Raw genomic sequence first — 72,089 nt, 5'->3', positions numbered from 1 at the left:
GCCTCTTAATTTGAAGGTTAACTAGCATGTTTTGCTTCATGTAAACTTTACAAAACTGTAATGTCTAAATGTGTACACAACTGCCTATACAAAATGTGCACTACAGAGTCCTACAAAGCACTAAATGATATTGTTAGAGAAGATAACAGCAGAGCTTCGAGACCCTCCTTTTGCAAGAGTTCACTAATTGGTTAGATTCTTGCCATATATGGGAGAAGAATGGAAATGCTCTGGGTAGTCAAACACTTCAATCACCAACAGCCCCCCAAAAGGATATAGCTTATCCCATTAAGAAGTGTACGAGCCTCTGCTGTTGTTGCATCAAATATACCAGCATTCCCAAATAGGAAAATACTGAGATGAACTCTAAAACATCCCCAAGCTCAGCTCGACCAGGATTGCCAGAAAGTGGAACTTGAGATAGACGAATCCATTTAGGAGAGTGAGCCTTGGAATTAGAGGTTTTGCAGCACACTACTATTTTCCAATTGCTCAAGAGGTCAAGTGCCAAAGTACCCCAGAATTCTTTCTTAACTCCTGGCCAATTCATGACATTGGCCTTGATGGTGGGTGTAGATCAAGGCGCACTTGGTAATGTAGCGACCTTCAAATATTTGCTGATTGAGCTCTAACCAAACAGCCCAAAGAATTGCTAAAATGTTAATGTGCTATGGCAGATTAACACTTTGGAGAAAGGGCCGTATGAACCAGGAATGAAAAGGCAATTTATTGAGGCCGTAGAGCATCCATTTGTATGTCAAATAGCTCCAAGAAGTGAAGCAAGATCTCCGACCACACTATGCAGGAACAGGTGTTGAACTGACCTGGCGTCACATTTGGATAACCTATCTCCTCAGTGTATTATATGATCAATGGGGTGATACCTTATCATAGCCTAATGATATATAGTTGCATGATATTGCATATATAATATCGCCATTATCGGGTGCTAGAAGCACAGTTCTTGGCCACATCATCTTCATATTCCTCTGCTCCACTCCTAACAAATCAATTAGTATGCTTCTCAACATTCACGTTTTCCATCTCTCCAATAAACCCCCTAATCTCCATCCTTATGACCTCTGATCCATTCTCTCTCTTCTCCCTGATTCATCTTCACTCATGCCTCTATTCAACTCTTCAACATCTACTGGAATAGGAGGGAACACTTCGATTTCACACCACTAAGATACTATAATTACATGGTATCTTGGAAACCTCTCCTTTTACAAGTAAACCATATCCAAACCCCTTCTTTCACTGCTTCACGAGCTGGACATTCATCGACAACTTTTTATACCTCTCATTACCTCCAAGAAGCCCATTCAAGTGAGGGAACCTCCATACTTAATCCTCATTTAAGTCCTTTTTCTTTTTTTGGTTGATAACACAAGTCTAGCTATTGTACCAAATTTTTTCATGAGAGAAAATTGCCATCATCTCAACTTTCTCACCAGTTATTTATCTCTCAAGACAAATTTGTTCTCTGTTGTTTCAGTTTTCTTTCTTCAACAAAACCTCCAAACTCAATTCTCTCACGGAATCCAAGAACATTACTGAGAGTGTTGTTATCTCTATGCGTCTTGAGGGAAAGAACTACGGTTTGTGGTCTTTTTACATGCAACACTTTCTCATGAGAAGAAAGTTCAGGGAGTATGTCAATGGGTCTATTCCCAAGCCTACCAATGAAAATGGGTGCACCAATTGGCTTGTCATATATAGTTGTGTTGCCACATGGATTATGAATTCACTTTAGCACAAAAATGGGCACAATCTCACATATCAGCCTAGTCCAAAAGCCATGTGGGATAGCTTAAAGAAGATTTACTCTCAAACAAATACTGCTCATCTGTATACACATGAAAAAGCAAGTACAAAGACATAAAAAGGAAACTTATTTGTTCAAGACTACTTTGATACTCTCTTAGCAAAACAAATGGACCTGATAGAGATTGAGAGACCTACCAAGGCCATGAAATCCCTCTCGTCTATTCCACTACCTTGTCAAAAGCATGAAAGCACCAATTATTCATCGTACACCCACTCCATCAGCAGATGATGCCCTCTCAGATCTCCATGCTTAGGAGATTTGCTTACGCTCTCTTGGGGTCAGCAAATCTAGCTCACAACATATTACTTATGTGGCATTAGTTTCCTAACAAGCTTTACAACTATCACCATGTGCAATGCAACATATACAAACAAAAAAGGCAATCTGCTAGTCCTAGCAAAGTAACACACATTTTTCCAATTATTGTCAGAAGTCAAGCCATCTATGACTCTCGAAATGACAGTTCATTTGACACCCATTCTGCCTCCACATCTTCATAAGCTATCCCTCGATCCATCCCAGCTTTTCCTTCTATTGATCTGTATACAATATGCAATAACTATTATGAGCTCATGCCCATTAAGGAAACATGCATGTAGTGCACATGAATCTATGCCTTTTTGGAACCCAATATGTACCAAATTTGTATAATATATTACTATAGCTAGATTTTCTTTCTCCTATTTTACTACATGATCTGGCGCAAATGCCCTATTACAGGTTTGTACGTTAATTATTCTTCTTCTTTTTTACATCTTTTAATGAAAAATCGGGTAGGAGGCCTTCTCCCCCACTAACTTACCCAAAAAAATATTACTATAGCTAGATGTTTTTCCTACTACAACTTTTATGCATGATAGATGTAACTTACATGCATGCTTACCTATATTGTAACTCCTATAAAGATATTTACACAAAAAAGAATCCCATAATGATACATGTGCATATATAGGGGACAGTGCCCCATGATTTATATAATCAGAAAGACATCTATATTTTACCCAATCATGTGCTTGAATATTTCTTTCTCTATTCTCTCTCAATCTTAACATGATATCAAATCAGGGCTTAAGACCCTAGGACATTTGTTTCCAAAAATCCTAGAATCATATTTTTCTTTCTTCTTGCGCTTAAAGTTGTGGTATATCAGCAATCTCATATTTCCAGAAAGATCATCTTGCTTTTTACCAACTATTTTTTCCAAAATCCTTTTCCTTTCAAGAAAACCCCAAACCTTTTTTTTTTTTAAGCTACACAAAAATCACACCAAATATACTGCATATCCTTCTCACCCAAATAAATCATGAACATATATTTTATACCCCTGTCACCCAAACAAACCAAAAGAAGGGGGTTTTTTCAAGCTCTGAAACTAAGGAACTAATACCTTAGGAAAAGACTAAAGGGTCTGAGTTTCAGAGAGAGAAAGAAAGTCTCACAATATTTCCTTGGGAAGTAGTCAACTGACCACCTAGGATTGACGATCATTACAGTTAAGCAAGATGGGACAAACTACATGGAATTGTCCCACTTTGCCAAAATGTTCATAGGAAGAAAGAGAAAATTGGGTTACATCACAAGAAAGGTGAAAAAGCCTCCCATAAATGATCCATCCCACGATAAATGGAAAACTCAGAATCTGACAATAATGGCATGACTTCTTCATTCCATGCAACCAAGTATCAATAGGAAATTGTAGTTCCTTAGAACTACAAGGCATACATGAGAGGCAGTAGCCAAGACATACTTAGAACAAGATGATCTAGCTAGGAATTACCAATTGCCTTGCGAAATGCAAATTCGCAACAATGGCAATGATTGTGGATGAGTACTTTGAGGTACAAAGGCATAAGTGGAAAGAACTAGACCACTATCAAGCTACCAATCCCCACATATCTTTGAGTCCATAGCAAGCCTACATCCTGAACATCAGAGAGCACAAGTCCTACAGAAGGACAAATTGCATTCTCTTGTTTTAGTCTATAACTATATGAAGAGGGAGGCTAGTAGAAAGGGTATTGCAGGGGGGAAAAGCTCAAGCATCCACCCTGAACAATCAGCCTTTGCAGCAAGTTTCTAGCAAGGCAAAATGGGTACAAAAGTACCAAATCGGCTCTTATTTTCACGTGCATAAAAGGAGAAATTCAAATACTCTCATTTTAGGAAGAGGAGACACACCTGAGAGCATTATTACGCCTTACAACTACCCTTGAAATTGAAGAAAAAGATTGCAAGTGCTAATCATCATCATCCAAGCCTTATCCCAATCATTTGAGGCCAGCTACATGAATCTTGTTCTTCCATTCTTCCCCATCAAGGGCCACACCCTCAGTAAGACCAAAACTCACTATATTTTTTTACTACTTCTATCCATGTGCTTTTGGGCCTTCCCTTTACCCTTTTTAGAGCCTTCCACTTCAACGAAATCATACCTCCTAGTCGGTGATGTATTAGGTCTACACTGCACATGGCCAGCCCACCTAAGTCTACTTTCTCTCATCTTATCGCCTATTAAAGCCACACCTAAGTTCCCTCATATGTATTCATTTTGAATTCTATCATTTTCTAGTCTTGCCACTCATCCATCTCAGCATCATCATCTCATCTATGCTAATCCTATAAATATGTTCTTTCTTGACCACCCAACATTCCGTTCCATAAAGAATGGTTGGTCTTACAACCACCCTATAGAACTTACCCTCCAGTCTCAATGGTATGTGGTGATCACATAAACTCCGGATGCACATCTCTACTTTGCCCACCCAACTCTAATTCTATGTGCAACATCTTCCTCAATCTCTCTATTCTCTTAGATTATTAACCCTAAATATCAAAAACAATCTCTTTTGGGTATTTCTTGACTATCAATCTTAACTACTTCCTCATTTCTACTCCAATTATTACTAAACTTGCATTCCATATATTATCTTAGTCCGACTAATTTTAAAAATTTTGGATTCTAGACTATCCATGCAATGTTCTAACTTTGCATTGACGCTGTCTCTAGGCTCATAAATTAAAACTATGTTATCCGCGAGCAAATATACACTACAGTACCTCATCTTGTAGTTGCTTGGTTAACTCGTCTATAATCAAACCAAAGATATATGGGCTCAGCACTGCCCCTGATGTATGCCCATTGTCACTAAGAACTCACTTATCTCTCCACGAGTGGTTTGTACACTAGTTAGCGCTCCCTCATACATACCTCTCACTATGTAAATATAGCCTCTGGTGGCTCCTTTCTTTTCCAACACCCACCAAATTAAACCTCTAGGTGTATGTTTTCTTTGAATCAATAAAGACCATGTGGAGGTCTTTTCCCTTTGCCCTAAACTTCTCAATTAGATGCTAAGTAGAAAATGGCTTTGATAGTAGACCTCCCTGACATAAAACCGAACTCATTTACAAGAATGTAAGTGCCAATATTTATCAAATGAGAGGAAAAAACTGCAGCTGCAAAGCCCATGTATGCGATCCAAGAGATTAGGCCATCAAAGATTTACAATGCCAGTTGATGCCTTAAGGCTTCACTCAGCTCTAAACCTCAGTACAGCAGCCAGGTACATATGCATTTGCAAACCATGTCTCCCAATCCACCTCTTGTACATCTTGGATCATTGATTCATCGATTACTGGTCATATGAACGGTGAGAAAGTAGTATTTTGTCATTTTCTTCTGTTTCCAGTGAAGTTAAACTTGTTTATGGATCCACGATCAGTGCCTTTTAGAATGGAAATATAAACTTTCATTGTCCTTGTTCTTACCCTTTATAATACATGTGCCTTCTTTTCCTTCCAACCTTCTCTCTGTTAGCAGCCTGAAAAAACAACTTAACTGCATTGAAAATTTTTCTTTCTGACATTGTGTTTTTCAGGACCTGAAAATGAGGAAGACGATTGGTGGTCGTGAAGATAATGGTTTGTATTTGTTTAAGACAGGATGCACTTCCACTACTCTCAACTTTGAGTCTTAAAGTTAAAGTTATTGTTCTACTTAAGTCTCTGATAACTTAAAGTTATTGTTCTACATAAGTTTGTTTCTTTGAATATTGCCTAAACAATTTAGAACCTCTTTTCTTCAAGTGAAATTTAAAGTTCTAAGCCATTCCATATTGTTCATTCTAATGTTTGAGGGCCAATTCAGGTTCTTTCAATATTTCGATATCAGTATTTCATCTCGTTTGTCGGTGACTACTCATATGGAACTATCTTATGAAAAGTAAAGATGAAGTGCCCTCAATAGTTAACACATTTCATAAAATAGTTCAGACCCAGTTTGAGACCCAAATCAAACTTTTCTTTCTGCTAATGCATTGGAGTATCTATACTATGGATCACAAAATTATTCTATTATGGTATAAAAACTCAAACATCATGTTCTTATACACTACAACAGAATGGCGTGGCAGAACAAAAAAATAGACACTTGTTAGAAGTTGTAAGAGCAATCTTAATAGGAATGAATGTTCCTAAGACATATTGGGAAGAAGCAGTTCTTACTACCGGTTATGTGTTTAGTAAGATGCTTAGACGTGTTTTCAATGGTGCTTACCCTTTCAAACTTCTCTATCCTGCACTTCCTCCTTTTTCTCCTCCGCCAAAAAACCTGTTGGTTATGTCTGCTTTGCGCATACCCTAGGGCCAGCTAGGAACAAATTAGGTCCCCAATCTACTTGATGTTTGCTCCAAAGATACTCGAACTCTCAGAAATCATAGAAATATTACTGTCTGGTAACTTAAAAGGAAATATGTCTCAAAAGATGTCACCTTCTCTAAGAATATACCCTATTTCTCTTTCCTGAAAGATTTGATATCCACTATGCCACCCAACAATCCTATCCCTCTTCTAGTGATCATAGAAGTATCGGTGATCCAACTAAGGAACAAGTGGAATCTACTGAGAAAGATTTGATTGTGTACACCCAAACAAAGAAGGGAAAATCTGATGAAATGATCAACCCCAACTTGTTGACTGATCAATCACTTTTTCTCTTTTTACAACTATTACTTCTCAACTTCATTTACCTATCGTTGTAAGAAGAAAAAAAAGGACTTGTGCTTCTCATTTGACCACTAAGTTTGATTCCTATGCTTCACTTTCACCCTACTTTCGTGAATATCTCTGCTCTACTTCCTCTGTTCCTATTCCCATCAAAGTTGCAGATGCACTAGCTTATCCACAATCGAAAACGGACACAATTGAGATGGATTCCAAGATTGTTCAGTGTCTGTATGTTAATTTAAATTGCCGTCATGCCCAAAGTAGAAACATCCGCTAGAAAGCTGATCAGATATAATAGCATGATTGAGCATCAACTCCCCCAAAACAAAATTTCCTTTTCCATGAATCCCTTTGCATTTTGTTTCCTTGTTTACCCCCATATAAGAGAGATTTTATTAGAAAAAAAAACTCAAAATTCTCAAAATTATTTTGAAATGGTTTAAACAATTAAAGTGATGGGACAGGTGAGTTACCAACTTATGCTACTAGTTTCTAGTTACATGCTATTAAATAGGATCAGTTTTTCTAGAAACTTTTTTTAATTTTAGGCTAGGGTAATACATTAATTAAAGGGAAAAGTTTATATAAGGTTGCAACCTTAAAATGTAGAATCACAGATGCACCTCAAAAATTCATCGAAAATGTTTTTTTAATGTTGAAAAAGCCCTCTAATCAATCCTCTCGACATCGAGATATATGAATATGAAAAAAAAAGGTTTTTGAATCACAGAAATAGTACATCTTGCAACACATTATCTAGACCGTCCATTTTCAAGATTTTCATATATTTATAGACCTACCAGATTTTAACCATTTTTGAAATTTAAAATTTTCTAATTAGTTATGAAAATAGATATTAAGATAATACTAAGAATTTTTTACAACAAAATTACATATTATGATAAAATTTTAAGGTGAGCTTTAATTGGATTGTTTAAGGTTGCAAACTTATAGAAACCGCAACCTTATTTAAAATTAAGGAAATGGCAATATTTAAAATGGACAGACAGACAAAGCATCTCTAGGTAGAATTAATTTGGGTACAAAATCTGATGGGACGAGAGAGATCATATTGGGTTATGGAAGAATTAGGTCTATAGAGGGGTGATGAGAGAAGGGTATTAGGTTTCTATCTCGATAGGATTTAGTAAAGAAGAGGAATATTGGAAAATTCCCTGAAGATTTCGAGGACAATTTTGACTCCAACACACCACCACCCTCTAAATCCACATTTAGTACTATATTATTGATTTTTCTTATTACACTTTCTTAGTATGCTTAACCATTTATAGAGATGATGCCTACTATGCAGAATCACTTCTCATTCATTCAAAAGAAATAAAAGAAACACTTCTTTCATGTTTATAGCATAATCACAAACCTAATATTAAGAATCGTGGAATTATTGAAAGGAGAACCAAACAAACAGGACAACTGAGCACATCAAGAAATTTGGAACTTCATGATTGACAAATACCGTAAAGTTCAAATACTTTGTGCATTGTAAATAAGAACCAGAAATCGCAAGAGAGTAAGCTGTTCACAAAAACCTTACCAGAAACTGAACCCCACTGACCCTCCAGACTGTCAGTTTGGCTTGTTGAATCCAGAGAAACATCCTTAGAGAGACTTGGGGCAGTGACCTCTGCTTCACCTGCCACTGGACCACTAGAATCTTTAACCATGGCCGCTGCTGAAGAATTCTGTCCCTCGCGAGATACTTGTGCATGAGTCCCAGCTAAGCCAACTCTATCACTTTCAGTAGCTTTTCCCTCAACCGCCAAAGTAACAGAGCAGACTGGATTGTTCACTGCAATTACTTCTGAATGAGATTCTTGTGAGGCTTTCTTGGATATTTCAGAAAGTTCCTTTGTAGAAGAAATTGATTCTCCATTATCCAGACGAGGGCCCACCATTAGATCCACTGCACTTGAATCAGAAACTGCGTCCTCAGGATTCCTTTCCGTACTCACATTCACCTTATCTGAAACACTGGCGGAGGATTCAAGCCCATCAACTGCTACAGAATTTCCAGAGACATTGTACTTCTCTCCCAGAGGAGATATTGCACTCAGAATAGATTCTGCACTAGTAATTTTTGAATGGGTTTCAAGCCCATCATCTACTTCAGAATCTAAATCCTTAGAGAGACTTGGGGCAGTGACCTCTGCATCATCTACATCCTTAGAGAGACTTGGGGCAGTGACCTCTGCATCATCTACATCCTTAGACAGACTTGGGGCAGTGACCTCTGTTTCATCTGCCACTGGACCACTAGAATCTGTAACCATGGCTGCTGCTGAAGATTTCTGTCCCTCGCGAGATATTTGTGCATGAGTCCCAGCTAAGCCAACGCTATCACTTTCAGTAGCTTTTCCCTCAACTGCCAAAGTAACAGAAAAGACTGGATCATTCACTGCAATTACTTCTGAATGAGATTCCTGTGAGGTTTTCCTGGAAATTTCCTCTTCAGAAAGTTCCTTTGTAGAAGAAAATGATGCTCCACTATCCAGACAAGGGACCTCCATTAGATCCACTGCACTTGGATCAGCAACTGCGACCTCGGGATTCCTTCCCGTACTCACATTCACCTCATCTGAAACACTGGTAGAGGATTCAAGCCCATCAACTGCTACAGCATTTCGAGAGACATTGTCCTTCTCTCCAAGAGGAGATATTGCACTCAGAATAGATTCTGCACTAGTGACTTTTGAATGGGTGTCAAGCCCATCATCTACTTCAGAATCTAAAAGAGCTTTGTCTCTAGCTTGAATGCTATTGCTTTCACAAATCTTAGCACTCTGATCAAGTGTTGACTCCTTGTCTGTTTGAAGAATTTCTCCTTGGTCTCCACTGGATGAAGTAGAACCTTCATTGCTTTCATCAGCTTCTTTCCCCTTGGCCCCACCATGGCCTTGATCAAGGCTCTCCATGAATTTATTACCTTGACTCAAAGACTGGTGTGACCCCTTCTCATGGGTAGAAGAAATCACTTCAGCCATTTCTGCATCAGGTGAACCTCTAAGATGGTCTCCAGTCTTCGTTATTGTTTCAGCACCAGAAACTAAGAGGCCCTCCAGTTCCTCTGACTTCTTTTCATCTACTTGGGCTACCACAGAGCCAGAATCAGAATCTAGAGATGGCTTATCAAGAGCATCGGAGTTCTTTTCCTCTGGGGAACTGGATATTGAATCCTTTGAATCCGTTACCTCAGACGACCCATAAACTTCACAACTGTTAGAATTTATCTCATATGCATGTTTCTCTGCCAATATTTCCATTGCTGATAAATTTCTAACTGAATCACTTTCGACGTAGGAATCAATTGTTGCTGCAACACCTATGCTTTCCATCACATTCCCATCCATATCAGTACTTTCAGTCAAAGGTGCACTTCCCACATCCAAAATTTTTGATGGACAATTGGGGGAAATACGACTGTTTTCCGCTGCCTCGGCTACAGGTGACTCGTCCCTTTGCTCTGGGAAAGAATCTTCAAAGGAATCCAACTGTTCCGTTTTGCTTTCTGAGGCATCAGGCTTTTGTGATAGGTTATTATGGATTGATTCATTTTGCCCCAAAGGAACATCTGCATATGTGGATGTCATAATCAGATGAGTAACTTCTGGCCATAAGAAATCAACAAATATGACTAGAACAAACAATTTCAGACTTTTGAGTGCCTGAAGACTTCAAAGTGGCATAGAAAACTCGTAAACATACACAGGGATACTGACATAGAAAACTCAAATTGGCTTCCTAAATTCTCCAAAAAGAAAATGATCTTTAAGCCTTTTCCTTAAGTAAGTAGGTCTACAGGTGTGCATTTATATCCCTTGGCACTGGACTGGTTCCATTGAATTAGAATTTCCAATTCTTTAGGTATTGAAAACTTAGGTGGAATTTATATGTTTTTTAAGGTTTGGAGGGGTAAGCCATTATTAGGGGATGAAACCACACTCAAATCTCAGAGACATCTTTAGCCCTCTAGAAACATTTCACAACAACAGGTATTTGCAGTAAGACTGAAATTTATTTATCGAAAAATGATGAATTTTATTATAGTTTCTAGGGTACTTCATTTGTGTGAAACCCAGGCGTAGCTTTGGAGTTTGCTAATGCTATTTAGGATTTCTGCCAAGTTTATCGCATCCATCAGATCCTTTAGCATAGAGGTATCAATTGCCTTTGCTTAGATTTTCCCAAATTTGAAATCATGGTTTTCGTACATTACATGTAAAGTTTAAGTTATAGGGTCTCATCTCTTCATTACATGGTGTTTCTTGGGGAAGTTATTCTACAAACTTTCAGCTGCACTGGATCAGTAATGTCAAAGATCCTTCACTATTGGTTTCTTAAATACTTAGAGACCCACTTAAAACTTCAGAAAGGAACAATGTAGCACTAAAAGTTTAGATCAACCCAACGTTTGATGTAAACGATGGCAGAATTTATTCCAGCATGTTATAAAGTTTTAGGGTAATGGTTATTGCTTGTCGTGATGATATGGACCTGCTTGGCATTTCAAAAAGCAAATAATTATTACTAAAAGTCCATTTCCCCATGTCAATTTTTTAAGTAAGAAGGTCCAACACAATGTCATTAATGCATCTCATGAAACAAATCAGATGCTTGGAACTTTCGATGGAACAAATGATATTTCCAAAGGTGCTATGTAATTATGCTCAAACCAGGACTCCATAGGTCATAGAATATCCAAAACATGGATCATAAGACTTAATTCCTCAAGTTGTTCAGAAACGAAAGTTAATCCAAAGGATCAACATTATTTCTCGACAGAGTAAGAAATATTGAGGATATCATGAAGTTCTGATACCAAACTAATTTTTCACAAAATTAGAGTAAAATATTCTGTCCACTACTGTGTGCTATCACAACCAGAACTTAACTACAATCAGGGTCAAAGATTAGAAGGTCAAAAATACACACGAGGAAAAAATGGCTCCACCAGCACAAATATATTGAGTTACCCATATTTACACCAAACCATATTCATACCTCATTAAGTTAAGCATGACAACACAATGTGCTTGGTCACTCAGCACTCTGATCAGGTGAAAGAACTCAATTTTGGTTCCTTAACTTTTGTCTTGAGCCATCAAAGAGGCCATACAAGTCTTGAAAGTGCAAAATAAACAACAAAGTAGCTTTCCATAGTGACTAGAATTTTATATCCCCAAGTTACCCATCCCGACCCATTCCTCATTTTTATTCACAGAAGCCAACACTCAGATAAAACGTAAAGAACTTATTCAGTTGCTTACTTGCCTCTTGAGCAATCAAGGCCGCTCTACAGTAATCACATATGCAAAATGGACCACATGATAGATTTTCCCCATCACTAATTTTGAATATCCCCTCAGTAATCCATCCCAAATTCCGAATCAATTCCTCCTGTTTCTTTGCAGGATCTCTGCCAAATGCTTGTTCCCACTTATGAAGACTCTCATCTATATGCATTCTTCCATACTTCTGAAAAAATGGCAGGCAACTAACCCAACTACAATTTTGGACTTAACCCCCAAGTCCCGCCAAAAACTTCTAAGAATTTGTCAACCGGAATTTCATGTAATCGCCGCACACTAATGAAGTTGAAGGGCGAGTTCTATAGGACAGCTGTGAGATCAGCTTTGCTCGATGGGGAGTAATGTTGGGCGGGCAAAAAAAAATATACCCATAGAATGAGTGTAGCGGAGATGAGTATGTTGAGATGGATGAGTGGCAAGACAAGAAGGGATAGAATTCGAAATGAATCCATTCGGAAAAAATTAGGTGTGGTCACCAATAGGCAATAAGATGAGAGAGGGTAGACTTAGGTGGGCTGGCCACATGTGGCGCAAACCCAATAAAGGAGGTACAAGTTAGTTCAAGTGGAGGGCTCCAAAAGGGCTAGGGGTAAGCCCAAAAGGACATGGTTGGAAGTAGTTATAAAAGATATGGGGAGTTATGGCCTCATTGAGGGTATGGCCCTTAATAGAGCAAAATGGCATACCAGAATTCATGTAGCGGACCCCATTAATTGGGAAAAGGCTCTGACGACAACAACAACGACGATTTATTTTTTATTAGTAACTATCCCAAAAGCTTAGAACACAAACTCAAGTCATGTTATGAAATACATAACAGTAAGCCGCCATACCTCATCAGCAAACCTACAAGGAAGTACTTACAAATTGATTCTTTTTCTTCATAATCCACACCAACCAGGGTATTGGAACACCAATAGTATCATATTCCTATAATAGTAGCTTTAGAATCTGTATCTCAATAACAAGTGAGTACCCATAAAGGTGAGGAACTCTCAACATCAGAGTAACCATGCAATGCATCAATTCAAATCCTGGGTCTTGCTCCATCTCTAATAATTCCTAGTAACCCTTTTAGCAATCCACAATAAGCACAAATCAGCCTCCACATACATGATACCAGTTCTTCTAACTCCACTGGTGATCACAAATTGCTTCCATCTACCCATACTTCAGCACCATCTCCCAATAACCAATGCATTCCATTGCAACACTTCACCCTACCATACTTATCTGTAGAAAAGTGTGGGTCTCTAAAGGGCCAAACTCTCCAAGCCTGCCAACAAACATCAACCTGTTGACTTATCATAAAAAAGAAAGAATTAAACAAAAAGAAGCATCAACACAATTAACCAAATGAATATTTCATATCTCCCCCTTGCCTCTCAAAATGGATCTCGTGTGCGTTCTCATGATGGGATTCTATAAGGACACCGCCCAAAAGTTAAAGTAATAGCAACTTCGCCTGAATTGGAATGTTGTCCAAGCTAAAGAACGGGATTGAACTTTCCACTTAAGAGGCTTAGCTGCACCCATCACCACCAGTACATCCCAAATATGTGCACTACAGAAAGATCAAAGCGAATAACTGGTAAGAAAATCACATTGAACCCCTATCAAGCCTGCTTCCCACATCCAGGAGACCAAGACCCCAATTTCACCCGTATAACATCGCTCAACAGCCTGTCTAAAGGCACAAGCACATGACCTGGGGTGGGGTGTGTAACTTTTCATACCAATGAATCACGCAAAACCAACAAAATAAAATAATAGTGTTGTTCACACTTCCTAACTTCATATGTAGGTGCTTCACCTATTTTGACTCACCAACCCTAACTAGAACCATTAAGTTGGTAGAGTTCCCACTTCAAAGTTAAAACCAACAGATCAAACAAAAAGAAAAAATTCATCTCAGCACCCACAAGCCCACTTTACCCAGATGCACCCAACCCCGTTCTATTACCATGTATAGTGGAGATTTCCAGTCAAAATCAAGTTATGAATATTTCCAAGTAAACCTGTTGATCAGAATGTATTAAACTCCAAAGATATCAGCATAAATGTTTCCACAATGTCTAACACCTGCAGGAAACGCATTCTATTTAGTATAAAATATATAACTTCTGAAGGGAAGCCATTACATTGAATGAGTAGAAGTATACTCATCTTCTGCAAGCCACACCCATTATTAGTCACTTGGCAATACAAGCACTAGAGCCACTTACAGAATTAGATCAATGTATGAAAGTTGGCAATAATAAGATTTCTTCACAGGAGGATGATTTTAGAAAGTCAAAGTAATGAATAGATGACTAAGGACCAGCGTTTCTAGGGAGAAAACCAGTTTCATGGGTTGTAATGCAAGACATTAGCTGAGCCATGAAGCAAAAACTCATTCTTATAGAATTCTTCCGTGTGCTGATTTGTTTCAGATACCAGCAATTCAAATTCATGACGGCGCATGACTAGAGCTCCAAAATAAAGTTCAAACATAGAATGGCTGATATAGTAGATGATAAAAATATCAAAGGACAAATCAGCAAAACTTACGAATACTGTGAGCTTCCACAACATGGCTTTCCTCAAAATGCAAGGTCCGTGGTTCGCTATCCCCTAAGACCTTCACTTGGCGATGATCTGATTCCAAGATACACGCAAGACCACTCATACTTGGAATTGCACCTATACCACTTGCATTATGGTCCATTTCCACTTGCTCTGATGCTCCAATTGAATCCAAAGGATCCTTAGGATCATCTTCAGAGCTTAAAAGCAATTCCCTTATTTCACCCTTATCAGAAGCAACAGTCTCATTCTTTATTTCCGTCCCATTTGTTTTGGAAGTAGATTCTTCACAATGTTGCATAGTTTCATCTGGAGGAAATAGACCACCAGAATTTACCATTTTATCCGTTATCAACGGTGACGATTCTGAAACAACACCGGAATCATGGCCGAGTGATTCCATTACTGAACCATGTTCAGACCCAACAGCAGAAGATGTTGCAGGCACCAAACTAGTAACGGTACGTGTAAATTCAGCAACTGCATCAGTGGACTCCTCTTCTTCAGTTTTGTTTATTCCTTCTCTTTTGACTTCACTGTTAACATCTTTCTCATTGCTTAATCCTTCTGAACCAGCATCTTTTAAATCCTTGAGATCATCCGATAAACTTGCGGCTGCTGCAGGTTTTGGGGCTTCTGAGACAGAATTCATTGATGAGAACAAAAATCAATCGAAAGATCCAATGAAGATAGAGAAAAATACAGAAAGAAATTCTTCTCAAATTCAAGAAATCTCAAATGGGGGAGTAAGCAAATGAGAGAATATGGCGGCATCTTACCTTGGGGTTCATGATCTTCATCAGAAGCCTCTTTGTCAGAGAGATTGGTGTGTGATTTGTCATCAGAGTCGATCAATTTGAAACCTTCAATTTTTCCACAATGCTTCTTGTGATTTCTTCTGTGCTTTGCACTTGGGTGTGGGTTTGGGTATGTCCACCCACATTTGTGGCACACCCAAATATCATTTTTATCTTGCCCTGCATCAACAAAATAATCTAATCTGGCTGAACAAGAAAACAAGAGAGAAAACCAAAAAGGCACTACTTTACATCCACATAGCAAGTAATTCAGTGAAAAACCAAGAACAAAAACCCAAAAAAGAATCCAACTTTACATAAACAATGAACATAATTGAGCAGAGAAAAGAAAGCCTCCAACTTTACAAATAAAGATTCCAAATCAGATAGAAAAGAGACCCCACTGCAAAAAAAAAAGAAGAAAACATACAAAAAAAGAAAAGAAAACAACACTATGAAAATTAAATCACTATAAACACTAGGATTAATCAATTTTATCCGGATAAAATAAAGGGAAGAAAAAGGAATGATGAATCAGAACAATGAAAAATCCCCAAAAATAAAAATCAAACAAAAAGTACCAGGTGGGTGGTGATAGCTAGTCTTGTGCTTGTTAGCCTCCATGTCTATCTCCACCTGAAAACTAAAAACACCACTTCTTTCCTCAAACTTCCTCAACAAACCAAATTCCTCAAGAATCTGCAACAAGACCCAAAATCTCCCCAAAAAATAAAAGCACACTATCCAAGAAGAGAGAGCAAGAGACTGTCGGTTGTGGCTTTTACCTCCAACACTCTAAGGATTAATGGGTTCTAGGGTCATGGAGTAGGAATCCAAGACGTGTCCTAGAGAGAGAGAGAGAGAGGCATGTGCAGCGGAGCTGTAGAGAGAGAGAGTGGAGTAGGGGGGCATGTGCTGTAGTGGGCCCAGTGTGGTTTGACAAAAGAGCAGGAGAAACCACTTCGCCACCATCCCCCATCAACAAACAAACAAAGAAACACATGCATTTTATCCATCATTTTAATCAAATAGCGTGTAAATTCCAACACCATGACACCTAACGCCACTAAAAAGGCAGAGAAAGGACACTTAAAAAATCTAACTCAATAGATTATTTTTTTTTTTTTTCTTTTTTTTTTTTTAACGGAGAAAGCTTATATAGCGCTAAAGCTCAAATTACAAATCACCTCAAAAATTTCAATAGAAGAGGTTGTTTTGATGCTCAAATATGCTCAAATTGATCATCTTGATATCAAAATACATGAACACAAGAAAAAATGGATTTCAAGTTTTGAAAATAAATAGTCCATATATTGTTGGATGGTCAATTTTCAAATTTTTTAGATCTCTTTGATTTACACTATTTTTTAAGCTTTAAATTTTATAATTAAAAATAAAAATATATTTTAAAGCTATCAATTCTCGACAATATATGAAAATGCGCGTTATTTTGATTGTTTAGAGGCTCGATTCTATACAAATCGCACCCTTTGTTAATGGTAATAATTCACTAAAAAAAATGTAACTAAATAAATTATTATTTTAATGGTAATAATTCAATAATAAATTTTTGTAAATTTGGAAGATTTTCCTTGTAAATTTCAAAGTTCTTTGATGACCGGACACAACGGCGAGCCCCCTCCATTTACTTCTCCCAGCGTTCTTCTTGCCTTCTCAATCACCATGTTTTATTTGTGAGGAAATAAATAACAAACACCTGAAGTGCATGGTATACAATACACATAATGACCTTCGTTTTTACTATATCACCTTAAGAAGGGACAATAGATAAGGGAAATCATTTTCTTAAGATGGACGGTTGGATTACCTAAAAATTTTGTTCATCTCCACCGTTTATCTTGGAAGAGGAAGCTGGATGAGTGCCCCCTACTGCCTTTTTTTTTTTTGGTAATTCACTGATGACAAGCCCTTGCCTGTTTTTCAAAATCGTTTGTGATTTTTTAATGTGTTAGATGAGAATGAAAGCTTAGACTTTAATTGTAGCTCAAGTGGTACTATCACCATGACCCCAACTTCATTCTCATGCCTACTACTGCTTTCTGTAACATTAACTACCATGAGTGAGTTAGGATCCGATAAGTGATGATGATGATGAGGAAGAGGAGTTAGGATCGGCAAATTGGAAATCCACAAAAGGGCGAGAATCTAATGCTACTAAATAGTTATTATGCCCGTACAAGTATTCATCTCCACCGTCCATTGCGGGTACTGAGGGTTGATGCATGCATGCAGATTGTACACAAGGGACCTCACATGTATACTATAATTTTGTCTTTTAGCAAAAAGAGAATTTTTCTCCTTAATTAATTGAGAATAGTCTTGGACTACGAGTAACAGCGTAGCCACATTGGCCAGCCCAAGCATTCTCAAGTCTCAAGTTGGGTGTCCAACTCGGGGATCTTAAAAAAATTCAAAAACATTTGTAAAAAATCTAAAAATCAAAATTTTAATTCTAATATTTTTGATGTTTTTTATCATTTTGTTGGCTACAAATACTTATTGTTACATTTTATCTTCTTTTTGGATTATTTCTAAAATATCCTAATCGCAAATTGATTTATTTCAAAATTAATTATTTTGCTATTTTGTTAACCTCATTTGTGTTTTGTTTAATTTTACTTTGAACTTATTTCTTTATGTTTTGGATTTTCTATGTACCTCTTTTTTTTAATATTTTTTATTACGAGTTACTCGGACTCGGGACGAGTACTCAGCTCGGAGCCTAGGCCGAGCAGCCAATTCGAATCGCTCTTTCTAATACCCACTAAAAATGGGGTTGAAGCATCGATTGTTGGGGTAGCTGATGTCTCAACATGTAACGTTCCTCCACCGTTCCCACGAGATATGACCTTTTCTCTACTTATCAAAGACGGACTACTTATTAATTGACAGCTTTTACTTTCCACGGGGCGGCGTCTCTTTCCGTACGGAAAATGGGAAAAGTACGAGGTGAGGGCCGTCTACTTTCCTACACGAAGTGGGAAATCGTCGGCCCTCTCACGAGCAGGGGTAGGAGTGAGTCAGCTTGCATCGGGGTTTAAGTTAGACCCAAACTCAAAGTGTGAATCCGATTCCGGTGTAGGTTAATGGGGACCAGACCCAACGCACTTAGTCAGGCTGGTTTGGGTCTATAAATAAAAAAATATCAAAATCATTTTAGATATTTTATACTATACAGTTAATATTATTTATGTGCAAATTACATTAATATATTTGAGTCTGTTTGGCATCGACCCAGACCCAGACCCACCCCGGCCTGATAAGATTAATATCGGACTTGGACCCAGATCAAGTTGGGTCAAGGACAAGTGGATGCATACCCAACCTGAGCCTGATCGGGTCAAGGATTGCTTATTTTTCATAACACACTCTCTCTCTCTCTTATGCCTCTAAATCTCAACAACAAGAAAAAAACAATCAAAAGGAATAGAGAGAACCCTTCCCCCTTGAGATTCTCTTTAAGCTTCTAGCCACACGTTATTATATAAGAACACGGTTTCTATGATTCCATGTAGAAATGAGTCACTTTTTTAGAATCTATTTGTGAGAAGGATTTTTTTACTTAATTTTTAAGGATGTGTAATTTCTAACATGGAGATCATAAATATGAATAAATAAATAAATTTTGACAATTAGAAATCAAAGTTCTATTAAGAAAACATTTCGACCGTTAGTTTCATAATTGTTTTTAGATGGACCACCTATTTGCGTTCATCTTTAAGATGGATGCTTTATACCTTGGAACCGCATATTGTACAAATACGGACTAGCACGCATGAAACAATTTTCCATTATATAACAGTACATTATATTAAAAATTATGTCATATAGTGTATAAAAAATAATAAAAGTTTATATAAGTGCAAGGCTCTAAACAATCAAATCATGGCACACCTAAAAATTTTTACTAGAAGAGGTTATTTTGATGCTCAAATGTCCTCAAATTGATCATCTCGAGCTCAAGATTCATGGACATGAGAAAAAAATAGATTTCAAGTTTTGGAAATAGTGCATCTTGTAATGCAATTTTGGACCATCTATTTTCAAGATTTTCAAGTTTTCATAGATCTACTCGATCTACATTATTTTTTAAGCTTTAAATTATATAATTAGAGGTGAAAATATATTTTAAGGCTAACGCAAAGATTTCCAGTATTGAAACCATATTTCTTGATACTATTTGAAGGTGTGCTCTACTTTGATTGTTTAGAGCCTTGGCTTTATACAAACCGCACCTTAAAACATATAATAAAATATTAGTAGATTATATAATATCAATATTACTATAATAAAATAAATATTACATCTAAAAAATTGGGTCGGGTCAGTTTGAGTCAGGTCGGGTCGACCTATACCCAGACCTGACCCACTTGATGTCAAGTCCCTAGTTCTGAACTCAGGCCTGACCCATCGGGTTCAGAAATAAGACCCAGAATGAAACCCAGGCCTAAGTTGGGTCAACTCGTTGTGTTGGCGACTCGACCCGGCCCGTTGCCCACCCCTACTCATGTGTTTGCCCTCATTTTTTGGTGATTTAAAACAGAAACGCTTCCCAAAGTCATCCATAAATATGGAGCTTCAAATATAATGTTATTTTCTGAAACATTATGTAAATACCATTATATCTATCATTATTACAAAAATACCTTTAAGTTTCCATTATTACACATATATCCATTTTTCAACTTCATAACACTTTTTTTTAAAAAAAAGACAGAATTGCCCATTTTCAAGTTTTTAAAAACCGAAAATCTTAAATTTTTAGTTTTTCAACAATCGAAAATCTCATGTTTTCAATTTTTAAAAAACCGAAAGCTCAGTTTCAATTTCCAGTAAGTTACTGGAAATTAACCGTGTTTTTTAGTTTTTCAAAAATGGAAAATATTAATTTTTTGATTTTTCAAAAACTGAAAATCTCAAATTCTCGATTTTTCAAAAATTGAAAACTCAGTTTCAACATGTTTTAGACAGAATGGCCGGTCATTGTAATTGGTTAAGTTGTTATATGCTAACAGGGCATTCGTTGCCATTTTGTACATTTCTCACCACTCATACTGCCATGTGAATGTGGACTGGAAGATTGGTTGGGTTGGAGTCTATAAGAATTTGGATTGTAAGTCAACACCAAAAGATATAGTTAATAATTCAATGAAACATCATGTACCTCTCTGTGATGGTTTAAAGTTAAATTATAGCAAGGGGAAAAAAGAAGAAAACAATTTAAATTTACATGCTTATATAACTGTGAAATATGTCACGTAAACCCTAAATTGACATTATATACTCAACTGTGAAACCCTAAATCAAAGTCTTATACAATCTAAGTTTCTAAAATCGACTCACAAATTAATATTTATCATGTATGTCCTTCACTACAGATTTGAAATCCATCAAATGCCATCAAAATCCTTTAAATATAATCCAAGCTTTAAATGGGATCTCTTGTGAGAGAGGTGAAAGAGAAAGGCACAAAAATGGAGAGACGAGAACCAAAAAAATTGTAGAGACGAGAGAGAAACAAGGGAAATTACATTTTCGTTTTTTTTTTTTTTAAGTGTTATGGACATGAAAAAATGGATATAAGTGTAATAATGGAAACTTATAGTATTATAATGGTAAATATAATGGATTTTTACAAAAAACAATCCCTCATTTTTAAACACGAATGGTCTAAAAAAAATGCAAAATAGACAATTTTTAAGACTTAACAAGTTATTTACTTATTTAGGTTCACGATTGTGATGTTTGAGATGATAGACGTTGAAATTTTTGCATATTTACTTTCTTCAGGAACCCTCACTTCAAAATTAGGAATCCCAAATACCGTAGTCCCATCCAAGATTGTGTACATATTTGCATAAATGCGAAATAAATTAATACAAATATAAATCAAGCACAAGAAATAAAGCAAAACCAAATCACACCACAATGATACACGGTTTACATGGTTCAACCCAAAGGGCTACCTCCACGATTGCGACAAGTAGAAATCCACTTTCACAATGAAGATTAATGTTTTGGTTACAAGAGACTTCTCTCTAAACATCGATAAAAACCCTCACCAATCTTTCCTTTTAAACTCTCTCTCCTGACCGAACAACATTGTCAATCAACCTCATCTTTCGTACTGCTATACTGTTATTGGAGAGAGAATTTTGAGTGCAACCACGAAATTTTATTTTTCTAAAAGTGAAACATAACCAACTTAAAACCCCCATGGGAAAACTACCTTTCTCTATAAGATCATGTCTCTCTCTCTCTCTTGAAGACCCATATTCTTCTTTGATATCCCTTCCTATGACTCCAAATAACCTCCTTGTATAGAGATTACTCGGATTCTTTGTGCTCCCTAAACAAGCCTTTTTTTTTTAATGTAATACTCTTGATATTTTGAAGAAAAAATAAGGTGTGGTAATTTTGACTATCACTAAATTAACAATCTCCACTTTGATAGCAAAATCACCTTAATTACCTTGCCGACCTTCATTGAATAGATTTCTTAATTTCTTCTATGTTGCCTCCTTTGTAGAATTTTCGCAAACACGTTGCCTCCATATTTCTCCACTTCAAACGTTATATCCATTTAACTTCACTATCCATCTTTTTCTTTATACAAGCCTTAGCCCCGTACGCAACTTATGCTCTGATATCAACTGTAGGGTCTTCAAGAGCCCTTCGCTTGCGGAATTAGGAATCCCAAATACCGTAGTCCACCCAAGATCATCTACATAGTCGACCAAACAAAATCAAAACTCACACCACAACGACACGCGGCTTATGTGGTTCACCCTAAAGGGCTAAATTCACGACCTCGACAACTATAAATCTGCTATTGCAATGAAGATTATATTTTTGGGTTACAAGAGATATACTTCTCTCTAAGAGTTACTAGCTCCAACTCGATCCCAAACATTCTTCTTATTCCTCTTATAGGTGGCCCTCGTCCATTGATTAATGTCCACGTTGTGCTTCATTGGCCCAACTGCTCCCAGAGTCTTAACAGGAATAGCATCACACCCTTCAATGGACACATCAATTAAAAAATCCTTGTGGCCTATAAATAAACAAATCTTACAAGTTTTAAGAGAATGGATGTTCCTATTGACCTTCACTCTAACAAAAGATAAATCATCACTTTTCAATTCCTCTCAATCAACACCCAGAAAATCTCTACCAGAATTACTAAGTAGCTAAAAACATTCAGACTCCACACGTGAATTGGAACTCTCCAAAATTTGATCTAGGAAGCGAACTTGGGAAGTAAGGACACGTAATCAAAGCTCTTCCACCTCCCCAAAGATAACAATCTACCATGAAGCCTCACCACTTGAAGCCTAAGAGTCGCTTCACCATCCGAAACAGACCGCAAGCAAAAGAAAACTTGATATTACACATTCATTTCACACCTAGAGAATAAGTAAGACCCCATGTCCGTCTTACCCAGTCCCTCAAACCAAATAGATATTTGGATGGAGGTGAGAAAGAGCCTATCGTCACACAACCTACATGCTTGATCGCCTCAGCAGCCTCTCCATGATCAATACAAATGAATGCGTAATCTCTTCCTCTCCTTCCTCACAAGTCTTCATTCTAACAAGGTATTAGAACGAGGTTCTATCTTGATCAATTTTTTTTTGTGACTCCCGTAAACGATCGATTTTTTGGTGACTCCCGTAAACAATTTTTAGGAATTTAAAATCTCGCATAGATTTGATTACACAAGATAAGTACTTGTTCTCTTTCCTGTAAGGTATTCCTTGGCAAAGTTTATTCACAGTATTTCCAGATCTGGACCGTGTTTCTTTGTCTCTTGCTTCCAGATCTGGACCGTGTTTTCATCTCGTGCTTGGGTTTTTTTTTTTTCATATTCCATCTCTTTCAACAAGCCACCTCTTGCTTCTTTATTGCTTTTTGCTTCCCATCTATTGTTTTGTCTTAAAGCCTTTTTTTTTTTTTTTTCTTCCACTCTTCATCTTAACAAAAGAACCCATTTTAATACCTTAGAAACCTTTTTAACACCTTGCTTCTCCCCATATTTTGGTCAAGAGAGAGAAAGTGCGAGAGAGCACAAGAAGTAGATAAAGGGAATAACACCTAAAAGCAAAGTTTTGTTCCTTGTGTCCCCAATAAACCTTTGAGGAAGTCAGTCATTTATAAAGTGGTCACTAAGCATGTGTAAACCCAATAGTCTAGGAAATAACTACGAAGTGCTCATCCCGTCAAAATTTGCTTCCTACAGTAGGAGATGGAGAGAAAAAGAGACAGTTCTTGTTGGATGAGAGAGAAAGTTTCCCAAATTTTGGACGGTTCTTGTGGGATGAGAAAGAAAGTGTCCCAAACTTTCCTTCTTTCACCAAACTTCTTTGCTTAATTCCATTTTTAACAAAATTTGTTTATAACAATCCTAGACTACATCAACTTAATTGCTTAGGAATGTTTACATTCTAGAGCCTTGGGCGCTGAAGCTGATCTGGTCCTTAAGATTGATATGGAAAAAACTTATGATTTGGTAGAATGGGGAATATTGGATGAAATTATGAAAAGTATGAACTTTGAAAGTAAATCGAGAGGTTGGATTAGGGGGTGTTTATCTTCAGCACACTTCTAGGTAACGGTGAATGGCAGCCCCAAAGGTTTTTTTAAAGCACACTTTGAAACTCTTGATGGCTGAAGAGTTTAGTTTGATGTTGAGTAGAGTCGAACTCATGGGGCATTTTAGTGGCGTCAAGGTAGTTGTTGATGGTCCAAGTATTGCCCATCTACAGTACGTGGATGATATCTTGATCTTTTGCGATGCCAACATTCAACAGTTTCTTAGATGTTGTGAAGTCACATTGGGGTTCAGAGTCAATTTTGTTAAGACTGTTTGGTGGGGGTGGGATGTGAGGAGTCGTCGTGTTATCAATTGGCTGAAGGGAATGGGTGTTCTGTGGGTAAGTTTCCTATTACTTATATTGGAATCCTAATTTTAGATGCTAGATTAAATAGAGGAGTGTGGGATTCGGTGTTGAAAAAGGTTCATAATAGGTTGGACCTTTAGAAGTCCACCTTTTTAGTACCTGGGGGATGTGTAACTTTGCTTAAATCCACCTTATTTAACATGCTGGTTTATTTGCTTTCCTTATTGTATATGTCGGCTAATGTGGTTTAGGAAATTGAGCGTCTTATGTGGAATTTTCCCTGGGGCTCTGTTGATGGTAATCGAAAATGTCATCTGGTAGGATGAGATAAGGTATGAGCCCCTAAATAAGAAGGCAACTTGGGTATTCGTAAAGTCAAAATCATGAATCAATCTCTTTTATTAAAATGGTGATGGAGGTTGGTAGTAGGAGACAACTCGCTTTGGAAGGAGATACTAGTTGCTAAGTATGGTGTAGATCAAGCTGGTTTCATTGGTAAAGGTAGAGGAAATCAAGAACTGTTACAAATTTGGAAAGGTATCTACACTAACAAGGAATTTGTGGTGAGGAACTTGAGGTGGGAGGTTGTTAGGGGCTCATCCATTGATTTTTGGAATCATAAATGGTTGGGCCCTAATCTTTTTAAAGTTCAATACAGAGAGCTATTTGATAAAGCGGCTTCTCAGTCGATAAAGGTGGAGGATGCATGTAGTTTGGCTTCATGAAGGATTAACTGGGACCTTCAACTTATTTATAATAGGGTGCCTGAGAGTACCCTATCACAATTTTGCGAGCTGATAAGGGAGCTAGCCACGGTGTATGTATCCCGTGATCAAGAAGATGAGGTAGTTTGGGAACTTGCGCCTGATGGAGCTTTTTCTGTGAAAATTACTTATCTGTTGTTATATCATTATAGGCTTAGGTGGGCATTATTAAGGAAGAGATTGGTATTTACTGTCTTTCATAACATTGTATATGGTATTTGTTCATGACATTGTATAACGTATTTGTTTATTCTTTACCCTCAAATATGTTGTGTAGTTCGTGGGGGTTGTATGTACGAAGGATGGTTATTTTTCTCTCTCTAGGGTTTTAGTAATTTTACATGGTATCATAGCATCAAGCAGTTGATCTTCTACTTCTCAACAAAGATATGATCTGTAAGTGCTTCATCTCTCCCCTCTCTCTTTTTTTATCACTCCAGCTTCAATTTCTCTCTCTAAAGTTTTTCTCCATGTTTCTCCTGCTCTCTCTTTTTTTCCCTTCTGTCTCTCTAACTTGTACCTTCTATTTTTCTCTCTTTGTCTTCCTCTCCTGTTCTAGCTTTTGGGTTCTCTCTTTTTTTGTGCCATTGGTTGTGTCCTGCTCTTTCACAGGGCAATCTGACGTTCCTCTTTCTATAATTGTTTTCACTATTCTGCTTCTTTGGATTATTTTGGGGCACCTCTCTCTCTCTCTCTCTATCTTTCTCTCTTTACATATACATGTTACCATCTTTTTTCGTCTCCATATTTCTCTCTCTCCCTAGCTCTCTTTTCATTATACAAGTTCCCTCTTATCCTCCTGGTCTACTACCGCTTCTTGCAAAGCAGCCGTTACTTTCTCTCTAATGCTCCATTGTGTTTCTATTTGCTTTTGAAACCCACTGCTGCTTCCACTTTCTCTCCACCCCAAATTTCATTTGCTTTTGAAACCCCAACTCTATAAGATCTATATCTAAGGGATCCTTATGCCATTCTAAATCAGAGGGGCACCATCATTGGGTTGTTTCTCTCTCTCTCTCTCTCTCTCTCTCTCTCATATATATGCAAAGAGCTTGATTTGCAGTCCTGTTGAGTTCTCTCTCAAGGTTATCTTGCTGGTTTGCAAGATTAATTTGGTGGCTTTATTGGGTTGTTTATCTTTTCCCTCTCTCTATTGTTATGAGTGAATGGTCCTTGGCTCTTGTGAGTTTTTATACTGTTAATGCATAATTATCGATGCCACCATTGATTGTTGTCACAAACATAAAACTTTGTAAGTGTTCTATCTCCCCTTTTTGGCAAGTGCTTTATTTTCAAAACCTCAAGTGAAGTAGTTTTTTTTCTTTAATTATGGCCTCCTTAAGCTTCACTTCCTTTATATCTATTAAACTCAATAAAGACAACTATATCAAATGAAAGGCTCAAGTTTTCAATTGTATTGAAGGCCGGAATCTTGAAAGTCATATTGATGGATCTAGTCGGCCACGAAATGTCTTTATTTCTGAGGCACCAAAGAAATTTAAGGCACCTAGCCTGAACCATCATAGGACCTCAAATTTTTAGAATGGCAAATGAAGGATAAAATACTATTGAGTTAGTTGCTTTCTACTCTCTTCGATGACTTGCTTACAGAAGTGATGCACCTGAACACTGCTCAAGAAGTGTGGGAGACTCTTTACAACACATATCAAAGGGAAAATTTTTTCAATGTTCTCCAACTTAAAACAGAATTGATCAGTTTACAAAAAAGCTCTCAATCAGTGACTGAATACCTGAACAAGTTCAAAACTATATGTGACCACCTTGCAGCAATTGGTAGTCCAGTAAGTGATCAAGATATGGTCCTCTATACCCTCAAAGGTCTATGGTCATCTATACCCTCACAGGTCTTGATCTAGAGTTCAAGTCTTTTGAGACGTCCTTGATGACCAAACCGCCATTCTCGTCTTTCTTAGAGCTTCGATCATCTCTTCTCACATATGAAGCTTGGTTTGTATCTTCATCGGTTATTGAAAGTAATCCTCAAGCCTTAGTGAACACATCATCAGGGCAAAGATGTGGATTGTACGAGAACGTGGTCGTTATGGAGGTAAAGGAGGTATACGTCACAACCCAAATCAGCAAGGCATTCTTAGAGCCGACCCACCTTTCCATCAACCTCCTCAACCATGAATGGCCATGATACCTTGCTTTACTTGCCAGTATTGAGAGCGACATGGACATATTGTTAAAAACCGCTAGGACATCAAAAATGTTTCATCGTCCCACAATGCGCTAGTATATGATTTCAACCATTACACCAACTCTCAACTTATAGGTATGATTCCTTACCATGGTTATTGTATGATCTTCACTGGAGGTGGTATTGCCTTAACTATGAGTATTTCCACTACCTTTGGTTCCTTAAATATTCCTAATGTTTTACGTGTTCCCAAACTAAAGAAAGAACTCATATATGTATCTCAATTTACTAAAGATTTTAATCGTTGTTTTGAGTTTACCCCTCATGGTTGTGTTGTAAATGATCTACAAAGTGGGAAGGTAATTACTAAGAGGGTGCTGAGAGAAGGTTTGTATGTACTTCAAAATGATCAGCTCTATGGTCTTGTTATAATTATCTCTAAAGCTAAAGGAGGACCTACTTTGTGGCATGAACGCCTAGGTCAAAGGAGGACCTACTTTGTGGCATGAGCGCCTAGGTCATCCTAGTTTCACTACTTTCAGTTGTCTTAGAAGAGAGTTAGCTCTACCTAATTTTATTGATGATTTATCTCCTGGTTCACTAAGTTCTTCTTGTCAGTTAGGAACACACTCTGAATCTACACTTGACTCTTCTAATAGAAAGTCCAATGCTCCTCTTGACTTAATTCACAGTGATGTTTGGGATCCAGCCTTACTTACTTCTTTATCAGGCTCTAAATTTTATGTTATTTTTGTGGATGATTACACTCGATTTACTTAAATATATTTTTTGAAGCAAAAATCTGATGTGTTTAATTGTTTTGTTAAATTTCACACTTATGTTGAGCGTCAATTTGCTCGCAAACTCAAGACTTTTAGATCTGATGGTGGAGGTAAATTTACCTCTCATGTTTTTAAAGACTATTTGAGTCGGTAGAGAATTCATCATCAATATTCATGTCTATATACTCCAGCATAAAATGGTGTTGCTGAGCGTAAGCACCGTCACATTGTTGAGAGTAGTCTTTTCATGATGTATGCAAGTGGTCTACATCAATTCCTTTGGCTAGAAGCCTTTTCCACTACTGTACATCTCATTAACAGATTGCCAAGCTCTACATTGGACTTCATATCTCCTTTCCAAAAGCTCCTTTGTAGTAAACCAGATTACTCTTTTCTCCGGGTATTTGGCTGCGTATGCTTCCCCCACATTTATTCCTCTCAAAGACATAAACTTTCTCCTAAGGCTTATGAGTGTGAATTTATTGGATACAGCTCCAAACATAAAGGTTACCGATGTTATGACAAAGTGTCAAGATGCTTTTTCATTGCAAGAAGTAACATTTGATGAAATCAGGTATTACTTTAAGAACCAGTGTTCACAAACTAACACAAATAATAGCATGTCAAATAATTTCTTTGTACCTATCTCAATGCATTTTCAATTGCAAAAAAAAGTATACTCACAAGCTCATATCTCCTCTGAAGTTACAGATGAACCATCTCAGCACCATCACTATCATCAGTCATCGCCTCACTCTGACAGGTCTGATCAACAACCTATTCCCTCAGCAAATGTTTCACCACTTTCTTCTCCCTCTCTTACTTCAAACTTAAATGCATCTACTATAATAAAACATGATTTATCTAAAAAATCCTTAGCAGTTTCACCTACACCACCATGTCGTTCCTCTCGCTCCACACAACCTCATAGACATCTGTCAAACTGTCATATTTACTTTGCAACCGTTTCTTTTCCTGACACCACCTCTAAGACCTTAAGAGCAATATATTCCATTGAAAATTATACCTTAAGAGAGAGATTGTCTTCTGATCATCAAGCATTTGCAACACAAACTTCTCAAATTCAGGAACCAACCACCTATGAAGAAGTTGTCTCTGACACGGTGTGGCTGGCCTCAATGAAAGAAGAGATTCATGCCCTTAAAAGCAATCACACTTGGGAATTAATGCCACTGCCTCCAGGCAAAAATGTAGTGGGCTCAAAATGGGTGTACAAAGTTAAGGTCAGATCAAATGACTTAGTTGAAAGGTTGAAGTCCAGATTAGCGGCTAAGGGATTTAGTTAAGAATATAGCATTGATTATGATGAAACTTTCAGTCCAGTTGTAAAGGCACCCACTATTCGGTCCATCCTGGCTCTATCATCTATGTTTAATTGGAAACTCCATAAACTTGATGTGAAAAATGTATTCCTTCATGGTGATTTGAAAGAAGAGGTGTACATACAACAATCAAAAGGATTTGAAGATCCCTTGAGATCACATCATGTTTACAAATTAAAAAGGGCAATCTATGGACTCAAACAAGCACCTCGGGCATGGTTTGAAAATTTTAGTTATCTACTCCATAGTACTGGTTTTCAAAGAAGCAAGGTTGACTACTCCTTATTTCTTAAAAGATCATCTTCAAGTATTGTTGTCCTTTTAATTTATGTGGATGACATTATTGTTACTGGAAAATAATATTAAAGTCATTGAACTTATTAAGAAAGAATTGAAACTGAACTTTGAGATGAAGGATCTTGGAGAATTAAAATATTTTTTAGGAATCGAAATTCATCGGAATGAAAAAGGCATTGTCCTCACCCAACACAAGTATATTCTTGACTTGCTCTCTAAAACAACGATGTTGGGATGCAAGCTTATTTCTACCCAGGCTAAAGTAAATACGAAGTTAGGGAGTGAAGAAGGGGAATTGTTACCTAATCCTTCTTTGTACAGAAGTGTAGTTGGTGGTCTTCAATATCTCATATTTATGCATCCTGACATTGCTTATGTAGTAAATATAGTATGTCAGATCATGCAGGCTCCTCGACAACCTCATTGGGAAGCCACAAAAAGGATTTTGAGGTATTTAAAGGGTTCTATACATGATGGCTTATTCTATACTTCATCAAGTTCACAACCTCAAAGCATACTTTGATGCTGATTGGGCTGGGTGCCCTAATGATCGTATGTCCATTATATGATTTTGTATATTCTTAGGAAAGAATTTGATTTCCTGGAGTAGCAAAAAGCAAGCTTCAGTATCTAAATCCAGTACAGAATCAGAATATAGAGCAATGAGTGTTGTTGCAACATAAATTACTTGGTTACGTCTACTCCTTAAGGAAATTAGTGTTTCCACAATTAAACCAACCATTCTAGCTTGTGATAATCAAAGTGCCATGCGCCTAGCCACCAATCATATCTTTCATGCTTGCACTAAACACATAGAAGTTGATTATCACTTCATTAGATAAAATGTTGTATCAGGGGCTATTTCCACGACCTTTGTTCCTTCATCCCATCAGCTGGCAGACATGTTCACTAAATCGCTAACTAGACAAAGACATCATGAGTCCACAGACAAGCTCTCGATGCACAAGACGCATGCTCAGCTTGAAGGGGGTAATCAGGAAGAGATTGTCCTTTACTGTCTTTTGTAACAGTGTATAGGTATTTGTTCATAACATTGTATAGGGTATTTGTTTGTTCTTTATCCTCAAATATGTTGTGTAGTTCGTGGGGGTTATCTGTACGAAGAATGATTATCTTTCTCTCTCTAGGGTTTTGGTAATTTTACAGGCACAACCAAGACTTAAAGATATTGGGAAGTGGCATATACCACGCAAGATTCAGATTTTTTGTAGATGCTGTCACAAAACAAAGTTTGGACTATGGATAATCTTAGAAAGAGAGGTAAGCTTATTGTAAATTTCTATATTCTTTGTAAAGAGGATGAGGAAACAAGCGACCATCTTTTTCTACATTGCAATTTCACCTATGCGATATGGAGTTGGGCTATTTAGCTAATAGGAATTGCCTTGCCGTTTCCTGAACAACATTCTCGAATAGTAGATCAGTTATCCATCCCTCTTATTCCAAAAGTTGGAGTGGTAACTTGGCTGTTGTTCAGAGCCTCGATAGTTTGGGAGGTGTGGCGCGAGAGGAATAGGAGAATTTTTATGGTAGATCCTTGGATTTAGATTGTATTAAAGATAAGATTATCCATAATGTTTGGTTTTGGCTTTCTATATCCAAATATGGACTTAGTTTATCTAAAACATATGTCTTTCTTAACGTCTGTGACTTGATGCCTATCCAAAAAGAACGTCCTACCTTGCATAGGATATGGATTCCGCCCAGCAGGGACTGTGTGAAGTTGCACTTTGATGGCAGCTCCTATGAGAATCCTAGGCCTGCGGGGATAGGAGGCACCATTACAGATTCTTCAGGCATGGAGGTATGTTTTTTCTTGAGGCCTTGTGGAAGTGCAACTGCCAATACTGTTAAGATATTAGCGGTTCTTCAAGGGGTCAAGATTTTGAGGGATTTATATCAGAGTATGTATTGGGACGTGGAGGGGGATTCAAAGAATGTAATTAGTTGGTGCTCGGGTAAAAGTAAGCCTCCTTGGAGTCTAACAAAGTTTTGCCTACATATAATGGATATATGTGTGAATCAGAGAGTGGCCTTTGACCATGTTTATAGGAGGCCAATGATAGGGTTGATTTTCTGGTTAAAGAAGGGGTCCAGGCCGTTAGTTTGTTTATTTCTCCTTTTGTTTATTTCTCCTTAATCTGTATAACCGAGGGATTTTATTAATAAAGTTAAGTATGCTTGTTAAAAGGGAAAAAGAAAAAGAAAAGATATGTATACTTCTCTATAAACATTGCTAACAACCCTTACCAATCTTTCATTTTAAACTTACTCTCCTGACCGAACAATATTGTTGATCAATTTCACCTTTTGTATTGCTAGATCGCTGTTAGAAATAGAATTTTGAGAGCAACCAAGAGATTTTCTCTATCTGGAAGTGAAAGATAAATCAATCCAAAACACTCGTGGGAAAACTGTCTTTCTCGATGAGGTCATGTCTCTCTTTTTAGGAGACCCATCTTTTTCTTAGATATCCCTTTTTATGACTCCAAAGGGATCACCCTAAAAAGGTAAGTATTATGTCTTTCTTGGCCTCACTAGGCTTCTTTCTTACTCTCCAAAAAAACCTTTTTTTTTTTTACTATCATACCCTTAATTTTTTTTAAAAAACATAACGTGAGGTGATTTTGACTATTACCAAATCTAACAATATTTCAGTGGACGATACTCGTTAACCATATACTTTAACCTATTGTACTTAGTGAAAGGCGCTAGTCCCCTTTTAGCGGACGTTAATTCTATGTGCACCCTTCAGTCGACCAAAAATTTGTGGAACCCTCAAACGTTTTACACGAGGATGCTTTTTCCGTCCCAATTACTATTTTAGCCCTACTTTTTAAAACATATTCCAATCTTTATCCAATATCAAAAAAGAAAACCATCCCAAGCTGATATCTTTCTCGGCCTTTTGGTTAAGATCAAGTGTAAAACCCGTTGAACTCCTCCCTCCCCCCTCCTCTCTCTCTCTCTCCTAGCAAACAAGAGGCCTCCTTCTCCCTGGTTCACAGTGCCGAAAGCTGGGAAGCGAGGAGAAGGATGAGAGAGAGAGGGTGATTGCTGAGCGAAAAAGGAAGAAATGGTAGAGAGAGAGTGACTGAAAGACAATAGAAGTTCCTATTTCTTCCTCTGTTATTGTTTTTGTAACTTTAGAGCTTTGATCTCTTATCTAATAAAATTTACTTTTAGTGAGGATGATAAAAGGTGGGCCGGGGGGAGGGGTAGAGAAAGAGTGATTCATAAGGAGGAGATGGAGGAGTTAACTGGGTTTTGGGTTTGCGATAGTTTTCTTTTTTTGATATTGCTTAAAGGTAGGAATAGGTAAATGATTAGGGGTAAAATAATAATTGGAATGAAAAACGACGTGAGGAGGAGGTTTCATTATCCTCTAATAAGAATATTAAGGGGTCCACATGTCTTTGGTGGACCCAAGTGTGTACATGGAATTAAAATCCGCCCGCCAGGTGGGTGTTTGGGTTTGCGCCCTTGTCCCTGGTATATACGACCAAACAATACAAAAGGCAAGATTTTGGTGCGGCCGCTGCATCTGGACAATGCATGAGTGCATAACATCTTGCAACGTCCATTTTCATAAGAAAATTGTTGTATGCATTGGGGGATGCATCCCTACATTGTGTTCCCTATGCATAAGACATCCATCTTTCAAGCAAGTGGGTGGTCCCTCCAAAAATAAGTTAAGGAAAAGTATACCATCCATATGCTGACTGGTGGCACCCTTCTAATCGTTGAGATCTCATGTGGCGATATCTAATGGCTGAAAATTAGTCTTGTATTTTATTTTTTATTTTTAAATAAGATACTTCTTATCTGAATTTTGGAGTGTAGGTGTATTTTTATAAGAGAAATGACACTATGATACCCTCCTACACCTATGTGAGTAGGATCGCAAACGATCACCATTAAATTTTGACACAGATATCTAGAAAAATTATGACATGGGTGTAAGACTTGGGTGAATGGGTTTTCTAGAGATCTGTGTCAAAATTTAATGGTGATCCTTTAGGGTCTTACTCGCATGGGTGTGGGAAGCTCTCATAGTATCATTACTCTTTTTATAAATATAACTAAATAAAATGATTACAAAATATTTTAAATTTAATTTGTTGAGATTGTCTACAAAGAGATCATTTATCTTTTATACATGGAGGTCACAATCATTCTTGTACCTTAAATTTCAAGAAGAGATGGTTATAAAACTATCATTGAATAGACCTAAAGTTCCAAAAATAAATTCTTGGACTTCGTAACTCACCCCAAGCCATCCAATTTGTCATCTAATGAGTTATAATGATTTTGACCTCCATGTACAATAGTAAATGGTCTCCTTGTATACAATCCCTAATTTATTTTGGTTAATCTATTCAATATTACTTAAAGTGAACCTAAAACCAAAATTTCAAATTAAAATCATTTCTAAATAAAAAATGAGATTATTGGCCCTTGGATGAGCATGGTTCGATCTAAACCGCACCTCTTAAGCATCACACACTGTGGATGCAATACCAACACAAAAGTTAAAACCAATTGTCGAAATATTTTCATCATCATTTTTAATATTTAAATTATTTATTTTTATATATTCACGATATCTATATTAGATATTACATATTCCTAAAAATTTATGTCCAAAATCCATCCCAAAAATAGATTTTTGAGAGAGGGACTCATTCTATATATAAGTCCTCGTGTCGATTCCTATAGGATGCTTCAAGATGCTGCTGCTGCATGCAAGGACTGCCGTGCCCAAGTTGAGTAAACACAAAGGGTAAAAAGATACATGCAGGCCTTACACACGTGAAAAGTACACGCAAAGAGGCTGTTATTAAGTCACGAGAACTTGGTAAGAATCCCTCAATTATCGCATATGAAACAAGTGACTTTTATGTGTGAATTGATATCCTCAATTCAAATGTGAGTAGAATGTCACGAGGGGTTAGTGTTCCCAAAATCTAACCGGAACGGTTAATTGGATATGGGCTTGGAGCTGTATAAATTGGAACCAAACTAATAAGGGCGTTTAGCCGGATTAACTGGTCAAGTAGATTTCTTTAAAAAAAAAAAAAAAAAAAAAAAATAACCCTCCAAAAAAATAGAAAAACTTAGATTAAGTGTATAATATCTTATTACATACATTTGTCTTACAAAAAAAAAATTTAGACAACTTTTTATAAATTAATATTTAAATACTATGGTCATGTACACGATCCCAAGCATGTCACATAAATCTTTTTGTTTCCTATATTAGGATCTTCATTGAAGATATTTTTGTCATGTAACATCTTCTTCCAAGAATTAACATATTCATTCCAAACCTTCCATGAAAAACTTTTCAGTTTATTTCGTACAAAAATCGCTCACATTAGGAATGAAAGTTTATGTACTTTTTTTGTAAATAACAAAAATAGCTTGATGTTATTAAATCAAATAAAAACACCAACTAATTAAGACAGGAAACAGAAATGACCTCTTCTGTATAGCTAGATAAAGCATAATTCATACAATACTTTAAATAGGCATACTTCACAAAAAGTACATTGCATGATATGCAACAAAACGAAAAATCAATGCACAACACACTGATATGTTCTATTGTTCTTATATGTATCTACCATATCCATATCAATGTGTTGTGCATTGATTTTATCAAAAAATAAGAGCAGTAGAACAAATAATTTTATTAAGCAAAATAGAAAAACACTTCCCATATTTATCATAAAACATAATTTTATTAAAAAATCATAATTTTAACAAAAAAATAATTTTATTAAGCGAAATGGCAAAACACTTCTCATATTCATCACAAAGCACAATTTAAAAAAAAAACATAATTTTATCAAAATAATAATTTTGTGAAGCAAAATAGAAAAACACTTCCCCTATTCATCAAAAGACATAATTTTTATCGAACCATAATTTTATTAAAAAATAATTTGATTAAGAAATATAAAAAAAATCCTATATTAAACAAAAAACATATTTTTATTTAGCAAAATGAATTTTTTTTCAGAAAAATCAATTTATCCAAAACCCCTAAAATTGAGCAATATTTTGAGCAAGAAACAACCCTTAATGTTTTGACAATCGAACAAATCGACACATATGCATTGTAAAGGCTTCACTTGTCTTTCAAATGCACTATATTCGGTATTTTGGATTTAATTGATAACAATGGCAAACATTTTAGATCTATGCAAATTTCATGACCTTGTGCAAAACAAATTCATATAAAAAATTTACTCAATCATAAATAAACATACTAATTTTATTTGAGATATGAAGCCTCAATGATTGAAATCCACAACTCAATTTGATAAAAACGACCAATAAATAGATAAGAAATCTGCATTTTTGGATCGAACACGGGTTCTCTGAGCAGTAGCTTTTCAAGCAAAAATCAACTATTGATTTTTGGTTTTCTGAACAAATTAAAACTTGAATCTAATAAATACTTCAAATAGCAATCAAACCCCTCAAATTTCTTCAACAACCATTAGATATTGAGGAGATTATTGAAAGAATAGCAGAAATTTTCAAACACCTAAAAAATACACCATTTCAATCCAAAAAACTCTTTTTTTTTCAAAGTTTAAATCCAAATTCCTTGTTTTATATTCATTATATAGTGACTTAAAACATTTGAAACATGAAAAGACCAAAAAATGGTCTCCAAAAGAATAAAAAAATGTAAATAATTGGATTCATAGTTTTTCTGCTACATATAGCGGCCCCTATATCAAAATAACGCTATTATTTATACATTACCGTTATTTACTAAAAAACGCTGTTATATCGGCGAACTAGTCCGGTTAGCTGAAAACCGGCTGGTTTGACAAAAACACGGCCTGTTTTAGGCTAGAATTTTTTTTAGGTTATTACCTAGGCTACTAGACACACGAAATTGGCCCTAATCGGACTCAGAACCCTAGCGGTTGCGATCTAACTGGCCGATTTTGATTCTAACTGGCCGGTTTTTTAACACTGGGAGGGGTACAATATAAGGCTTTAGTGTCACAATTGACATTCTACTTCAAAAGGATGAAATTTGGATAATTCCAAAATTTATTCATATATTTAGTGGTGTTATTCTAAAAAGCAGAAATATTGTGGTGGTCGCATCCCCACACTTAGTCACCACATTGTGGTTTCTACTCCTATGAATAACACCACTCCGCTATCATTTTCAAAAATCGAACTCCTAATTTACTTAGAAAAAAGGGTAGGGGCATGTCTTCCCCACTGAATTACTTAAGAAAAAAAAAATCTAATCTATCTAAAACTTGCAATTTCAACACCAAAAAACCTACAAATTCATTACAACACCAGAAAACCTACAAATTCATTATGTTTACCTAGTATCATGAATGCGAATGAAGTAGATTTTAAGCCCTAAAGGTGATATGTCTTGAGCACTTCTATTCAATCTATTTCACATATTTATATGTATACAGGATTTGTAATATTTTTAAATTTTCAAAATTTATAATTAGGGGCAGAAATCAATTTTGACCAACAGAAAGCTTTCTAGCAGATCTGATTTTTCCTCTGGACTTTATAGTGTGGCCTTAACAATTTCGTAAAGTCCTTGCCTCACCAAAACCTCATCCTGCAATGAATGAGTATGTCGACATCCCAATTTTTTTTGATATGCCCAAACGTTTTGGTAATTTCTCTTTGAGAAAATGATTTTAGTAGAAAATAGGCTTTCGTTGTACCAAAACTATGTAGATCCTAGCCGAACACCATCCGATCGAAGAATTGGTGATGATGGAGAGACAATGGATCCGTAAGAATATATACCACATTCCCCCTATGACATAATCATCCCTTACTCAAGTTGTGAAGCTGTGGAATCTGATTATCATTCATCTTTATTTATATATCAAACGAGGTGTTTAAAATAAGGGATTGTATATAATGAGACCATTTACCTTTGGTACTAGGTGGTCACAATTCCTTACAACTATTTGATATAAAAATTGATATCTTGGATGTGTCACAAAGTTTAAAAAAAATTCTTTTGAAGTTGAGTTTGGTCAATGGAATAATTGCAACCAGCCAACTTCACATCCAATGGTCAAGATTGTTATGACTACCTTGTATCAAAGATAAATGGTCTCATTCTGTACTTTTCTTTAAAAGAACGAAAAAAGATAAGTGTGAGATTTAATTGAGAATCTCCCATTGGAATTAGTCACCATAATTAATTTAAAAAGCATGTGTCAATAAATTCAAATGGCATCTAACCTACATTAAAAATAGGGAAAAGTTTATAGAGCCGAGGCTCTAAACAATCAAATTAGAGCCTACCTCAAAAATTTCACTAGAAGAGATTGTTTTGTTGCCCAAATATCCTCAAATCGATCATCTCAACCTCAAGATGTATGAAAATGAAGAAAAAAAAAAGGATTTCAAGTTTTCAAAATAGTGCATTTTGTAATGCATTATTAGTTCGTCAATTTTCAAGATTTTTAAGTTTTTATAAATCTGTTCGATCTACACTAATTTTTAAGCTTTAAATATTATAATTAGAGATGAAAATATATTTTAAGACTGTCACAAAGATTTTTAGTATTGAAACCACACTTCTCAACATTATGTGAAAGTAGGCTCTAATTTGCTCGTTTAGAACTATATACAAACCGCACCTTTAAAAATATTAACAACCTTACGAAGCCATTTAAAATATGAAAGCAGACGTGATTTGACTGCATTAAATAACTATAAATATACCATTGGCTGTTAAATAGTTGTCATTTAGAGGGCAGAGTTGGACGTGGTCCCACGGATTTCCCTCATTTCAAAACGTGGAACGCCTACAAACCCCTCTCAACATTAGCATATAAAAGAGTTGTGGCTTTTGGAACATGAAAATATATTTGTTTGTAGATACTCAATGTTAAATTTTAGTTTTGGATAATACTAATTAGTATTTCAAAATAATATGATTGATGATCTTAAATTTCCTAAAGTGTTATTTTGTAGACAGAGAATGGTTGTGGGTCAAGTTGGTTATTTTAGCTGTGGAAGGGGATTATTTTTTGCCATTAAATTGAATGAGGTAGTTGACGTGGTTGGTAAACATTAAAAAAAAGTGACTATTAAGTGTTTGGCGGTTAATGATGCTTAGAGAACTATAATCTATTTATATTCGAAAATGCGTATAAAGAACTCGATTTTTCGTCTTAGTTTTGGGTGTAAATTCGTCAAAATTGATAGAGAAAGGGTCCCATCAAATTACCTTTTGAACGAGAATAGGGCTACAGAGATATTATATTAAATTTTAGAGAGATAAAGTATTTAAAATTTTTAGCAAGAGAAACTATCTCAAAAATTTTAGAGAGAGAAAGTACTTAAATTTTTTAAAAAGAGAAACTATCTCAAAATTTTTAGAAAGAGAAACTTATAGGGAGAGAAAACATCTTAAAATTTTAGAAAGAGAAATTATATCAAATTTTAGAGAGATAAACTACTTGAAAAAATTTAGACATAAATTATCTCAAATTTTAGAGAGGGAAAATATCTTAAATTATTAAACATTATAATAAATAATACAACAAAAATATTTAAAGATAATTTTTAAAAAAAAAAATGAAAATGTTATGCATTCATGTAGCATTGAACAAGCCGAAATCTATTTTATAAGAAATACTTCTTTTGAAATACATATAGAAATAGATTTTTCTAGGTAATCTTTTTTATGGATCCAAATGGCCCTTAAAACTTATGACAGGGGGGATTAAGTTCCAAAATTTATTTTTAAAAAACAAAATGATAAAAATCTCTCTTTCCAGGCAAGAGGCCCCTCTCTCTCTTCCGTTCTTCATTTCCGTGCCTCCCAGATCTAAGACTAGTGTTACTTCTCTTCATCACTAATCGGCCCTCAATTGAATCAACCAGTTACCCAAAATGATAATCTCCTTCCCAAAAGCCTACGTTCCTTTTTGAAAATTCTAAATTGTTACTGTCTTTGCTGTTTTCAGCTGGTGTTTGTCGCCATGAAAACCCCATTGTTCTTTTGTTGGGTAAAAGAGAACTCAATGCTCTTGAAGCATTGAAATATTTGGTTAGCTTTTGTTTAGCTTTTTCTTTTTTTTAATAAAATAAAAAGGAAAAGTTTCTATACTTCTCCTACAGCATAGAAGATCTATGCTTCCCTTATCGTCCAACAATCCAATTTTGATCAAGAGAGTCACTCACTGTTTGATCTTAAATCTGACATCACAAAGTATTTTATTTTTAGTTTTTTTTATACAAATTGTATGAATATGAAATTTGGTACGCGCCATCTTATCATTGGGGTGCACCTATAAAAAATATTTAAAATTATTTTTCAATAAAATATAATGACCAAAATACCCTTTGACATTTTTATGGGTATTTTGGTCATTTTATTTTCTTGAAAATATTGTATTTATAGTTTTCGCTAGTACGAGTTTAATAGAGGATTGGACTTACAAAATTTGGTGTCAAAATAGTTTATAGAAAAAATAAAAAATAAAATAATATAGAGACATGATATTGTGATTGGGGCAATCTTAGCCCTCCATTCAAGATGGACGGTTAGATAAAGGTAAGCAATCTTAGCCCTCCATTTAGGATGGACGGTTGGATAAGTGGAAGTATATAAGTTGTAGGGAAAATTACATAAATATTTGTTTTAGTTTTAATTTATGTAATTATCAAAATACCGAATACTTTCTGTTATTGATAATATTGTTCATTTGGTTTTTTGAACTTTATCGCAATTTTTTTTAAAAAGACGAAACTATCCAGTTTTTGTTTTTCAAAAACCCAAATCAACTAACCAAGTTAATCTCTCTTCTATACCTCTCTCACTTTATGACTAATCAAGTTAAAAAATCGATTTTTTTTTTTTAAATTCAAATTTAAAACAACCGAATTATTTTTAAATTTGGTTTTTGAACAACCGAATTCTCTCTCTATAATCTTCCTTTCACCCCACGCTTTACGCTATATTTTAAACTCTTTACTAGGTTTATTCTTTCTCTCTTTGTACATTACATTGGGTGGTTTTCTGAAATGAAGCAAAGTGGCAATCACATAGATCCCTTACTCTCTCTCCCCCTTTTCTCTCCCTTCACTCAACGTCCTTTTTTTTTTGGGTAAGTTTGAAGGCATGGCATCATGGGCTGGGTTGTCAACAAACCAAAACTTTCCATTGTCCACAATTTTTTGCGAGTTTTTTAGGTCTTCAAAGTCTTCGCACTCAGACCGAGTTGGGACTTACAATTTTAGCAAAAAATTTATAGGTTTCTTATTAAAGAGAGTTTTTGATATAAAATCATAAAGAGTATATGTTGGAGAGAGAGATAGAGTATTGGGTTAAGCTAAGTTAAGTTTTTATGTAAGTTTTTTTAAAGAGAGAAAGAGAGGGTAGGAGAGAGCGTATTGGAGAAAGCTCCTTTCTGAAATCTTTATGTTTTAGAGAGAGAGGAAGAGAGAGTTTAAGCTTTATTTTTAGAGAGAGAGAGAGGAGTTTTTAGTTTTTTTCTTAGAGAGAGGTTTGTGGATGAGGGGCAACAAATTTAAAGGCTATGTGCTCTCGATCCTTGTCAATCAAGGCGAGGAAGAAAACCAAGACGCTGGTGAGTGTGAAATCGAAATTATTCATTGATTCTCCCAATGAATAATCTAGAGAGAGAAAGAGTCATACATTATTCATTGCTTCTCCCAATACTGTTTCAATGATCTGGACTAGTACATTGTCTCTTCTAATATTAACTACGTTGTCATTGTCTCTTCTAATATTAAGTAAGTTGTTTCTTCTAATATTAACGAAGAAATTTTTTTTTTTTTTTTTGTTAGGGATCTATGCGATGGGAAAGCCTTCTATATTCTTTATGCAACATAGAAGTTCTATCCTCTTTTTATTCAACATTCTATTTTTTAATGGAGGTTTAAGATTGCCCCAATCACAATGTCACGTCTTTATACTATTTTATTTTTAATTTTTTTTCTATAAACTATTTTGACACCAAATTTTGGATGTCCATTGCATTAGTAAACTTGCACTAATGAAAAATATAAAAAAATATTTTTAATAAAATAAAATGATCAAAATATCCCTGAAAAATTTCAAAAGGCATTTTAATCATTATTTTTAACTAAAATTTATTTTTAATATTTTTTATTGGTGCACCCCAATGAGAAGATCACATATCAAAGTTCACATTCAGAAATATTGCATTAAAAAAATAAAAATAAAATACTTTGGGATGTTTGATCTAAGATCAAACGGGATGAGTGACTCTCTTGACAAAAAATGGACCGTTGGATGGTCGGGAGAGGATAGAACTTCTATATTGCAGGCAAACATAGAAAACTTTCCCTTATGTAATTGCCACTTTTCTTTAGTTCTGAAAACCAACCCAAGGTAATATAGAGATGGGATAAACATAAGGAAGAGTTTAAAAGATTGGGTAAAGCATGGGTTGAAAGAAATTATATATAGAGAGAATTTAGTTGTTCAAAAACGAATTTAAAAACAAATTGGTTTTTCAAAAGCCAATTTTTTTAAAAAAATTGTTTTTTGAAGTTGATTAGTCGATAGAGAGAGGGGAGGAAAGAGTGGTAGAAAAGAGAGAGAAAAATTTCCGTGATTGAAGAACAAAAAATTTAAAATTTAAAATTGAGTTGATTTCGGATTTTGAAAAATCGAAAATGGGTGGTTGTTTTTTTTGTTTTAAGAAAAAATGTTATGAAAAATAAAAAATAGACATATTAGTAATAACATAAACTAAAACGGAGATTTACATACTTCTCGTACATACATATTCGGTATAATTTCTATTATTATGGCTTTATTGAATAGTTTCTGTTATTACCATTGTCACATCCATTTTCGGTTGTTGAACAATTAAGTTCAAAGTATTTTCGGTTGTTCAACAATCGAAAATACACCAATTTCGATTATTGAATAACCCAAAAATGTTTCCTTTATCTTGTGGTGTATTTTGTCTACCTATGTGAAGTCATAGTTATCCGATAAAATCAAATAAGAATTTTGAGATTAGAAGATTAAGAGAAATCTTGTGGCGTATTCTCTTTCTACCTCTTTGAAATTATCCGATAAAATCGGAACAATTAGTTTGAGCCTCTAAATTTAGGAGTAATCTCAAGGATTCTGAACTGACCCAAAAAAAAGAGGATGGGTGAAGGGGTGAGAGAGTTTAAAAAAAAATTTATTTTTATCCATGTAATGTAGAGAGAGAAGTAGATAGAGAATATGCAGACTCATAAGAGAAAAAAATTTTAGTTTTTGAAAAATTAAAAATTTTAAAATTTTAGTTATTTAAAAATTGAAATTGACTCGATTTTTTGTCGTTGAACAATCGAAAATACTTTAAATTATAAAATAAATTTTTTTTTTTTTAAAATTTTAGTTTTGATACGAAAATAATGGATTAAGCGGTAATAACCGAAACTATTCTGTTGGGTCAAATAACGAAAACTATATATATATATATATATATATATATATATATATATATATATATATATATATATATATATATATATATATATATATATAATAATAATGGAGGGCGAGTAACTCGGCCGAGTCAGCTTATTGAGTTTAAGCTCAAAACTCAGTTAGGACTTGGATTGATGGTTTTCATTTCGATGATGGATAAATTTTTTTGCACTTGCTAGGGTTTTGATTTCTTTATGAAGAAGCAAGAAAAGAGATCAAGGTTTTGAGGTTTGAAATTGAAAAAAAAGCGCGTTAGGGTCACTTCTGTGCAAAGATGGTATTGATCTCTGCAGCCGGGGACTACATGACCCGGATGTTGCAGGACATTTCAGGCATGGAGGTTCTCATTCTCGATTCTCAAACGGTACTCTCTCTGTATAATCTTACATATGATTATTTTCTGTGTTTGAAAGTGGATATTTGCCTAAGTAGTGAATTTCGGTTTATAATACCTGGTACAGGGCTCCTGTTGCTGCTCAGCTTCTCATTTAGTTGTTTTTCTTTGTTTTACTTATATTCAAGGATGGGGAATTCTGTTGTTGGTGAATTTTCTCTCTAGATGTTCTTATGATTGATTTTTTTTTATATTTATTGTGTGTTGCAAATTGGGCCTCCCTTTAAATAACTTCAATGCAGTTTACACTGCCAGTTATAGGTCTCCCTGTGCTGCCCATTTCTTTTGTATTCTTCATTTGATTCATGGAATCCGATGGCGAATTTGGAATTTTGGTTTAGTTAAACACACACACTCTCTCTCTCTCTCTCTCTCTCTCTCGCTGTGAGTTTCCAGTGTCCGTTCGGGATCCTTCCTGATATACATAGCCAAATTGGTAGATTTTTTTTCCTGACCAGGTAAAAATGTTTGTTTAAGATGATATAACTCATCCCTGAACTATGATGGTTTTCTTTTACCCTTGGACTCAGTTCCAACCTTTTGATCTGAAATGTGATCGCAATTGAGGTTTATATGCAAGTGTGTGCAATCCTGCCTTGCTCATTCTGTATTGATGGGAATCATGATGGATCAGTGTAGGGATGATGGGGATTTTTGGTGTGCTTGACTCCTCTTACTTAGTAGTGCAATACTCCTCTTGGTTGTAATTTTGTTGTGCTTGGCTCTTATTTTGTAGTTGATTGGGGTTTCGTCCAGCACTTGGGCTTCTAAAAGCTGATGTAAAGTACTTTAGGGATGAAGACGGACTGGTCATGGAAGTGAAATTGTGAACTATGGGCTTCATAAAACACCCATTAAAACATTTAAAACAAGGGAGTATTCTGGACAGAATGGAAAGGACTGAGACAAATAAGGGGCACAAAATCCTTTCTTTTGCATCTATGTACAATTCTGGTGTCACTAGATTCTTTAGTTGAAGGATTCCTGACTTATGAACTATAAGTTGTGACACTTTGTAATTGTAGATTTGTGTCAAAAGTTAACATAATTCCTCAAAAGTTGTTTTTCTTCATTTGATTAATGCTCATCTCCACCTTGTTGGAGGGGATGCGGGAACTAAGTGGAGGTATGGGAAAAGCTTGGAGTGTGCGGGAGCCAAAGTATTTTTGGAGCATTTATTGACATATCTAAAATGTCCAAAATACTCGATAATAGGCCAAGTGTGTTTGGATCAAATTTTGACCTCATGTTGGACCTAGAGGGTAGTTTAGCTATTGAGGATAACTGGGAAGCATTTTCAGTCTCCGTTTTAGCCCCATTGTGATCCCCTCAAAGCAATTCATTTCCTATGACAAATTCTTGGTTTCCATCTAAAGTTGGCTTTAAATAGACTAACATGGGTTGTTTTGGGCTTATACTTGCCTTGAACTCATAGGCCACAGAGGTTGCCTATCCGTTATCAATGAGTACACCAACTCAACCTTTGTCCCGATTGGAGATCAAACTCCTGGGATGACCTTGTTATCCTCCTCTTATTTCCTCTTCAATTTCTTCTCTCTCCGTTTTAGTACATGTCTCTATTTATCTTCAGCTCTGATAAAATTTAGCATTTGCTTCTTCCTCTCTATAATGAATGAATGAAGGTTATATACATAACCCAAAAACAAAAAATGCAAAGAAAAGAAATCTAAGCTGATGAGTGGAAATAGTGGTTTCAAAAGTGATGAAGTTTATGACATTTTGATTCTTTTGTGAGATACCAAAAATCTGTCGTGGGTAGTCAATATATTGGTCATAAATTAGATTTTCCATCACTAAAGAGCCTTCTAACAACTAGAGAAGGGTTCTGTCTTGAGTAAATCATTGAGACAAAAACACTTAGGAGTGTGTCATTTTAACTTCTTAAGTTCAGTACTTAATCATGTTCATTTCATTCTCATATGTTATTCTTCTTGGTACGCCTTTCAAGTTAGGCAAATGGTGGTGTTTTTTTTTTGGGTTTACTCGTAGACTATTTTCTAGTTTATGATTTTTTTTTGTTGAGAAAATCTTAAGAGAACATTTGGCTTTTTTATACATGCTGAGTTTTTCATTGTAAATCTATGTATGCTTGGGGACGTTTGATTCTATTACTGGAACTAGATTTTCTATTAGTCTAAGCTCCCACCAAAATCTGTCCCATTTATTTTTGGTTTGTGAAAAGGACGATTGTGCTGACAAATTCAGTTTAAAAAAAACAAAAAAATAATAAGAGTCTTGTAGAAACAAAAAGCAATTCACGAAAACAAGAAAGAAGAAACAAACACAAAACCACAACGTAAAGATATACGTTGTTCGGCAATGTGCCTATGTCCATGGGAGATGAGAGCTTCTTTATTGGCAATGGATAATAGGGTCACAATAGCTCTCTTCCTCATGCCTCTCTGTTCTCTCTGATTATAAAGAGATCTGTATTTTTCCATTAACCCTAAAAAAACCCATCGCAACAATATATATCGAGTCCCAGATAGATGGTACAAATTACCGAAATACCCCATGTACAGATATATATCGAATCCCAGATATATCAAATCTCATGTACGGATATCCAAAATTTTCCTCGAGGGCTGCCGCCCCCCAACCCCTGTAGGGGCCGAGTCAATTGAGTCTACCTGACCAGACACTCCTTCGGCCCTTCAGCCCTTTGGGCTTTTAACGGCCCTCCGGAGTCGTCCTTTTGACTCCCCCTTGGCAGATCTATTTCTTCAGAATACAAGACATCAATCCTCAACAAGTCTAAAAAAGAAAAAGATCATGCTGACAAATTTTGACTAGATTGTTGAAGTTTGGCTACAATGCATATGGCTTACTTGAACTTGCAGTTCCTTGACTTATCTTCAAAGATTGATTTTGATCTGATACAATCCTCAGTGCAAGCATGAACATTTAGTGGATCTGTTGGACATTCAGATAAATGAGAACACCATCTTAGCACAATTAGTCACTGGATTTGTAATTCTACAAAGTGTATTATGCGCCAAAAGATCCAAATGGTGTAGGTCAGTGATTCTGAGATACTCATTGGCCATCATGTGTTGAGCAAACCCCAGATTTAAGAAAACCTTAGCTTTAGGCCATTAAACTGGCAGCCCTTAGGTTAAAAAAACCATTCAACCAAGCCAAGGTCTGGTCAAAACCTGAAGAGAGACAAGGAGGACGCATGACATAAATTCAGCCGATCCTGATACGGACGAGGCCTCAAAGCCTCGGGTTTGCCGGGCTAACTGGCCCGGCCAGGTATTTTTCTCATCATCGTTTCTTTCATTTTCTAGTTATTTTGTTAGATCTAGGTTTTAATTCTTATTTCATTCAATATTTCGTGCTTTTGGATTTCTCATCCCTCTTTTCCTTTATTGTTCAGTTATTTTGTTAGATCTAGGTTTTTATTCGTATTTCATTTAATATTTCGTGTTTTTCAAATCTATGCTAGTTCTGCCACTGATCTTAGAGTGGATCTACTCATTTCTGAGTAGATCTGGCCTCAGATCAGAATTTGATTGTTCCCACTCTCATCACACTTTTAAAAAAATCAGTTTGTGGTACGGATTTGAGGGATCTTCCTCTGACGATCTCTCCGATTTGCATCGTAAGCAGTTTGGTGCCCGTGGGGCATTTCAAGCTAGATCCGTGCCAAAAAAAAAAAAAAGTCCTAGATCTTCTTTGGTTTGAAAAAAAAAAAGAATCTCTTTCCATAGGAAAATCTCGTTTTACTTCTTTCTCATAACTTTTTTTTATTTTTTATTTTATTTTGTTCATTTATCTGCTTGTTAGCCAAATAACAAAAAGAAAATTTTGGGATTTTTAAAAGGCGCTTCGTTTCTGTTTTGGGAATGGGTTCATAGTATGCGCCACCATCACCATTGCCACTTTCATTGAATCTCTTTCTCTAGATTTATTTATTCGTTTATTTTTATTTTTTTATTTTTATTCGTGTGGATTTCTTTGTTGTGACATCCTCATCTTCTCTTTCCAAAAGAAATCCATGTTCTTAGTTGCTTATGATTTGGATGGATAAAGCCTGTGCCTTTTTTTTTATCTTGCTTTAGTGCTTACGATTTGGTTAGATTAGTTTTATTGTTGCTTTATGTTGTTTACAATTTGGTTAGATTAGCTTTGTTTGCATTCAAATTTCTTGCGTCTTGCTAAGATTTATTTTGTTAAAAGAAAAACAAAAAGAAAAATCCATCTTTCCGTTCTTTTGGAGTTGATCTGCGTAATTTGTTACCAATTTTAATCTTCTTTGATATTCACTAGATTTTGTTACCAATTTTAATCTTCTTTGATATTCATGGGATAGTTTTTCATATCAATAGTGCGTGACTTTAAGTTAAGTGGGAGGAGGTGTGTGAGTTGTTAAGAGGATTTTGGGGAATAGACAGCTACTATTCCCTTGAGAGGAGATTTAGGAGAAAAAAAAATATGTGGAAGGGAGATTAAGAGAAAATAGGGAGACGAAATAGGGAGAAAAGATAGTGAGAGGGAGAGAATTTTAGGGCGTGGAAAAAAAGATGTTTTTTTAAAGCCACTTGTTTTTCAAAAAAAAAAAAAATTAAGGCCATTGCGCTTTCAAAAAACCAATAAGGCCTTTTTCATTTTTTTTAAAAAAAAAATTTGCTTTGCAAGAAAAAAAAATAAAAAGTTGTTGGCTATTTTGTTTTCAAAAAAATAAAAAATAAAAATCCATTTATGAAAAAAGAAAATCCTAATCATCTTGCTTCAAAAGAAAAAAAAAAAAAAAAAAAACATTCCAATAGATTTTTTTTTTTTTATTCTTTTTGCAGATTCTTTTGTTTAAAAAATAGATTGGCTAATAAAAATTTCCTTTTGAGGCCTAAAAAAAAGGAAGCTTCTATTGTTATTAAAAATTACATTAAAAAAAAAGAAAAAAAAAGTTTTTATTTTATTTCATTAAAAAAAAAAGAGAAAGAGAATTTCATCTTCATAATAAAAAAAAAAAAAGAAATTTTTAGGCCACTTTGTTTTCAAAAAGAAAATAATCATATACTCTTCCTTTTTGAAATTTTTTTTTTTTCAAAAGTCCATCATTTTCCAAAAAAAAAGAAAAGAAATAATTTCCTAAAAAAAGAAGAAGATGCCGTCTTGCTCCCAAAAAAAAGAAAAAGGAAACCTTAACAAAAAAAAAAAAAAAAGAATTTTTAAGGCCTTTCTTTTTTAACAACCTAAAAATCTCTACAAAACAAAAAAGAGTAATTTTTGAAGGCCTATTTTGTTAAAAAAAAACAAAGTTAAAAATTCTCTTTTCAAGGTCACTTCATTTCTTAAAAAAAAAAAAAAAAACTTCAATAACAAAATTCATCTTTCCTCCTTCCCCTTTACAAATAAAAAAAGAAAAAAAAAGAAATCATATTTTCATTTGTTTGCTTGTAATTCATCATTTACCACTTCTCTCTGTTCATCAAAAAAAAAAAAAAAAAAAGAAGAAGAAGAAGAGAACTTTCGAGGGTCACTTGCACTCTCTCTCTAATTGTGCCTTGATCGAGTCACCCTCAACTTGGGGTGCGCGCAACTAGGCATGGGCTGTGCCCGATTCCACTTTTATTAACTGTATACCTTCTTAGGGATTGCTCACCCCTACACCTCAACTGTGCTCTCGGTCGGTTGAACTCCGACTCGAAGCACACATCACTTGGCACAATCTGTACCAAGTGCTCACATTCTTTCATCGTGTGTTTGCTTGTTTCCTTTTTTTTTTTTTTCATTTGTATGCTTCTTTACACTTCTTGCACACAACGAACCAGGGAAGTCCGAGAAACCAACAAAAATTTTCAAAAACCCCCAAAATCTTGTATTAACTGTCGTGAGGGAAACCTAGCCTTAAGAGCCGAGGCGGTTGGGATTCGCGTTACTTTAACAGTGAGCGCCCCTCCGTAATCCTTAGCCTCAAAGCAACTCCACACATAATAGGACCTGGCAAATTCTTTTAACAGGTGGCCAGCACCTACGTGGGGATTCACTCAGCCTAGCCACATTTCAATAGTTAGGAACCCACTCAAACCGAGCCTACCCATAGTTAGGGCAAAGTTTTCGAGTCCATTGTTTGCTTATCTGAGTAGATTAGTTTTAGATCTTGGTTTGGATCCACTTCTGGTTCGAGCTAAAACCTTTTGGGTCCAAGTCCAGGCTTGTGCCTGGTCTAGCCCAAATCTGAACCTAGGCCCCTTTTTGGTCTGAGCCAAGGCTCATGCCAAATCTCACCTAGACCTTAGTCCGGGTCCATACTCAGTCTAAATTTGAAACCTTCTGGGTCCAAGTCCAGGCTTTTGCCCAGCCTAGTCCAGGCTTGTGCCCAGCCTTGGTTCACACCTAAGTCCGAACCTTGGCCCCCTTTTGGTCCGAGCCAAGGCTTGTGCCTAATCCAACCTTGATCTAGTTTCGGTCAACAACCAATCTGATAGTTGAAACCCTCTAGGTTCAAGCTCAGGCTTGTGCTTAGCCTAGCCTAGGTCCGAACCTAGGCCCCCTCTTGGTCCGAGCCAAGACTTGTACCCATCTAGTCTAACTCTCAGTCTACGTCCTAGCTTAGATCTAAGTATAGAGTTGCCTCTAGAACTAGACTAGCTTCATCTTAGCTCAAGGTTCAAACTATCCATCGAGTCTAATAAGATCCATCCAGTTCGGTCCTAAATTATGTTTAGATTCAGAGTTGTCCCTAGACTTAGACTAGGTTCACCTTAGTTTAAGGTTGAAACCTAAGTCCATCAAGTCAAGACCCAGGTCTTTCTAGGTCTAGGACAAGGCTCACCCTTGGTCTAGGCCTCAGTTTAACCTGCATTCAGTCTAGATCTAGCTAGGTTTAAGTCTTAGTCCAACTAGGTCCAATTAGGTTAAAGTCAAAGCCTAATCTACGTCCATGCCCAAGCTAAGTCCAACCTTTCTAGTCTAGTACAAGTCTAGGAGTCATGACCCAGGGTCAAAGCAGAGCAAGATCCAACGCTATGGCTCCAGCTCAGCCTAGATTCAGAAAACGTAGTCAGTCTGAGAGGCATCATCACAGTGCTCCCTCACAGATTCATAACACTCGTGTCAGTGAGTCGAGTCTCGACCCATATGGAACAATACCTACCTGTCTAAGCCGCCTTCAGGGCCATCATTTGGGAGCCACGAGCCAACAGGTTGATAGGGTCCGTAATACCCTGAACAATCAAGGGATTAGGCCAGGGGCAATCCTCCAAGACATGGGGGTTAGCCTCAAATCCAGTTGGCACACTAAGAGTAAGGCCCCGACCCAGATCTCTAACTTAGCCAATCTCAGCCAGGTTAACCCCAATGTTCAATTAGTAGCCTAGCATTCCAGTCTTAGCAATCCGCCAGTTAGTGGGCAAGTGGGTTCACACACAACTAGGGAAAATCTACCCAAGCAACCCAACACCAATAAAGGTCAGGGTTTTGACCTAACTCAATATCAAGACAATCTTAAGGTGCATGCATTCTTTCAAGAATTGCTGAACAGAGGGTACACCATCCAGCGTAGTCAATCTAGACAAGTCAGGTCAGAAGCTGAAGTTATAGGCCACATCCAACATGTTGGCCCAAACCAATATAACCCTAGGGGTGTTAGCTTGCCAATCCAACCCACTACGGGCTAGGGATCTAGTTCTAGTCATCACTCGAGCCCAAGACTACCTAGAGGGTAGACTCCATCTGGCAGTAGTTATGGCCTTCCTTCACTCTTTCAGTCCAGTGCTGGGATAAGAGAATACCCTAACCCTAGGGATAGATCATCCGGTCAAGGTCAGGGGCAGGTAAACTTAACTGCCCTAGGTCAGAGGTCTAGTCATCATAGCAGCTCGAGTCGTCCATCCTAGTCAAGTGGCGATCCTATCCTGCAGGACTTCTTGTGCGGCCACGTAGTGCAAACTCCAAGTAATGGATCAACTCAGGCCCAGTTAAACTTAGGTGAGTCTATAGGCCGACAACTGGCACACCGAGTTCACCGCATTCCCCAAGCTCAATCCTTGGGGCAACCTGCTATATGGGCCCAGTGTTCAGTCTATACAAGCCACACACAGCAAATCTAGGTCCAACAAGCCATACAACTGAGCCAGGCCACTGTTATAACAACGACTCAATTCACCCACATGAAACACCTCCAAGACTCTTTAGAGAAAATGAGAATAGGGGATTTTTCAGCTCCTAAAGCTTTATGTACAAGAGACTCTAGGACACCTAGAAGATCTACCGGTCGGGTTTGTGATGCTACAATTCAGAAACAAGTTTTCTGGGAAAGATTACCCTAAGGCACACATCAATGCCTACCTATTAATAACCCATGCACTTCGAGACCTACCCAACCAGCTTAAGGTCATGTTCTCTCATAGTCTATCAGAAGAGCCCCTGATGTAGCACTGGAAATTCATGTAGGATAAACCTCAAGCAACTCCTGATGAAATGTTCAGGCAATTTTCTTCTCGTTATTGTGGGGGAAGATCAAGACCGTTGCCCTTGGTGAGTTAATACCCATCAAACAAAAGTCGAGAGAATCTCCCTCTGATTTTATAACAAGATTCAGAGAGGCTGCTATGCGAGTCGTCGAAACTCTTCTCCCTGAAGCCGCGAAGGTAGGCATGGTATTAGAGAATATTACTCTAGAATATGTCACCTTCTTCAGTAAGGCGGCATTCCCTTACTCATTTGACGTTATGCTCGAAAGAGTATCGCGATATGAGCGAGTCAAGGAAGATGAAGCTAGAGTCTCTAACAACCTAATGATAGTTGACCCTCCACAAGAAGGAGATGGGAATGAGGACATAATTAGTGAAGAACCCTCTCAAGGAGGAGAGTTGAACTCGATCGAGAAAAAAAACCCTTATGCAAACTATCCACGAGAAGAGACCAAAAATTACTCTACCACATGGAGGATGCAGACTTCCACACCAAGGGAATTCACTCCTATTGATGAGCCTATGACTAATGTTCTTACAAAGTTGCTTAAAGCAATGCTCATAGAATTACCTGCAGTAACTAGGATTCCTCCCTTCCATGGGGGAAATACATCGCAATGGTGTGATTGACATCAAAATTATGCCCACAACACGGAGGAATGTCGAGCTTTCAAGCATAGACTTCAGTACCCCATTGATAACGACACGATAAATGTAAGAAAGAAAGAGGTTGTTGGCAAAGAAGAACCAGAAACTCTAGATGTCTCGACAAACAATTCCAATGTCAACCTGATTAACTTAGAAGAATCACGAGCTGCACCCAAGACAGAAGAGCATCCACATGGCCTTGGAGCATAAGAAGAAATCAACTGGAAAATCTGGTAGATTAAGAACAAATCAAGCATAAGCTCACTCAGGAGTTAACGACTAAGGATCCTCAAGATCAAAGTAATGAGGATAACCTTAGCTCCAAGCCCATAACCCAAGAAAAGGCAAAAGAAAGGGTCATCACATGCGAAATTCCACTCCAAGATACAGTCTCAAAAGTGGTGCAAGAGGTTCCCATCATCGAGAATCAAACTGGGGTAGATGATCCCTTCAATCTGTACTTCCAAATTAACACAATATATGATTCACACATGTGTGACAATGAAGCAAACTCGCAAGATCTAGATGAACTCGAGCAGAAGCTCAATCAAGACTCTGAAGCTGTGGATTCTCAAACTCATGGTGACAAGAAAAACCTTCATTTCGGGACAATAACTCATGAGGTGGCAGATGAGCAAATTCTTTAAGGAGACCTATTGCCTCAAATATCAGAAAAAGTTGACCTTTTGAAAATTCTAAGAGGCCCACCTGGGCCATCTTCACAAGATTTCCTAGATGATCCACCCATCTGGGATGAGGAATTAAAAGTTGAGGACCAAATTGGGTCACCTCCTCAAGAGGAGAGATTTCTAGAGCTTAACTAGGGTAGGAGCACAACTTCGATAACCGGGGCACCCCCATATCAAAAAAGTTCTTCTCATGAAGAATAAGTTCCTAACGGAACAAAAATCTTGCGGGGGCAACCCCATCAAATTACTCAATAAGGGCAGTCTCTTCTCATGAAGAGAGCATAACAGGGGCATTTAATGAGATTCAGCCCCTATTTGTTAACTCCTAACATGCCATAAGGCCATCCAATATTAACTTAGTCACTCTTCTTGTGCGAGAGTCTCACCCAAGTTTGAGCACTGAGGAGGAGCCTACTACAGAGTTAACCTCCGAAAAGCAATTCAAATCTTCGAATGAAAGAGACAATCGAAAAGGAGTTGGGTGATCACTCACCTCTTGCAAAAAACCAAATGGGGTATTCACGCCTCAAACTTCAAAAGGCATTAACGCTTAATGAGTAAACATTAATTATCCCATTAACGTTGAAAACCTAATGAGCTTGTTTGTCCACGCAAAAGATTGAGGGATTAGGAAATTAAGAATGATTATTAGTCCCAAAATCAAGGTTCAAGTGGGGCAATTCAATGGATAAATCCAAGGGGAACTCGATGAACATTGTCAAACACATATTGGATGCCAACTTGGGGCAAGGGAAAGCAGAGGATAATCGATATTAGAACCTCCCTGCCACCTGGATAAGGGAAAGATGATCAAGTTCTTACACAGTCTAAAAGCGAAATGCAAAAAAAAAAAAGAACACCACTGACTCTTCTCCTTCTCCTTCGCCATCTTCTTAAAAAATAAAGAAAAAGTTTCGTTGGGCTGAACCCCATGTGTTGGAAAAAAAGACAACCGGGCTGAACACCTTAAAAGGACCTTGGGCGATGAAAAATAAATCTATTGGGCTTAAAATCCGAAAGGAACCCCAAGTGTTGGAAAAAGGCTACATGGCTAAACACTCGAAAGGGACCCCGAGGCGATGAAAATGAAGAAGTTCTCTCCTTTCCTTCTATTCTCCAAAGTCTTTTCTCTCTAACATCTTCTCTTCCTTCTTCTTGAGTCAGAATGGTGTCAAAACAAAAATCTATGAGCATTAGCCTGATGGAACATTGTCAAGGACCTCGATCATCTGGACTTTGAAAGGTGAATGGTGGAGGAACGAAATCGAAAGTCCAAAGCGACTCTGAACACCCAGGGGCAGTATCCTGTGTTTTTCAAGACTCTGTTTTGCTTGAAAACTCTAGAGAACTCTCATTTGAATTGAAATACAAGAGCTGAGGTTTGGATATAAAGAAATACTTGATGATTCCTCTCCCTAAAGATTCAAGCAAGGACCTAACATGCTCATATAGGGTCCACCAAAGGGGTCGCAAGTGCTTAAACTGTAAGACCCACATTATAAAAAAAAAATCTTGAAAATTTCATTTCGAAACTTTTCTTTTTAAAAATACACGCACGAGTCTAAACTTCCAACCACATTTCAGTTCAAAATGTCTAGCCCCGTATGACATGAAAGGTTGGGTGAATCCATCTAAACCTGTATGACATTAAAGGTCGTGTGTATTCAGAAAACGTCTAGCCCCAATATTTAAAAAAACGATCCGCCTGGTGCCTAGGTGGCCTGGACAAAAAATCTGCACGCCTAGACCCAAGCGGCCCTACATGGGCGGATGTACCGGGGCGGGTGCTTAGGGCGCTAAGGCCCTTTTCATTTTTTTAAATCTCCCGAAAGGGCAAAGGGGGTCCATTTGACCCCCAAAGTTGTATAAAAACGTTATGGGGTTTATTTTTAACCCCCACTGTGAAAAAAAAAAAGAAAAAAAAACCTCAATATATGAAAACCCCCAAAGCGAAAAAAACTACAGGGCGCCTGAGCTCTGGGTGTCAGCTTAGGCGTTAGGCGCTAGGCTGGCTGCCTCAGGGACTGCCTGGCGTTTTTTGAAACCTTGAGCCCTGTATGATGTAAAAGGTCAGGTGTATTCAAAAAACGTCTAGCCCCGTATGACGTAAAAGGTTGGGTGTAACCGTTTAATCTCGTATGATGTAAAAGGTCAGAAAATGTCTAGCCCCATATGCCATAAAATGTTGGGTGTATCTATCTAGCCTCGTATGACGTAAAGGGTCGGGTGTATCTATCCATCGTTGCATGATGTTAAACTGCTTAGAGGGCTCTATAATTGTAGGAGCTAAAACTGCTAACTAAAAATTTGTTTTTCAAAATATCTTTCTCATTTCAAAATTTTCATTATATGTCTTGTGTTTTCGAAAAGCTTTAATTTCTTTGTTAAAATCGTGACTTGTCCAAAGCTCCGAGTTCTATTTCAAAATTCTCCCATTGTTTTCAAAATTTCTAAAGAGACTTTTAAAAACGAAGGAGCTTGGTCATCCGTATATGATGATTATCGCGTTGCCGCCTTATCTCTCTCTTTAGAATTGACCAGGCAAACTTTTTCCTAAACAAGTAAAACCTATAAAAGACCTTAGGAAACCCTAAGGGAATAAAAAAAAAATGCCAAGTTTAAGAATTTGAAATTGTGAAAACCCATAAAATTAAGTGGCATGGCCAGAAAATCGAATTCAAGTTTCAAACTTGTATAACTCACTGCATCTCAAGTCCAAAACCCTAGGATGAAAATGCCCACCGATGAGCTTGGAGGGATAGTTGGTTGGCCCTTTGACCACGAAACGTCAGGATGATATTTAAAATGTCTGTAGTATCTTTGCTACTCACCTGCCCTTTGAAGGACAGGGAGCGCCAAAGAGTGTTTACTTCTTTGCCACTCAAATGTTCCTCGAAGGACAGGGAGTGCCAAAGAGGGGCAACTATAGACACCCCATTTTTAAAACTGGCAAATTCTGTGATACTCTTGAACCCTTAGGACCATACTATTCCAGAAAACCCCAAACCATAGACCATCATAGTTTGTGATCCCTATCCTGTGATCCAAAATATTGCATGACTACTGTTTTAATAATAAATCAAGTAAAAATAGCAAAACAACTTATTTTTACTTGTTTTTTGGTAGGCAATATCACAAAAATGCATGAATCACCCCAAAATCAGAAGCTGCTAATTTTTGTCAGATTTGGGCTCCCTTTGACCCCCAAAATGGAAATTTGGCTGGCAAATCTGCTTGAAATTGGTATATATCCACTATGATATGATTTGGCCTTTATATAAGCACATTTTGTGACCTATTTAGGGTTGGACTTTGTGAACCCGTAGACCAGGAAATTTGAGAGATAGAGAGGGTGGGACTTTGTGAACCCATAGGCCAGGAAATCTAAGAGATAAAGAGAGCCTAGAGAGAAGACCTATAAGCAAACCCTAGATTTAAGAAAACCTTAGCTTTAGGCCATTAAACCGGCAGCCCTTAGGTTAAAAAAACCATCCAACCAAGTCAAGGCCTGGACAAAACATGAAGAGAGACAAAGAGGATCCACGACATAAACTTAGCCAGTCCTGATACTAGGGAGGCCTCGAAGCCTCGAGTTTGTCGGGCCAATTGGCCCGATTAGCTATTTTTCTCATCATCTTTTCTTTCATTTTCCAGTTATTTTGTTATATCTAGGTTTTTATTCTTATTTCATTCAATATTTCATGCTTTTGGATTTCTTATCCTCTTTTCCTTTATTTTCAGTTATTTCGTTAAATCTAGGTTTTTATTCGTATTTCATTCAATATTTCGTGTTTTTCGGATCTATACTTGCTCTGCCACTGATCTGAGAGCTGATCTACTCATTTCTGAGTAGATCTGGCCTCAGATCAGAATTTGATTGTCCCCACTCTCTATCACACTTTTAAAAATCAGTTTGTCGTACGGATCTGAGGGATCTTCCTCTAAAGATCTCTCCGATTTGCATTGTAAACAAATTTATATGGGAACCGTGACCTCTTAATATTGCTCGAAACATGGCTCGTGGGCTTAAGGTACATCATTGAAATTGCTTTTTTGACCCAATACTTGAAATCCAGTACATGGTCAAAATGTTTCTTGACCTAATTACATAGAAAAAGTAAAAAAGTAATCGTCATAATGGAGGGGTGGCCTGTTTTCAGGGTGTGGAGAATGTTTACACTCAACACCAGCCTCTTCTTTTTTAAACTATGGAGAATATTACAAAGGGACGTCTCAGAGTTGTTGAATATCCCTTTGTTGGAAACCATGGTCAGCAGGGTAGGTAGGAGCATAAGATGCTAATGCACATATGAGAGAGAGAGAGAGAGAGAGAGAGAGAGAGAGGGATCCTAGTTAACACCATCAAGTGATTGATGTATGACATTGAAGGTGAATCTGAACCAAGACTTGCGTCATTTCATATTATGTTGGTTCCTGCTCTCTCTCTCTCCCCCCCCCCCCCCCCCCCCCCCCACAATCACCATCCATTCATCAATTGGATTGAATTAGATTGGGGTCTACTGTACGTCTGTACATTAGAACCTGATTCTGACTTTTACCTAATCATTTCTTAAAAAGATAAAAACCAAAACTTATGGGTCTTCTAAAAGTTTATCTTATGATCAAATATTTGGCAGTGGTTTAAAAAGCGCTAGGCGGGTCCTAGGCGGCTTGGGGGGTCCAGGCCGCCCAGTGCCTAATCGGGCACCCAAAACCTGGGCGGCCTAGTTGAATCCAAAAAGGATTCTGCAGTTATGTCAGTATCAGTTATATTTATGGCAGTACATAATTCAAATTATACTACATATTAGCATTTAGCACACACTCCATAAGCATAACCATAATCCATAAGTCGGTTCATACTCTATATCCAATTAAAACTTAAAATTTTCCAACCAACCAAATTATCAAACCAAGTTACCAAATAGTATCAAACCAGTACTGCAGTACACCGCCATGAGGAAGAAAACAAAATTGAATTATGAAACAATGAAAGTAATACTTGAAGACTCAAAAGAATCTTCAATAGTTCAATACTTCAATCAAAGTTCAAACTTCAAAGTTTAATAATTATTCAACATTCATCATTCATTCATCATCAGAAAATCTTGGGTCAGTTGCATTGGCATCATATTCATCAGAGTCGACAGAGTCGTCACCTTCCTCGACATAGTGGTCGTCGTCGTCCTCCTCCGTCTCTTTTGAATCAGCCTCTTCTTCATCCACCCTTGTTCTCTGTGCAGAAGATCTAGCAGCCCTAGGAGGGTCAGCTGATGTTCCTGAAGCATCCATGAACATGTCCCATGTCAATCCTTCATACCTCTCGACCTCATCATCATTAACTAACCACTCCATAGCATAATCCATATTTTTTGATCTGATAGGGTCTCTCTCATCTCTCTTAGCAAACGTGTCTTTCAAGAATCGATTGTACTTGACATAGACTAGGTCATTGAGTCTCTTTGATTTAAGCCTGTTCTTTTTTTTGTATGATTTTAACAAAATCAAATGAAACTAATTAAAATCTAATATCTATGGTTCATGTATTATTTATAAAATTATACAAATTACCCTTAGTTACGGTCTTATCCCTTCAAACGTACTCCAATTGCGCTCACAACTGGATGAAGAAGTGGTTAGGTTTAAGATCCGAATGGCCAACTTTTGTAAATTTGGAGAACTACACCCATGTTGGCTCCACCAATGGGCCGCAAAGATATAGAAAAAAATCATAAACAAATAATAGAACTACTTGAATACCTGAACTTGATGAACTTAAGAATATTAAATACCTGGATTAATTTTGGTCCTTTGCCTCATCGCCATTGGACTCTCAAAAGACTTTAATGAGCACTTGTAATTTATCAGCTCATTAGTGTATATAATATCCTGCATATCAGGATCAGGGACTAACACATCTACACACTCATTAAATCCATTCATAATTGTGTCATTTGTTTGTATATCCTTGTCAATATAAAAAAAAGCTGGGTTCAAATAATAACCAGCTGCATGCAATCGCTGATGTAGCTGCCTATCCCACTTCTCATCTATAATCTCCCAAACAGGCTTGTAGCGGGTTTCGTCATCATTTAAATTTTGGGCTATCTCTCTTTTGCATTTCTCCATAGCATCATACATGTAGCCCATAGAAGGCTTGTCACTATCAACCATGCGAAGGACTTTGATAAGAGGAAAAAATACCTTAAGAGCGCCCTTCACCCCTCGTCGAAAAGCCTTAGAAAGGATAATATCTCTCATCTTCTTCCCAACTTGATCCTTGGACCACTTGCATGCTCTCCAGTCATCCGAAGTAAACATTTGCCTCAACTGCACTCTCCTCGAATGTATGCTATCTAGGCATAAGTACCAGGTCGCAAATCTCGTGACCTTAGGCCTCACAATCTATTTTTTCTTTGTAAAGGTACGCATCATGCTGAGGGTGAGATGATGGCTATAAATGAAATTTGTAACTAACTTGGCTTTCTTCACTGCACCTGATATCTTGGTTAAACTGCCAAGAACCTCAAACATGAAGTTTATACAATGTGCTGCACATGGTGTCTAAAAGATTCTAGGATAAGCTATGCGCAACAAATTAGATGCAGCAAACATTAGGAGCAGTATTGTCTGTGACAACTTGTACAACAAGATGCTCCCCAAACTCCTTGATTCCCTTCTCTATCACTTGAAATATGTAATGGGCATCATGGATATGATCAGAGGCATCAATAGGCTTAAAAAAAACAGTCCTTACATGATAATTCACAAGCAAATTCATCTGACTTCTTCTCTTCCTGGCACTCCAAGCATCAGTCATAATAGAAACCCCATACTGAGCCCATGCATCCTTCTTAAGTTCTACAACTTCCTTCGTGACACTGACTACATTTTTTAAAAAAGGCTCTGAAAGCTCATATGGAGTTGGGGGTTATATCCCAAGGCCAAATTGCCTCTACCGCAGCATAGAAGTTGCTTAAGCGAGCGGTATTGAAAGGAATGCCCGCCTCATAAAACCATGTAGCAAGATAATACAAAGCTCTATCTCTCTCTTCCTTCTTGATTCTATTTTCAATAGTGGTTTGCTTCTTTGTTTTCTCTCTTGCAACCTCAGGGTCAGGCTGAGGTAAAAAACTATCCATAGGGCCTCTAACTTGAAGCTTCTTAGTCCCAGAACCAAAAGCAATTACAACTCCCTTTCCCTTCCCCTTAATAATGGATTGTTCAACCTCTTGACATCCCTCCCCAATCCTTTCCTCATCACTATTATCATCATCATCATAATTGACCCGAACCCTAGACCTAATCTCTGCTATAGAGGCAAATCTCTCATCTTTTTTCATTTTTACCATGTTCAAAAAATTGTTTATTTCCTCTTTAACAGCATCATGAGTCTTTTTACATGGGGCAACATCCCCCTGATACTGGCAGGATGTTTCTTGAACCGGTTTATGTCCCATTTTGTATTCTTTTCACAAAACTTGCATCTTATGCAATTTTTATCATTAGGATTTGGGTTATAGCCGTATTCCAATCGAGATCACCATTCCTATTAGATCCCGAAGAAGACATTTCAAAAATAAGGCAATTTACTGAAGTAATAAAAAAAGCACTTATTTTGAGTTTGATTGCTCAATATTTAAACGTTCACCTCAAAGATGCTTCTAAATACTCAAAATCTTCTAAAAAAAAACCTAATAACTCTGCAAAACATCAAAAAGTAAATCTAAGATCAATGGGTGATGTTTTGATCAATTTTTGTTAATTTTGAGAAACTCTTCGATCCTAAAAAATTCACCAAAAATTAGTTTTTAGGGGGGCTTTCTCTATCTAAAATTGGCTCCAATAAGTTTTAGGTTTCTAATGAACTTAAAACACTAATTGTTGGTACCAAAAACAAAAACCAAAACCAAAATTGCCCTTACCAAAACTTATTTCCGCCCCTGGAGAGGCGCAGGCCGCCCAGGGCTGGGCGCCTAGTCTTGGGCGATGCGCCCGCGCCCAGGCCTTTCGGACAGCCTAGGCGGCCGCCTAGGCACTGGGTGGTCCGCTTTTTGAATCACTGATATTTGGTTTCTTTTTAATGTGCCAAACGGACGTGATATGGAGGAGCGAATGGAGGGAGTTAGTTTCCATTAGACATCTGATCTAGTGCATATTCTTGCAGGCATCAGGAGGTAGTTATCTTTATTGTTGGAGGGACAACATATGAAGAAGCACGCACGATGGCATTGCAAAATGTGAGCAACTTGGGGACACGTTTTATCCTTGGTGGTTCTGTTCTGAATTCGAAGAGGTATATTTACTAACCTTTTTAGTATCATAATTTCGTTTGTTTTTCTGATTCATTATTTTAATTAAATGGTCTTGGGATCACATGGAGTCTGAGAACTTTATATTTCTTTTATCCTCCTCTTTATTTGCTTTTTCTTGAATTTAAATATGTAACACTATCATCTTTTTCTTATGGGTTCTTGATTATAATTATCTTGTATTAGCAACCATAACTTGAAAATGATCAAACCTTGTCCATACACAGAGAAATAGGTTGCTTATGATATCCAAACCTGGGCTGAGGTTACAAATTTTTCAAACTGTCAAAATTATGAGAATGTTAACAATAAAGAAATATGAAAAATTTATATTCTCAAAGGCATGGGTCATGCAAATTTTTAATGCCACAGTTTCCTTTTAAAAAATTTCATGAGACATTGTCATTACTGAAGTAGATTTCAATTTTTGGTTTCATCTCCAACCTAACAAAATGTCAGCATACTGACATACCAGGCTCTCTCACTTTCTCTCAACTAAGATTCTTCTTTATTTACCTGAGCTGTTACTTTGAAAAACAAGATATTTCAGAGTCATTTTCAAGTAGGGGAATTTAGGTTAAACAAAATATTTCAGTCATTTTCAAGTAGGGGAATTTGGGTTTTGTGGCACATACTTTGTTTAGGCTGGCTGGTATTTCTATCTTTTATTGGTGGGGAACCTGTGATTTGATGATGGACGTTCCGTTGCGGCCCCTACTACCATAACTGCCAAGTCAAGAGCTTGAATGTTTATTTCTAGCAGATCCCTTCCAATAGAAAAGATCTAGGAAATTGAAATGATTTTACTTACAAACATTGTTGAATCCCACACACTGTTTGTTTCTTATTTCATTTGCCGTTAACTTTTTTCTTGTGGACTACATTTGGTTTTTTTATGACAAATTTGTTTCTCAATCTCTTGGTTTTGATGCAATCATGGACACGTCAGTAAAAAGGGGAACTAAAAAATAGTATATTTACGATTTTGAACAATGAAAAAGGAAGATAATATTCTTATTTCTGTCATTTAAGTTTCTATGTAATTTAATGATTTGATTTGGTCATTTTATTATCTATGATTAGTTTATATAACAGCTGTCTCTGAAATAGGTGTGGTCTTCGTTTAGGTTTGGTACTGCGTCCAAAGCATGAGGACGCTTTAAAGGTGCACCTTTTAGTGGTTCGGATTGAACCATGCTCATCCTAGGGCTAATAATGAATGTCGTTTTTTTTTTTTAATTTTTTATTTAAAAATGTATCAATCTGAAATTTTGGTTTTAGGTTCATTTTTATAAGATTGAATAAAATTAATAAAAAACAATATTTTGAATAAAAAATGTTGACCACAATAAATTTAGGGGTATTTTACTATTTTTTATTTAAAATATTTTTTAATCATTGTTATTTAGTTCACCTGCACTCCAAAACTCAGCTAAGTATATTATTTAAATAAAAAATAAAAAATAAAATAGAATCATAGCTCAATAGCATACCTCGAGAAAGATGAAAACACATGCTCATCCGTCTTCTTTGACTCTCGGCACGTTTTTAGGGCATAGATGGTTGTGGTTGCGCCTTTTTTAGGGCACGTAACCAATAGAGGAGTGAGTGAGAGAGAGAACCAGAGATGGTTCTGGTTGCTAGCGAGCGGCTGAGTGCGACGAGAGGGGTGGCTGAGTGCTCTAAGACTGTTTTTAGGGCAAAATGTCATCGGGGGAATTTTTGAAGTTCCGACCTTTTGGTTGGAACCGTTTTTGCACACAAAGCTGTGAACATGAATAGTAATAGGTAAGTTTTTTATTCACCTTACTGTTTTTTATCAAACAAACAGTAATGGGTAAGTTCTAACTTCTAGAAAGCATTCCGGTTATCAAACATGCCTTTTTATAATCATTCTGTTGCTGGAATTCAATTTATTATGAGAATGCTTTCTATGTGCCATTAATGTTAACATTTTCAAAAAAAAGAAAAAGCTTTTTTTGTACCACTAGGCATAGGGAATTTATAGATGGAATTTTTCCTAGTTGTTAGATCCGAATGAATGGCTAGGATACCTTCACCCCATAATGTCACAAGTGAGCCTTGTTGACTGCTTGATCTAGATCTAATAGTTCAGAGTATTTTATTTTTAATAGTTTTTACACAAATCAAATGCTGCTTGATCTGGATCTAATAGTTCAGAGTATTTTATTTTTAATAGTTTTTACACAAATCAAATGAATATGAAATTTAGTGTTTATATTTATCTCAATAGGGTGCATCTAAAAAAAATATTTAAAAATATTTTCATGAAAATGAAATGGCCAAACTGCCTTTGAAACTTTTAGGGGTATTTTGTTCATCTTATTTTTTGAAAAAACAATTGTAATATTTTTTGTAGGTGTGAGCTTATGAGAAGATTGGACGATCCAAATTTTGTGTCAATATGATTTCTATGAAAAAACTTTAAAATAAAATAGTGTTTAAGCGTGGCATTGTGATTGAGGCCATCTCATCCGTCCATCCAGATTGGACAGCTGGGAGGGGTAGCGTATATAAATTCCATATAACCCCTATTTATTATTGTCTTTCTTTATTTTGCTGGGAGAATAGTTCCGCGGGATATGGATCTTGAATATAGTTTTGTTAGCTTGTGGTTGCCTTTGATACATTGGTTTAGATTGTTCATTTTCCATTGTCTTTTTCCTTGCCCTTTATTTATTTCTCATTTTTGAGATTTTGTTTGTCTTGGGGCCCAATGTTTAGCAGCGTGGGCACTATAAATGCTCCATTAATTTTCATTTGGTGATATTTTAGAACCTCTTGGATGTTTCCACTTCTCTTATGGCAAAACTTCCAGTCTCTCCTTATTGGGTGCAGTTGGCATACGGACGCCACCTCCGTAGGTGTAGAGGTAAGGTGCCCTTCAAATTTTATTATGGTATATAATTTTGATATAAAATGTTATTAGGATCATCTCAAAATCTATTTTTATATCTAATTATAAAATTTTAATTTAAAAAATGGTTAAAATCAAGTAGATCTATAAACATATGAAAATCTTGAAAATGGATGATGTAGTAATATATTGTAAAATGCACTATTTCTGAGATTTAAAATCTTTTTATTTTTCATAGTCTTACATCTCGATGTCGAGATGATCAATCAAAGGGTTTTTCAACATTGAAACTACATTTTCCGATGGATTTTTGAGGGGCATCCTTGCATCCTTATATAAACCTTTTCCCTCCTTAAATGCTACGTTCTATTTTTCACCCATGTCGGTCTTTCATGCAGTGACTAATTTGTTTGTTATCCAAAAAGTAAAAACTCCCCCCTATTTAAGTAAGGGGGCAGTTGGCATTCAATGCATCCATAGCGGTAGAGGTAAGGTGAACCTTCAAATTTTATCATTGTATATAATTTTGATATAAAATGTTCTTAGGATTATCTCAAAATCTATTTTTATATCTAATTGTAAAATTTTAAATTTCAAAAATGGTTAAAATCAAGTGGATCTATAAACATATGAAAATCTTGAAAATGGTCAGTGTAGATAATATGTTGTAAAATGCACTATTTCTGAGACTTAAATATTTTATTTTTCATGGTCATACATCTTGATGTCGAGATGATCAATCAAAGGGTTTTTCAACATTAAAACTATCGATTTTTGAGCTGCATCCATAGTTCTACATTATAAGGTTGCATCCTCGTATAAACTTTTTCCTTTAAGTAAATGCTTGTTTACACCTAGACTATCCGAATGTGGGTCTTCTTGTATGGTGACAATCTCTTTCAATCCTGTCCATTCATTTGAGGGAACAAAAATAACAAAACCAAGGGACAAGTCTGGTGAACCTTTTGTTGGTCACAAGTTACTATTGTAGAGTAAGGGTGGCCCTGGACAGGCCCAAGCCTGGCCCTGGCTCTAATAGGGTCGGGCTGGGCCCAAAACAAATGAAGCAAGATAAAAGAAAAATAATATAGAAAACAGGTGGTTTCTATAAGTTGCAACCTTAAACAATCCAGCCTCCAAATTTTATCATATAATGTAATTTTGGTGTGAAATTTTTTTAGAATTATCTAAAAATCTATCTAATTATAAAATTTTAAATTTAAAAAATGGTTAAAATCAAGTAGATCTATCAACATATGAAAATCTTGGAAATGGGCGGTCTAGATAATGTGTTGCAAGATGCATTATTTTTTGGGACTCAATCTTCTTTTTTTTTTTCATATTCATATATCTCGATGTCGAGATGATCAATTAGAGGTTTTTTCAATATTAAAACAACCTTTTTATGATGAATTTTTGAGGTGCATCGTTAATTCTACATATTAGGGTTGCAATCTTTCATAAACTTTTTCCATTAAAAAAAAAAAAAGAGGGCACCCGGGCTGGCACTGGCCCTAGCCCTAGCCCAGCCCTCGCTCCACAGTTTGTGGCCATGCCCTCCCTTTTTTTTTTTTTTAAGGGCCATGCCGACCGGCCCATTGCAAGCCCTAAGGTAGAGTTTCACATTGTCCTTCCTCTTTCTAAACGCCACTGGCAAAATTTGCAACTCAATTTCCCAATTTTCCAATAAATCCCCACTCATGCAACTGTTATTGTTGTCTTTTTCTTTTTAATTGTCTGTTTTAATTCTCAGCTGTTATTGTTGTCTTTTTCTTTTTAATTATATTTTTTAATTCTCAGCACCCCATTACTTACTTAAGGGTGCGGTTTGTATAGAGCCCAGGCTCTAAACGATCAAAGTATATCTCACCTTCAAATAGAATCGAGAAATGCGGTTTCAATATTGGAAGTCATTGGGATAGCTTTAAAATATATTTTTATCTTTAATTATAAAATTTAGAAGTTTAAAAAATAGTGTATCAAGCAGATCTATGAAAATTTGAAAATTGACGTTAAAAAATGCGTTACAAGATGCACTATTTCCAAAATTTGAAATCTTTTTTTTTTCTTTTCTCATGTCCATGCATTTTGATGTCGAGAAGATCAATTTGAGGATATTTGGGCATCAAAACAACCTCTTCTAGTTAGGGATAGCAACGGCTTGGGTCCGGATGGTCTCGGACCCAGACCCGAATGTAAATTTAGACCTGGACCTGACCCATCGGGTCCAAAAGTTGGACCTAGACCCATATTTGTTAGGTCCCGGATCTGGTCGGGTCCATCCCCACCTTCACTATGAGCTTCTTTTTTTTTTTTTAGCTCTTTCTTTACCATCATATACCGACCTTCACTATGAGCTTCTTTTTTTTTTTTGCTCTTTCTTTACCATCATATACCGAAATTATTGGCAACAAGTTCACAACCCGCCACTAGATTTCAAGTCGTCTTATTTGTTGTTTAATGATTGAAGATGATTTTGAATTCTTATTGTATACTATCCATAATACACCAAAACGAATAGGACTTGAAGTATTTTATCGCCAACAGTTTATTGGTACGAGTCAAGTCCAATTGAACCCGAACCCAAACTCAAATAGTATTCGGGTCTAAGTGTTGGACCCAATCCGGACACACCGGGTCCAAATGTTGAACCTATACCTGGACCCCTTCAGGTATACCAGGGTCCCAGGCAATGTTCTGGGTCCATTGCCACCCTGAAATTTTTTAGGTGGGCTCTAATTTGATTGTTCAGACTTTTTCCATTAGTTAAAGATCCGTGCGAAATTTACCCTGTACTTTTTATATTCATTTTCTCCAGAAGCAATAGCTTACTCTGAAATTGAGCCAAAGTAAGGAGCACTGATTTTCATCGGAAATTTCGGCTTCTTGTTGATTTGGCTTTTGTGGTGGCCCATTAAATTGGATGTGCAGGTTTCTAAGAGACCTGGAAAAGGCAAACAGAATCGCTCGCTCGACCGTCGTTACTCTTCGACAGCGAAAGCAAATGAATCACAGCTCTAGAGAGAGAAAGAGACAGGGAAAAAATGGTACAGAGAGAAAGTGGTTAGATGCAGACTAGAGAGAGAAAAGAGGCTCTCCTGTTTCCAATTTGCCGTTTGTAGTGCCTGGTCAAATCATCCCCTCCTGTAACAAAACCCCTGGAAATGGAATGTCGTCAGAGACACTCTCTCTCATCGAAATCGCATTGGTAAACGAGCCTCTTACTTTGATCCCATTTCCGGCGTACTCTGTTCTCATCACAAGTTTCGCCGCATTGAATTATTATATTTGTTAATGGAAATAAAAATGGGCTTCTCTCTCTGATCTCACTGTCGCTCCTTTATTGGACATTGTGTAAAGGCAGAGCTCTTTATCTGCAGCAAGTTCGTACTTTGGGATTCTTTTTTTTTTTTTGGAAAAAAGTTTCGATAAGGTGTGAGCCTTGTGGAAAAAAACAAACTAGAGCATGCTTTGGGAATGGAAAATTTATATTATCTCTCTAACATCAGTTTAGATAATATGTTATATATTATTTTTAGGATTTTAAATTTTTTTTGACAACCATGGCCAAGGTTGAGATGATCATTGAAAGGTTTTTCTCAGGTTAGAACTGTAATTTTTTTTTTACGAGTTTTAAGGTGAGGTTTTATTTATTTAGGACTGTAGCTCTATCAATTAATATATATATATATTACTATACTTTGGTCTGTCGGGGTACTTGACGGTCGAGATAATGTGTTATAATATACATATTATAATGTGTTATAATATGCAATTTTTTATGAGTTTTTCAGGTGAGTCCAGCCTATCAAAACATTTTTTTTTTTTACTATTGTTTGGTCTCTCATGGTACTTGACAATCTAGATAATGTCTTATAATATACATTATTTTAAGGATTTGAATTTTAATTAAATTTTTGTTTACAACTATAATGTTCAAGATTGAGATGATCAATTTGGAGGTTTTTTTATATCAGAACTGCAATTTCCTCTAAGTTTCAAGGTGAGGTTTAACTTATTTAGGATTGCGGCCTTAACAAAATAATTTATTTTCATTATTGTTATTTTATTTTATTGTTTTTTTTTTTTTTTTATGAATATAGTTTTGTCTCTTGGGGTACTTTGTATTCAACTTTGACGGTGAACATTGTGATTACTTGTCTCTAAACAAAAATATCGACAATTAGCATTGTTGATAAAGGCCAAAAAAAAAAAAGGAAAAACAAAAACATGGTAGCCAGTATTCAATAAACCTGGCTTGGCAACCTGAATTGTTTGGCTTCAGATCCGAGTTTGCCGGGCTGTGACAGCCAATGTTAAGAAAAGAAATCGAGAAAAAAGTGAAAAATAGCAAAATATGCATAAATTCAATTACTCAAAAGAAATAAATAAATAATTGATTATAGGAGGTGCACATTAAAAAAATTAAAAAAGCATTATTTGAAAAGAAATGGTGGAAATCGAGGCCAAAACTTGAATTTTTAGATTTTTCGTTGAAATTTGAGATTTTTCGTTTTGAATTAGAAAACGTGTTAGGGCTTTTGTAGCACATTTCAGCCCAAAATTGAATGAGTTTGGTGAAACAATGAAAGAGAGATTCAAGATTTTCAATTTTGGTTTTAAAAAAGCCCTTGAAATTTGAAAATTCAATTTTTCTTATTTTCCTTTTCAATCCAACCAATTGATAAAGGAGGTTCAAGTTCATTAAGAAAAGCGGCTGGGCCGTGGTGGTAGCACCCCCATACTTAGTAACGGTTTTCAAACCGTCTAACACCACCTATTGACACTTTCAAATAGCTAAGTTCTTAATCTATATGAAAAAATGGTCAGGGGCTGTCTTCCCCATTGAATTACCCCAAAAAAGAAAACGCTCTTTCATTAAGAATTGAAAGATAAATTAGAGGAATGGACGATTTGAGTTTTAGGGTTGAAGAACTTTGACGAGAAAACTCCATTAAAATATCAAATTTACTAAAGAAACTAGTTTTGAATCAAAGTTTATGTGTTTAATGATTGATACGGAGGTTGAATAGCAATGGATCGTTTGAACCCATAAAAAAAAAAAAAGAAAAACTCAAAAGCGGACTTAAAACCCGGTCGTTGCTGAGTACAGGGGAGAATCAGCTTGGTACCCCACGAGGGCGAAGTTGACTTGGGATGGATTTGAATAAACTCTATACTTCTCTAAGGGCACGTGGTATATTTACTCCACACAACCCAATTAGGAAGTATTTGTTAGATTTTGGGATTGTAGGGTATTCAACCTTGCTACAAATCTCAAAAGATTAACATTGACACTAAGTTATGGAGAAATCAAAATCCAGTTTTTATCTTTTAAAATAATCATGTGTGTGAGCAAATATATAATAAGGTGATGTGGGAGCATAGTCATTATCATCATAACCCAATCTTTATCACAATAATTTAGAATCGGCTATATGAATTTTGTTCTTTCATTCTTCTATATCAATGACCATTCTTTTGGTAAGACTAAAAACTTATCATGTTTTTTCTCATTGTCTTTATTCATGTACTTTTGGCTCTTCCCCTTTCTCTTTTATAGTCTTCCACTTAAACCAAATCGCACTTTCTAACAAGTACTATATTAGATCTATGTTGCATGTGACTAATTCACCTAAAGTTAATTTATGTTGCACTTGACCCCTTCATCTAAAGTTTACTTTCCCTCATCTTGTTGCCCATCGAAACCACACCTAAATGGCAAAGGTTTATATACTTCTCCTATAACATAGAAGATATTTACTTCTCCCTCCATCCAACTGCCCAATTTAGATCCAGTGAGCCACTGACCATTTGATCTAGAGCCTACACCTCAAATTGTTTTATTTTTAGTTTTTTTTTCTACAAATTCTATATAAATGAAATTTGGTATATGCCATATTCTCAATAGGTGCACCTAAATAAAATATTGAAAAGAATTTTTCGATAAAATAAAATGATCAAAATACCCTTTGAAACTTTCAAGGGTATTTTGATCTCTTTATTTTATTGAGAATATTTTTTTTACTAGTGCGAGTTTAAGAGAGGAGTGGACACAAAATTTGGTGTCAAAATAATTTATAAAAAAAAAAATAAAAATAAAATAGTGTAGAGAGATAACATTATGATTAAGGCCAGTTCAACCGTCCATTCAAAATAGATGGTTGCATGGGGAGAAGTATATAAATTTTATATAGTTGGGAAAGTATAGAAAGCTTGGCCCACATAAATTCTTTTATATATGTTCATTTCAAATTCTATTTTTTTTTTTTTCTTTTTTGTTTTGTCACCCATTCATCTCAACATCTTTCTCTAACCTATACTAAATAAGTTGTTTTTACAACATTAATATATATAAATATTAATTAGCCAAAGTATCATTTTTTGCTGCGGAAGGGGGTTCCGTACAACTACAATGCGATTACATTTGTGTTTTGAACAACGGCAAGTTATATTTAAACCGTCCGTTATTGTCATGGGAGTTTTAGCAGATTGTTTGAGTGCTAAATTACAATTTGCATCCCCATAATTTCGAATTACGGTGAAGAACTGTAAAAGCAACACCTTCCTAGTTTTTTTATTTTTTTTTATTTTTTATTTTTATTTTTATTTATTTTTAAGGGGTAGGGCTCCTTCTCGTACCATAATTGCTATCTTTGACGTATCGCCAAGTCGCTTTCACAGCTTCACTATTTTATTCTTTTTTAATTTATTATGTTGTGGTTCCCGAATATTCCGGCAATAAAACTCGTACACTATACATCATAGAGAGAGGAGAGAGAAAAACGATAAGAGAAGAGCAGGAAGAGACCAAATACAAATACGTTTTGAGTTTTTAAAGTGAAAAAATTCATTAAAAAAAAAGAGGAGAGAGAGGAAAATTGATAGAGAGGAGAGAGAAAGAGAGGAGAGAGACGTGTTTTTACATTTGAGAGAGAATTTGATTGGTGTTTTGACGTGCAGCTAGTGGCAGTAGTCTAGGGCAGAGAGCTCGAAACCGCAGGTGCGTTATTTATTTCTCTAGCCCCCAAGTGCCATGCAAATATTTTCTTTCTTGTAAGCCTATTTTTTATCAAAATGACAGAACGGCCCCCTAACATTAACTCTACATCTCGCGAACATCAGTTTAAATAAGTGAAAAGTGGAAGTAAATTGAAGAGCAATAGGTACTTCAACTTTTCCTTGTTTTTCCCCCTTAAAGAATGGGTTCCAATCTTCATTTATATCCAGTACTTAGAATATCATCATGAATGGAATGACCTATTGGGACAAGTCTTGGATATGATGATGATGCCAGAACAAAAAAAAAAAAGCGGATGAGACGTGCAATCTCTGTTCTCTCTCTACGTTCTCGCACTTTGGAGTCATACAAAGGTAGTTTCTTTTATCTCTCACAACCT

General features: G+C 36.3%; 1 protein-coding gene and 3 long non-coding RNA genes across 5 annotated transcripts in view; 1 reads left to right on the top strand and 3 right to left on the bottom strand.

Annotated features, from left to right (window-relative positions):
- LOC18430704 (Pentatricopeptide repeat (PPR) superfamily protein) overlaps positions 1–16,313 on the bottom strand; it is a 20,841-nt gene extending 4,528 nt beyond the window's left edge. The window contains exons 1-4 of the mRNA XM_011623756.3: positions 16,107–16,313; positions 15,508–15,705; positions 14,714–15,364; positions 8,392–10,425 (exon numbers count right to left, since the gene is read on the bottom strand). Of these exons, the coding sequence (XP_011622058.1) occupies positions 8,392–10,425; positions 14,714–15,364; positions 15,508–15,705; positions 16,107–16,149 (2,926 nt within the window). The 5' untranslated portion in view covers positions 16,150–16,313. The remainder of the gene's footprint in view (positions 1–8,391; positions 10,426–14,713; positions 15,365–15,507; positions 15,706–16,106) is intronic.
- On the bottom strand, positions 1,898–2,371 carry LOC148781657 (uncharacterized). Its single transcript, XR_016058175.1, has 2 exons — positions 2,242–2,371; positions 1,898–2,118 (listed from the first exon to the last, which is right to left on the bottom strand). It is a non-coding gene; the product is annotated as an uncharacterized LOC148781657 (long non-coding RNA).
- Positions 16,314–43,381: 27,068 nt separating the features above from the next.
- On the top strand, positions 43,382–68,192 carry LOC148781655 (uncharacterized). 2 transcript variants are annotated; one of them, XR_016058172.1, is made up of 4 exons: positions 43,382–43,691; positions 61,667–61,795; positions 64,608–64,704; positions 67,621–68,192. It is a non-coding gene; the product is annotated as an uncharacterized LOC148781655 (long non-coding RNA). The 2 variants fall into 2 exon arrangements; XR_016058173.1 differs by lacking the exon at positions 64,608–64,704.
- Positions 58,365–63,601, bottom strand: LOC148781656 (uncharacterized). The gene is made up of 2 exons (XR_016058174.1): positions 63,305–63,601; positions 58,365–58,778 (listed from the first exon to the last, which is right to left on the bottom strand). It is a non-coding gene; the product is annotated as an uncharacterized LOC148781656 (long non-coding RNA).
- Positions 68,193–72,089: the final 3,897 nt, after the last annotated feature.

The sequence above is a fragment of the Amborella trichopoda genome, chromosome 6, assembly GCF_054954075.1.
Source record: "Amborella trichopoda isolate Santa Cruz 75 chromosome 6, AtrichopodaSantaCruz75HAP2 v2.0, whole genome shotgun sequence".
In the NCBI taxonomy this organism is placed as follows: domain Eukaryota; kingdom Viridiplantae; phylum Streptophyta; class Magnoliopsida; order Amborellales; family Amborellaceae; genus Amborella; species Amborella trichopoda.
The sequence above is the reverse complement of the archived record's forward strand: the minus strand, read 5'-3'. Positions and strand labels throughout refer to the sequence as shown.